At 39.0% G+C, this 67,248-nt stretch overlaps 4 protein-coding genes across 7 annotated transcripts; all 4 read left to right on the forward strand.

The window, feature by feature from the left end:
* Positions 1-36,330: 36,330 nt before the first annotated feature.
* On the forward strand, positions 36,331-36,717 carry LOC141589746 (uncharacterized). Its single transcript, XM_074410371.1, has one exon. It carries the CDS (start codon positions 36,331-36,333, stop codon positions 36,715-36,717), a length of 387 nt encoding a protein of 128 aa, XP_074266472.1.
* Positions 36,718-42,657: 5,940 nt separating this feature from the next.
* Positions 42,658-57,628, forward strand: LOC141591794 (uncharacterized). 4 transcript variants are annotated; one of them, XM_074412258.1, is made up of 28 exons: positions 42,658-42,959; positions 43,049-43,244; positions 43,898-44,022; positions 46,902-47,018; positions 47,120-47,263; positions 47,625-48,283; positions 48,794-48,915; positions 49,009-49,100; positions 49,470-49,689; positions 50,161-50,230; positions 50,933-51,001; positions 51,100-51,254; positions 51,343-51,413; positions 51,494-51,667; positions 51,764-51,832; positions 52,006-52,110; positions 52,194-52,283; positions 53,291-53,366; positions 53,453-53,549; positions 53,644-53,713; positions 53,894-54,073; positions 54,154-54,276; positions 54,365-54,448; positions 54,624-54,808; positions 55,249-55,387; positions 55,466-55,525; positions 56,446-56,547; positions 57,095-57,628. In XM_074412258.1, exons 1-28 carry the CDS (start codon positions 42,882-42,884, stop codon positions 57,206-57,208), a joined length of 3,786 nt encoding a protein of 1,261 aa, XP_074268359.1. In that variant the 5' UTR covers positions 42,658-42,881; the 3' UTR covers positions 57,209-57,628. The 4 variants fall into 4 exon arrangements, with proteins under 4 accessions (XP_074268359.1, XP_074268360.1, XP_074268361.1 ...); XM_074412259.1 differs by having other exon boundaries at positions 51,103-51,254; XM_074412260.1 differs by having other exon boundaries at positions 50,948-51,001.
* Positions 57,629-59,538: 1,910 nt separating this feature from the next.
* On the forward strand, positions 59,539-60,685 carry LOC141589747 (cathecol O-methyltransferase 1-like). Its single transcript, XM_074410373.1, has 3 exons — positions 59,539-59,923; positions 60,034-60,098; positions 60,386-60,685. Exons 1-3 carry the CDS (start codon positions 59,539-59,541, stop codon positions 60,683-60,685), a joined length of 750 nt encoding a protein of 249 aa, XP_074266474.1.
* A 2,031-nt stretch (positions 60,686-62,716) lies between these two features.
* On the forward strand, positions 62,717-67,215 carry LOC141591796 (sm-like protein LSM4). The gene is made up of 7 exons (XM_074412262.1): positions 62,717-62,851; positions 62,976-63,017; positions 63,170-63,268; positions 63,381-63,458; positions 65,835-65,871; positions 66,330-66,485; positions 66,833-67,215. The coding sequence occupies exons 1-7, from the start codon at positions 62,849-62,851 to the stop codon at positions 66,850-66,852; spliced, it is 435 nt and encodes a 144-aa protein (XP_074268363.1). The 5' UTR covers positions 62,717-62,848; the 3' UTR covers positions 66,853-67,215.
* Positions 67,216-67,248: the final 33 nt, after the last annotated feature.

The following is a 67,248-nucleotide window of genomic DNA, read 5'->3' on the forward strand; positions in this document are numbered from 1 at the left end:
ATCTCGAAAAAAATCTGAAAATACGCAGAAAAGAGCTGGGGAAGAGGCGCAGGAGGTGCTGCGTCTTTTCCCCAGAGGTTTCCTCCTGCGGAAGAAAGATTTTCGCGTTTCTTTTATGGAATTGCGGTGGATCTCAACTTCCTTATTCCCTAAAATAAGTTTTTCGGGATATATTTTGCCAAAAGATATAAAATTAATTTATGGAGTAAAAATATCCGGAATATTCCAGGACATTCCGACTCGGCATTTTAAAACGGTTTATTAGAAAATGAAGCGGTTTTTGACCCGGACTCCAAATGAACTCTAATTACTGTCAAAACGACCGTAATGGCACGTAGATGACGACCAAGGGGTAGACACAAGTATTTGAGCTATCACTTGACGATAAACTTACGAACTTTCATAAATTTTTCCGCGTACCAAACATGCGGCCCAATCATCACCGGGTGTTTGGCGGGAGGTGCAGAAATGAGGTATCTACAAGTAGACAATTCACGTGTTTTTAAAATTGATGGGAACTTAATCTCCCGATGACAACCATACGATACTTAAGATTAAGATTCATAAGAGACTGTCTTGTAATAAATTTATCGTGAGATACATTTGATAGATTGAAGTAAAAATGGTATCAAAAATAATAAAACATGCCCAAATGATACATTAACACGTCTCTTCTAGGGTTTCCTATGAGAGTGTCGTCTTCGCTACGTCTTTGCTTCTTCCTTGTTTCTTGAAGGTTTTCTTACGTTTTCTAACGTAAGTTCTGTTTTTCTAGCATATTTTCCGCTCTTATTATTCTTATATTCTTTTCTTATACTGTTTTACGGTGATAATGGGGGAGAGTTCGTACCAACGGAAAGGAAAGACTTTGGTGGATGAGGAGGCTTTTATGTGGGATGATGGAGGGGATAATGGAGAAAAAAACGGGCAGAATCAATGCTTGCAGGGAGGATTTGGTCGTCTAAAGCCATCAATGAGAAAGCGGCCATTGAATTCATGATTAAACTCTGGAATTGTAAGGGGTTAGTGGTCGGTAACCTAATCGATGCGAAGAATAAGGTTTTTGCTTTCTAATTCCGTGAGGAGAAAGATAAACTTAAGGTTATAAAGGCCAACCATCGCATTTCGGTAAATTCATTTGGTGTTTTAATGATCCAATAGAGGATGGCAGGATGTCTGATACACCACTTTTCCTCGTTCCTATTTGGGCAAGGGTTTATGATCTTCCAATCAGAGGACGTGCTAATATGGAAAACCTCGGGCGATTAGGGCAGCAGTTAGGGGTTTTGTGAAAGCGGATGAGGCGCCTATACCGGAGTTGGAGAAAGCAGTCCGTATTTGCATCATACACGACATCCTGCAGCCTCTAAAAAAATAAGTAAATATCACAATGACGCAAGGAAGGGTTGTTGATTTGAGGGTTGCGTATGAACGGTTGCCTACTTTCTGTTATGGATGTGGGATATTGGGACATGGTGAAAAGGATTATGACGATGGCCCATACGAAGAAGACGATCTACAACTTAGTGAGATTTTGCGTACCTCTCCATGGAAGATGTAATACTACGGTTTTACGAGTCTTTGGGTACTCTATCGAGTGGGGCTTACTCTGTCGAGTAAGTATATTTGTGATACGAGACAGTAGTCTACCTGTAGGGTACTCGATCGAGTAGTCTTGGCACTCGATCGAGTAAGTGGCACTCGATCGAGTACGAGACTTACTCGATCAAATAAGTTGGTTATCGAGTAATATTTTGACGGGTTTTGTTAATAATGTGAATTAGTATATATATTACGCCGTTATCTTTCCTAAAAACTTTTATAAACCTAATACACTCAAAAAGAGATTGCAAACTACGTTGTTCTCCCCATTCGCATTATTGGCAAATCCCGGAGCTAGAGAGGTCGGATTTCGTTGTTCTTTGCATCATAGTGATCCTTGCGTCAAGGGTAAGTCCTACATACCGTTTTTGTAGCATTTGGTTGAGGTTGGTTAAACCTTAATTTTGGGATTGGGAGTTTTTGTATGATTATGTTGTTATAGTAGTGATTGTATGATTGTATGTATAGGAGGAGGATTCGTAGAAGAGAGATTTTGAGACAGCTGCTAGATCGTCTGCTTTTGTGTTGCATTTCAGGTAGGGTTTCCCTACTCAGTATTAATTACATGATGTGTGTGGTGATTGTGCTGTAGTTAGTGATTGTTGATTGATTCAGACGGTTGTGATTTCATATTGTTGATTGTTTCAGACGGTTGTTGAGGTTGTATTGTAATTACTGTTTATCTGTCTATGTTCTTCAGGGTGCGTCCCTGGCTGAGTGGAGTCACTTGGGGGAGTGGCTTCACGCCCTTGATTCGCCTTATGTGGAACCCGCCACAAAAGGGATGTGCACATTAATGGACATGGGTTTATCGCTCGATAGAGATGAGCAGGGCTTAGGTGGGAACGGCTGCGGTCCCCCACTGGTGGTGTGGAGTACCTGTTACGATGAGTACTCTGGCAGGACTACACACTTTAGTGTGTAGTCAGTTGTGAGGAGATTGATTATGGTGATTGGAGTTGGATGTGACGATTGAGCTGTTTGGTATTTATCTTATCGTGATTGTTTTGTGTAATTAGTACTGACCCCGTTTAATTGTTTTAAAAACTGTGGTGATCCATTCGGGGATGGTGAGCAGTTATTGAGCAGGTTTGATATGACGCTTTTGAGCTAGCTGGGATGTGTCACCACGAGCTGATTAGAGTCTTCCGCTGTCGTACTTTAGTAGTTTGAGACATTTGGTTTTGAGGATATGTATTGTACTTTTGGTCAGTTTAGATTTGGATATGTAATCACTTTAAACCTTATGGCTATTTAAATAATGTTTCTTTATTGTCATTTGATTATCATTGCCTCGGGAAATCGAGATGGTAGCACTTCTATACCTTAAGTGGTCCTGGTACGGCACTTGGAGTATGGGGGTGTTACAAAGTGGTATCAGAGAGATGATCCTGAAACCTGTAACCAATGAATCTAATGAACATAGGGAGTCAAATTAAAATGAACCCGGGGTAGAAGTTGTAGGAGCTAATGCAAAGACTTGGGAGACGTCCTTAAGTCGCGAACTTGGCCTATAATTTTGAACCGGTCACCATGGGATATGAGTCGGGATCGCTATGTGTTCATCTTGTGAATTGTGTACCTATATAGTGATGTGTGGCATGAATCAGTGGATGTATGTATGTGGAGAACGAGAAATGTGTAGAAAAGATGGTGATGATGTGATTTCGTATGTTGTTGATTGAAAGCATGTTGCATGATAGTTGCTTTACAATGTTGGTTGGAATTGTTATAAAAGTGTATGAGAATGATGAGTAATGTGGTGGAAAAAGGAAGTAGTTCATATGTGATAAGATGTGATGAATAATGATGTTGCAGGATGGATGATTTACAATGCGACTATATTAGTAACATGTGATTGGGAGATGTGATATGATTATACATAATCTTGTTTGCGTAATTTTATATAATGATTTCATGTGCATGCCTACTGTTGTATCATATGCACTTGTAAGATGAAGAATGTGGTTGAAATAGATGAATGGATTGGAAAAGATAAAGTAAGGAATTGCATGAGAATATGAAATTCATGTGGAGAACATGTTTATGTGATGGAAGTGGATTTTCTACTTACTATGTTAGTAACATGTGAATAGGGGATTTTATGTCGTATATTATGTTATTGTTGACTGTAAAGGTATAGAATAAAAGCATGTGGGTAAATAATCTATGAGCATGATGAATGTTGTTGCTTCGCTTTTGAAGATAGTAACATGTGATTAGGAATACTGGTTTTATGAGTATTGAGTTGTTTTTGTTTACCTTGTTGTCGTTTAAGTTGTTTGGAAGTAAACATCAAGTAGTTGTGTTTTTCGATTATAGAGAGGTTGTCTTTAAACTGTTATAACTTGAGATGTATATATGATTTTGATGTGATTCTAATTGGAGGTGATAGCTTTTTCTTTTACGATTCTAACGATAGGTCATATGCTCAAAACGACCAAGAAACGAGTGAGTTATGACCGTTTTACGAAAATTAGACAGTGTTGAAAAATGCGTAGGGTACTCGATCGAGTGGCCCTTACTCGATCGAGTGCACATCTTGTTACTCGATCGAGTGACCCTTACTCGATCGAGTAGTCCTGATAATTTGTTTTACGTGCTTCTGACCTTCACCTACTCGATCGAGTAAGTCACTTACTCGATCGAGTGACCTGTACTCGATCTAGTGACCCATGTTTTGGGTCATATGCTTATCTTTCGACTTCGTTGCATATTATGTTTAATTCAAAGGTGTTATTTTGCTTCTTTATGCATTATTTTACATGTATGTTGGTCTTGACGCGTAAGTCACCCAATCTTATGGTGTAGTGAGTGGCACCTTATGGTGGGTATGAGTTCGGTGGGAGGACACGAGCTATATGTGGTTGTGATGGATAGTGAAAAAAAAACGTGGCTGATTAAGGCAATGTGCAAGTTTTGTGAGACATGGTGAGTGATATATTTGCGAATTTGAGTGATGTAAAGGCAAGTGTATATGAGCAAGGAGTGATGTAAGTGTACGAAATGTGAGAATAAAAGGTTGACAGGAAGGATGTGGATAGTAGCAACTTGAGATGTGTAAGAATCATGGAGGGAGATGGTTAGATTGTGTTGGTTAAGAATATTTGTAATGAAAGGTCGTTGTAGAGTGATGGAGAAGAGTGGTCTATAGTGAACTTAGATGGAGACGTGCCGCGAGGTGGATTTGTAGACAGTGAGTGAGTTTGGGAGATTTGGTTTATTAAGAGGTGAAACTAATGTGTGATTTCCTTGGGCAATTAACGATATGAAATAAATTTTGATTTCTAGAGATGTAAAAGGATAATTAACGGTATGAAATAAAATTGTTTGAACAGTGAACGTTGATTTTATGGATAGATTAGTGGCAAGTGTGAGTGATAGCATAATAAGAGAAGATCCATGGTAAGAAAGAGTGAGATGATCGACATGAAATTATGAGATGTGAGTTTTGGAGCAATGAGAAGGTAACCGGAGCCCTAAAGAGTTAGGTAGAAGTAATAAGGAGTTGAATGGTTAATTGATTTTGTCGAGTGTAAAAACAAAATTATGAGGGGAGTAAAACTAGGAAAATGTTCACCGGAGTTATGTGATATAAAAGTAAGGAATCGTCGAGATGTGTGGTATTGTCACGGGGATGTTGGTTAATGGTATATGGGAGTTTCATGACAACACGATTAGTCGTGAGTTTCGAGGAATTAAGGGAGTAAGAAGTTGGTAGAGTATCTGCACGATATGAGATTTTGGTGGAGAGTTAGATGACGATAAAAGTTAAGGATAATATTGGGAAGAATGTTGAGGTAAATTTTGTTGGTAAATTCGATTTTAGTTATTTGGAATTATAACCGAAGATAGGAAATGAACTGTTATATTTAGAGGTGAGTGTAAGAGGTTTGATGTCTGAACGGTGGTAGTGTTGTGGCGTTGTCACTAGTGGTTAAGGGTGTTGATAAATAGGAAAGATGGTCATTCTAAAGAGGTTGATTTTGTAGAGACCCGATTGATTTGAATGGTTGTGAGGAAGTATAAGATGTGGTTGTAGGAGGCGGTTGCTAGTAGTTGAATTTTAATGGTATGGTTATGTTTGGCAGAAGGTGATGGTTATGCGACTGGGAGAATGTGTTATGAGGGGCATACGAGTTAAGCTCGGGCGAGAGGTAACCTTTATCAGGTGGTAACTTACGTGATCAGGACTGACTATTGGATGTGATTACGGGTCTATGATGTGTATAAATGTTTGTGTGAGGTTCTGATCTCACGAGAAATAGTAGGGTGTGCTGGTTATAAAGTTGTTATATGAATGTTTTGTGATTTATGTTGGGTACGGTAAACTAATGGAATGAGGTTCAAAAGGTAATAATTCGAGTGATCTGGCATGGCTAGTTATAGTTGTATGTGTATTCATGGTATATGTTTATTCCGTAAAAAGGTATGGATGATATTCATGAGATTCTTGTCTGTTTATTCCGTATAATATGTTGTGTTGTGATCTAGTAAAGCAGTTTTGAGTAAGTTTTCTTGTCCGGGAATTTGTCCTGAGTCAGTGTGTATGAGAATTGTGTAAGTTGCGATGTCCATCGGTGTGGTTGTGGTGCCTCGGGTGGTGATCCGGGCACGGTACTTCGTGTTGTGATGCAGATATTTTCGCGCTGCGGTGCGACTGTTGGTGGCGGTGTTGCGATGCCGTCACTGGTTGTGGTGGAGTAGGTGGGATGATTATGATACGAGTTCTCAAAAGTACATACCAGTTATACATAAATTGTTGTTTTGCTTGCTGCTGGTTCCTGTGAGTTTCAGTTTGTACAGATAGACAGTTGTTTTGTTTATTGATGTTTCTTACCAATTTAAGTTTGGGAATGAGGGTAGAGTATGATATGAAAGAGAGTCGTATATGTTTTCGTTGTTGTCATGGTATAGCGATATTCTGTTGATAGGACAAAGTTGTAAGAGGTTGTTACAGTAATTTTGATCTTGTTTTAAGATGAGGCATCGGTAGACATAGTCATGGCAAGTGATTCGTAGAAGTGTAGAACATGTGTGGTAATGATCTGAAAGCTGCAGGTGGTTCATAATCTTTCGTTGAGACAGGGAGTATAGAGTGTTGGGAACTGGTGTCATGTTGAGTTATGAATGAGTTTTGCGGTAATGAAAGAAACGAACTTGAGGATCTAGTGTGAGTGTGTGTAATAATTGTGGATCGTGAGTTATGAGTATGGAGATAGGTGCAGGTATAGAGGATTATGTCGTTTTGCAGTAATAGGGAACAATTGAAGTTTGGCTAAGCTAAAGATTTTGAGGTATGAGAACTGTTTATGTATAGAGCCTTGGATATAGAAATGGTGAGTGTTTAGATTATAGGCGATTATCTTTGACATGTGCTGGTGATGAGGATAATGAGAAGATATAGCTAAGGATTTAGTATTAGTGAGTTACGAGGACGTGACATTTATCTTAAGAGCAGTAGAATGCGGTAAAGAGAGTTTGATGGTTGTAGGTGTTGCAGTAGATTTGGAAGTTTGAGTCTTAATGGAGAATAAAGGATGGATTTGTGTTGTGGTTGATTTTGTTAAAAAGGTCATGGTCGTGCTTGAAGTAGTTCGATGTTTAGGAATGGGAGAATATTTCGATAGTGTTGACAGTTGGATGATGGTGTTTATGAGTTCGATAGTGTTGACAGTTGGATGGTGATGTTATGAGTGTGAGAAACTTCGAGGACGAAGTTCCTTTTAAGGGTGGTAGAATGTAACATTCCGTTTGATGGTTATGAGTGTCTTGATATTGGATTTTCTAGTGGATAATATGTTAGTGAAACGGAGCTAGCGGCGTTTGTGGATGGTAGTTAGTAGTGTATGGAGTTAGTGTCGAGAGAGATATAATGAAGTTGGTACGATATCGTGAGCCATGTTGTGGAGGTAGGAATAGTTGGTGGAATTGGTGTTACGAGTTCATGTTTTGTAGGTTGGAGTTTTGTTTTGAGTTTTAGTTGCGTTGTTGTGTATTGATCGAGTTAGTATGTTTGTTTTTTAGTATGGGTTGAACTTCGGGGACGAAGTTCTTTTTAAGGAGGGAAGACTGTAATACTACGGTTTTACGAGTCTTTGGGTACTCTATCGAGTGGGGCTTACTCTGTCGAGTAAGTATGTTTGTGATCTGAAACTTGATGATGCACTGTAGGGTACTCGATCGAGTAGCCTTGGCACTCGATCGAGTAAGTGGCACTCGATCGAGTACGAGACTTACTCGATCGAGTAAGTTGGTTATCGGGTAATATTTTGACGGGTTTTGTTAATAATGCGAATTAGTATATATATTACGCCGTTATCTTTCCTAAACACTTTTATAAACCTAATACACTCAAAAAGAGATTACAAACTACATTATTCTCCCCATTCGCATTATTGGCAAATCCCGGAGCTAGAGAGGTCGGATTGCGTTGTTCTTTGCATTATAGTGATCCTTGCGTCAAGGGTAAGTCCTACATACCGCTTTTGTAGCATTTGGTTGAGGTTGGTTAAACCCTAATTTTGGGATTGGGAGTTTTTGTATGATTATGTTGTTATAGTAGTGATTGTATGATTGTATGTATAAGAGGAGGGTTCGTAGAAGAGAGATTTTGAGACAGCTGCTAGATCGTCTGCTTTTGTATTGCATTTCAGGTAGGGTTTCCCTACTCAGTATTAATTACATGATGTGTGTGGTGATTGTGCTGTAGTTAGTGATTGTTGATTGATTCAGACGGTTGTGATTTCATATTGTTGATTGTTTCAGACGGTTGTTGAGGTTGTATTGTAATTACTGTTTATCTGTCTATGTTCTTCAGGGTGCGTCCCTGGCTGAGTGGAGTCACTTGCGGGAGTGGCTTCACGCCCTTGATTCGCCTTCTGTGGAACCCGCCACAGAATGGATGTGCACATTAATGGACATGGGTTTATCGCTCGATAGAGATGAGCGGGGCTTAGGTGGGAACGGCTGCGGTCCCCTACTGGCGGTGTGGAGTACCTGTTGCGATGGGTACTCTAGCAGGACTACACACTTTAGTTTGTAGTCAGTTGTGAGGAGATTGATTATGGTGATTGGAGTTGGATGTGACGATTGAGCTGTTTGGTATTTATCTTATCGTGATTGTTTTGTGTAATTAGTACTGACCCCGTTTAATTGTTTTAAAAACTGTGGTGATCCATTCGGGGATGGTGAGCAGTTATTGAGCAGGTTTGATATGACGCTTTTGGGCTAGCTGGGATGTGTCACCACGAGCTGATTAAAGTCTTCCGCTGTCGTACTTTAGTAGTTTGAGACATTTGGTTTTGAGTATATGTATTGTACTTTTGGTCAGTTTGGATTTGGATATGTAATCACTTTAAACCTTATGGCTATTTAAATAATGTTTCTTTATTGTCATTTGATTATCATTGACTCGGGAAACCGAGATGGTAGCACTTCCATACCTTAAGTGGTCCTGGTAAGGCACTTGGAGTGCGGGGGTGTTACAGAAGATGATTAAAACTGTGGATGATACGAAGGGACATAGCTCCAGGAATTTAAACAAAGCCTTTGATGATGAATACAAGAAGAGGGAAGATGACATTATTGCAAAAATGATTGAGAAACTCCAATCTATTGTTATTAAACCAGGAGGCAATAAGAAAGCTGCTTCAGCTGAGCTAAAGAAGAGTGGGTAGAGGAGGGTTGAAGGTGATAAGGAAGAGGATATGGCTATGATGATAACCAAAAGCATGGTGACAGAAGGTGAGGGTCAGTTAAGGGATGCTCATGAGGAGAAGGGAGGAAATTTGAAGGGGAGAGGGGTTGTAGGAATAGAGCGATCAGAAGAGAGTTTAAATGTTTTTATGGGGGCTGCTAATTTAAATAGGAGGAGTATGGAGAGCTCATTGAGGAGGATGTTGGGGGAGGGGTAAGAATACGTAAATGGAGAAGGAGGGAAAGGGTGGAGGGGCGGTCGTATGGTAATTAAGAGGAGATGATTTTCTTGGATAAACGACAACGGTCTGAGGAGGGGATGGTCGAGGAAAGCTGTGCAAAGAGGTCTCGGTTACTTAATTCCATGGGTGTAAGTTCACCCAAGGCGGAGGTTGAGGGTACTTAACCCCGCTCGGCATTATAAAACTTTTGAGCCTTAACTGCAGGGGGCTGGGCAACCCCGATGCAGTAGGCGGTCTTCGAAATCTCTTACGTAGAGAGGCCCCCACCTTTGTATTTTTGTGTGAAACTAAATTAATTAGTGTATAAATGATGAAGGTTAAAGCTTGCTTGGATGAGTATAATGGCATGGAGGTTGATAGTATGGGTAGGGCTGGTGGTTTAGCTTTTCTTTGGAGGAAAGATGTAAGATTGTAGATACCTCATTTCTGCACCTCCCGCAAACCACCCGGTGATGATTGGGCCGCATGTTTGATACGCGGAGCGATTTGTGACAGTTCGTAAGATTATCGTCAAGTGTTTGCTCAAATATTAATGTCGACCTCTTAGTTGTCATCTACGTCCTGATACGGTCGTTTTGGCAGTAATTAGAGTACATTGAGTCGGGTCAAAAACCGTCTCCATTTCGATAATCTGTTAAATCCGAGTCAGAATATTCTGGAATGTTCCGGATGTTTCTATTCCATATTTCACAAATTTCATCTTTTGGCAAATAATATCCCGTAATATTCATAAGATAATCGAATTATTTCCGTCCTACCATAACTCAAACGCGGAAATCTTTCTTCGGCGAGGAAGAAACCTCCACGGGAATAGACGCAGGAGTCTTTGCGCCTCTTCCAAGAGACGCGATGGTCGCTGCGCCTTTTCCCGAGCCCTTCTTTGCATGATTTACGTATCTTTTTCATATCTTCCGAGATTCACTTCCAAAGAGTCTCCGAAACCCTATTCCCTTCACGTGATTAGTATAAATAGGAGCCTTCGCTCCTCATATTTCTCACGCGAGTGTCCGCCCTTCTCTTCTCCCTTTGCATTCTAGACTTCGTTCTTACTAATTGGCGCCTACGTGCTTGGACTTCCGACCACGTAAGCTCGGATCTTTAAGGGTACCGGCCTCTCCGTTGCATGACCGACCAATTTGACCAACTACACTCAATCAACTTTAATTAATCAATCGTTTTCCTCTTACGAGGGCACTCTCTTTGCATTCGCGTCGAGCATCACTAGTCGATATCTTAGTTCATCTCGTTCCGTCAACATGTAAGTCTGAGGGTGTAATAATTCTCTTTATTTATTGTATTTTATTTATCGTATCATCATTGTAAGATTTATGTCGAAAATACCGTTAAAATCGATTTCTAAAACCCTTTGTTAAAACCTGTTTTTGCGGATTTCCAGTAGACAGACGTCGAGAAAAGACGCGAAAGAATCGCCGCACCTCTTCGAAGGAGCGCAGTTCCTGCTGCGCCTCTTCGTGAGGCTGCCGCAGTTCCTGCTTCTTTTCTTCTTCCTCGTCCTCTGCAATTCGTTTTGTTATTTGTTCGTCCGTTAATTCTTTGATATAATCGCCATTGATAATTCTCTTTATTTATTGTATCATATTAATCATCATCATTAACTTGTTTTAATCATCACAAGTCCGACTTAAATCCTAAATAATCCATATTTACGGGTTTTCGTCATTAAATTCAAACCCGGATTTCAGAGATTCAATTTGTTCATATTGGGTTTCTGGGATTCGTCATTGATATAGTTTTCGTTTGTTTATTCACATGTTTGTCGTATATTCGTTGTATATTCATCATGTTTAGACTAGTTAATTGATTTCAACAGAGGATTCATTCATTAACATCGCTTCATCATGTAATTAATTCGTTTACATCCGTCTCATCCGTGTTTTATCGCTTTTATGACCATCATTCACATGTAATTAATCTGTTAATCACTTTCATCCGAGTAAATATTATCAATCGATCATCAAATTTACCAATCGACATTAATGGTTTGCAGTTCCGGCTTCACAGCCAGAACTCACCCTTGGAACAGACGCAGCGTCTGCTGCGCCTCTTCCAGAGGGCGCGATCTGTTGCGCTGTTCGAGGATGAGTTACGCCTCACGAACTCCTTTTCGCTTGAGCGTAATTAATTAGGCTACGTATTAATTAACTAATATCCGTATTATCACCTTCTAATTCATGTTCGTTAAGTTATTTTATTCTTTTATTCTTTTATTTCTTTTTCTCAAATCATCCGTTTTAGCGGTATTTTCGACATAAATCGCCTATTCCATTGTAATTATTGTAATTTATTGTTATTGTAATTTCTTTTATTGTTTGTATGCTTTCACATGTAAATGAGCATTAAATCCTTCGACCCAATTGTATGCTAATTACGTGTCAACCGACTTAGTTAAATCTTCACATGCTAGGATTAAAACTTGGATGTTGCATTGCATGCATATAACCGACGATATATCAAGTACGAATAACTTCCCTAATCATTAGTAGAGGCCGCTATCGAGGCGGGCGGGATTAGGTGTTCGATCAAAAGAGCTTCCTAATACGTACCCTCGCCCCTTACTCCAGATCTCCGTGAGCACCCGTGTTCATTGGCATCCACGAGAGTCATTCTAGACATAGAATGCTAAGGGTAATGATTGCTTAGTGTTCATGTCTTTACTTTGTGTCTTGACATGACACGAGGTATTCGAACGGTTCCAATTTCCCATAAAAATTGGTGGCGACTCCATACAAAATGCAAACGCTTGTCCCGTTTCTCACCAAGCGCCCCCGTGGGCGGCCCGCTGTCCACAGTTTGGCGACTCCGCTGGGGATCATACACTTACGTGTAGCTAAGGGTGAAACTTGAACAAGGTTAGGGAATAAATTTGTACAAGACAATTGTCGGTTTTCATAACTCGGTCTTCCTAGACCGTTTAATTCGGCCTTCCTAGGCCTAACCCAACCCATTCGACCAATCGTCCCGTCTAAACGGTCCTAATTCTTATTTGGGCCTAAGGATGGATAGCGATTGACGTCATCCATACCATGATGCTTACTCTTGTTTGTATCAAGGGCCTTCACTACTTGAGGAAATGGACTAGGAATCGGCCTTACTCTTGTTTGGCACGAGCCTCTCCACAGACTTCGGGTTTGATGGTTCGGTATGGCAACCCACCCTTTAAACCAAAACCCTTTTAAATGCACTCAGCATCCCGTTATAATGCTTGTATAAATGTGTAAACCTTACGTGATCACCACTTCTAAACAAAACCATGACGAATTTTCAAAAACATCAAAATCCTTATTTTCAAACAAGAATTTCGAAATAGGCCTTTAATTAGCGCAAAATCCGGTCAAAACTCTGTCCGTTTGTCGCGTCAAAATTCGGGCCACAAGCCCATTTCAAAACCTCACTTCGAGTCCACTCCTACAACTACACTACAGTTGACTAGGACACACATTTTTAAAGACCTTGTCTTTCTTCAAAACTCACTCAACACAAGTGGCACACACCCACTTCACGAGTCAAAACTTTTCCTCTTTTAGCAAGTGTGATAGAATGGTCGATCGTGTTTTGATTCGTCGCCGATCTCTTATCCAGTTTCCAAGATGCCCGGATCAAGTGATGAAACAAACCTCCAGTAAATTCAAGAGAGTAATGATCGAATCCTAGCCGCGCTAGCCCAAATGCAAATCACTCAAGAACAAACCTATGACCGCCTTGAACTTATCGAAGGCCGTATCTTTGATGTAGAGGGAAGGTTGCCTCCCCCTAAAGGTGAAGTACTACGTTTCTCCGATGACGAGTCTAAAGATGAGAATCCAATCATAGGGACAACCGCGGTGAGAAAAGACTCCAATACCTAGAGGAGCAATTGATGTACCTTAAGGGGGATGACATCTATAGGGAAAACAATCGCAAGTATGAAGCCGTCAATTCCAAATTACCAACTAACTTTAGCATGACGGATATCCCTAAGTTCAAAGGACATGAGAACCCTTTGAACCACATCCGTGCCTTCAAAGATTACATGTCTATCAAAGGCATCAAACCCGAGATGTTCTTAAGGATCTTTCCTTCATCTCTGGACACCATCCCAAAGCAATGGTTCTACACTTTAGATCACAAAAAGGTCGCTACTTGGGAGGACGCCGCAATCGAGTTCTCGAAACAATACGCGGATAATGCCGAGATCCAAGTCAACATGCGTACTCTAGAGGTTCTTACCCAAAATGACAAAGAAGGATTCACCGACTTCCTAAGTAGGTGGAGGAAGACTAGTACTCAACTAGTTGAACGCCCGGATGAGGCTACTCTCGTGGAAAAGTTCGTGGATAATCTCAAACCCATCTATGCCAGTCATTTGAGATATCAAAACATCAAGACTTTCAAGGACTTAACCGTACTAGGGACACGAATTGAAGATGACATCCGTAAAGGACTCTTGTCCAAAACGGTGGGTCGAGGATATCAAGGGTCCACAAGTCGTTCATACGGCTCTACTAGCAAAACCGATGAGGTTAACCTTCTCGAGCCATCCAAGAAAACTACCCCACTAAGGAAATTCACAAACCTTGGGGATACGTACTCCAACGCTCTAAAAAGGCTAATGAAACAAGGTAAACTCCAACCCATTGGACCTACTCCCGAACCCGAAAAGAAATCCAAGTTTTGGGATGAAAATTCCTACTGTGAGTACCATAGGGGCAAAGGGCACGACACAGAAAAATGCTACAAGTTGAAACACGTGCTTCAAGATATGATTGAAGATGGTCGACTTCCAATTCCACCAGGAGGTAAGCCCAACAACACTCAGAATCCTCTTGGAGTTCTAGTGATTACAAGTGATGAATCTACCTTAGATTGCTCACACCTCATTTCTCCCACCGAAAATGAAATTCATGCAATTGAGAAAGAAAGGCTCTACTCCACTATCTCCCCTACCATTTCCGACTTCATCACATGGGCAAGGAGTGTAGATAGACAAGTGTGGGAACTAGAAAACATGGTAACGGCCTTGCGCAATCCCAATGCAATACCTAAAGAACGCGTACCATTGATCTTCTCTCAAAATGCCACTATGCAAGAAGTAGTCACCGTGGTTGATAAACTAGTCGATCAAATCATACGACTAGAAAGTGATATCATGAGAATGAAGGAACTAGCTGCAGTCAATGGGGTTTGGGTCGATGATGATGAAGACGAATATCTCATTGAAAACTCCTTAGTCAAGGAAATAGTCCAAAATGGTGAAGACCAAGATGTGGATCACCTAACTCGTTCGGGTCGTCCATATCAAAGCACTACTCAAAACGGTCCAACCAACGTCATCACACCAAATGACAACGAAGATGACCCCACTGATCATTTGCTCAAGCAATTACAGAAAACCAAGGCTGATCTTTCGGTCCCGGCAACTAGTGGCAAGCTCATTTCCACACCGCCAAGCTTTACTGCAAGCTTTGGCCAAATTGAATGTAGCACATAACTCCACTCCTGAAGATGTAGTCAACTTGGTCTTCCAAGAATCACCTAAGCTAAGTAATCCTATTACTTTCTCGGATGAAGACTTGCCACCTTTTGGCGCTAGTCACAACCTTGCTCTATACATCATTGTCATTTGTCTAAAGAAAAATGTGCCAATGACCTTGGTAGACGATGGCTCCGCGGTCAACGTCATACCCCTCAAAACGGCATACAAACTAGGCATGAAAGAGTCGGATTGGACTCCTACAAACCAAGGTGTACGTGCATATGACGGTACGCGACGAAAGGTGGTAGGACTTGCTAGCCTAACCATAGCCACGGGGCCGATTGAACGGAAGGTTAACTTCCAAATAGTGGACATCGAAGCTTCATTCAATATACTTCTGGGAAGGCCTTGGATTCACGCTTCCAAAGCGGTAACATCCACCCTTCATCAAAAGATCAAGATCCCACTAAATGGCAAAGTAGTGACGATCACTTCGTCACCCATCAAGGCAATAATCGAGAAACAATCAAACAATCAAGTCCTTGCGGATCCCATATACGAACTTGGGGGCTTCCAAAGTGTAAATGTCATAGAAAGTGAGTTGGCACCCTTATACTATAATCCTTACTCCAACTTGGTGGTCAACCACATACTCAAATCCCAGGGATACTTCCCTGGAATGCCTTTAAACCCAATTCGGAAGAACACCTTCGCACCATACAAGGAAGGCAACTCGACAAGGATACCACTTGGACTAGGGTACAAACCCACAAAAGAGGAAGTTCTCGAAATGCTTGCCCAAGTCCAAAATCGCAAGCACGTGGGAGTCCAAATGAGGCCATATCTCCCCACTCTAAACGGGTACTTTGTCCAAGAAGGAAGTTCAGAACCCTTTCATGGATTTCCCGAACCTTGGCATTATCTTGAGAGGAAGTTAGCCGGAATCGAGATCTTTCACGATTGCTACTTCATTCCTCCCGAAACGGTTCCTACCGTCAAAACCCGTCAAGCACCTTGCTTCGACGAACAAGCTGTGAGCCTATTGTTTGGAGAAGATCGATTCATTAGGGCCGCGCAGGATGAGATCATTACTATGATACTTCAGGACGATCGCTTCAACCCCACCGCGTTGATCACGGAAATCGACACAAAGCCGCCAGAAAGGGTGGAGAAAATCTATCAAATGGACCAACAACCAAGGAAGGCTCTTCAAGCTCACCACTGGAGAAGGAGAGATGTTCAAAGGAGAACCGGAAGACGACGAGTTCAAGTCGGAGTCGGAGTCGGAGTCGAGTCGGAGTCAGAGGAGTCATTAGAGAATCTACCCCGTTGTCATCCCCACTCCCTTCGTTTCTCCTAGCTTAGCCTCGAGTAGTCACGGTAGTTCGGGAAATGTCCCAACTATCGTCCTTTGCCGCCACCGACCATGGATCGGTTGGCTTCTTTGTTTCAACTTTACTCAAATCTTAATATGAATAAATCGGGTTACGCTTACTCTCTGTGTTCTTTCGAGTGCAATTCGCTTTTTTATGATGATGCGAGGATGACCAAGACCCGGACTTGACCGAAATACCTCCTTACGTAGCCAAAGAAATATTACAAGAAGGGGAAGGGGGACCAGTAATAGAAGATATTGAACCCATCAATGTTGGAACCGAACTAGAACCCAAAGAACTTAGGATAGGGACTACCTTGAGCTCTACCGAAAGGGCCGATTTCATAGACCTCCTAAATGAACTCAAAGACGTCTTCTCTTGGTCCTACAAAGACATGCCAGGGATCGACAGGGATATCGTCGAACATAGGATTCCGATTAAGCCGGGTTTCAAACCTGTGAAACAGAAGCTTCGACGAATGAGAACAGAATGGGCTCTAAAGATTAAGGAAGAAGTGGACAAACAATTCAAAGCCGGGTTCATCAAAGTTTCGAGTACTGATTTGGGTAGCTAACATAGTACCTGTGCCCAAAAAGGATGGGAGAATCCGTGTTTGTGTTGACTTTGGGGACTTGAACAAAGCAAGTCCAGAAAGATGACTTCCCTCTACCTCACATTGACATATTGGTAGACAATACTGCAGACCACGCATTACTATCCTTCATGGATGGATATGCGGGTTATAACCAAATCAAGATGGCCATGGAAGATATGCACAAGACCGCATTCGTCACCCAATGGGGAACATATTGCTATCTGATAATGCCATTCGGATTGATTAACGCCGGAGCTACATACCAACGCACCGCAACTACACTCCTACATGACATGATGCACAAAGAAGTTGAGGTATATGTAGATGACATGATCGTCAAATCCAAGGAAAGAGAGGGACATATTGCAAACCTTCGCAAGTTCTTCGCGAGGCTACGAAAGTACAACATGAGACTCAATCCTCAGAAATGCACATTCGGGGTAACATCCGGAAAACTCCTGGGATATGTCGTTAGCCAACGCGGTATAGAAATAGATCCCTCAAAAATCAAAACTCTGATCGAAATGCCACAACCCCAAACGAAAAAGAAGTCGAGGATTCTGGGAAAAGTAAAGTACATAAGTCGATTCATATCGAAACTCACGATGATTTGTGAGCCTATCTTCAAGAAACTCAAGAAAACAGACCACACCATGTGGGATGATGATTGTCAAAAGGCGTTTGACCGAATCAAGGAGATATTGGCTAAACCACCGGTGCTCATGCCACCACAACGAGATCAACCTCTTGGTTTATATCTCAAGAATCGAAACCGCCATGGGTGCCATGCTAGCTCAAATGTAGGAAGCGAAGAAAGAGCTATTTACTATCTAAGTAAGAAGTTCTTGGAATATGAGTGCAAATACTCGCAACTCGAAAAGACATGCCTCGCTCTTGTGTGGGCAACGAAGAAACTACGTCACTACATGCTTAGCTACTCCGTCAAGATATATTCCAAAATGGATCCAGTCAAATACCTCTTCGAGAAACCCGTCCTCAACCGACGTCTGGCAAGATGGACTTTGATGCTCTCAGAATTCGACCTCAAATATGTTCCACTGAAAGTCATAAAAGGTCGCGCCGTCGCCGAATTCTTCGCAGAAAATCCTATCAACGACGCACAAACCATAGATACTTGGTCATTTCCCGACGAGGATATACTTCAAACAGATGTAGACTCCCGGGATCTATACTTTGATGGAGCATCAAACTTAAGAGGATTTGGGATAGGAGTGTTGCTCATTTCTCCTGAAGGTGAGCATACACCGATTGCTGTCAAACTCGACTTCGAGGTGACAAACAACGCCTTGAGAATCACGAAGCTTGTCTCATTGGGCTACAAGCGGCAGTAAGCTTAGGTATCAAAAACCTCCGAGTACATGGGGATTCATCACTGATCATCAACCAAGTTACAGGATCCTGGAAAATCCGAAGCGAAAGCCTCGCACCCTATCAAGCTAGGATATACCAAGTCGCTCAATTTTTTGATCACGTAACATACCTACACCTACCTCGGGAGGAAAATCAATTTGCAGACGCTCTTGCGAAACTTGCATCTCTAATAAATATGCCGGATCACATGATAGAAATGCCTTTGTGTATCGAACGACGGTCGAGCGGCTTATGTCCATCAAATCACCGATGAAGAAGAAATCGCACGGGAACCCTCGTTCAAGCAATCCACAATTTCAAGCTTAATGGTACCTATCCAGGATATGGACAAAAGGGGACAACGTGCTATACGCCTATTAGCTTCCCAATACATTCTGATGCAAGGAGAATTATACAAAAGAACACCTCTTGGTGTAGTCCTACGTTGCCTTGATCATTCACAGGCACGAAAGGTGATGGAAGAAGTCCACGACGGAGAATGCGGTCCTCACATGAGTGGGCCCATGATGGCAAAGAAAATCACACGCTTAGGGTATTATTGGACCACAATGGAATCCGATTGCATCAAATACATGAGACATTGCCACAATTGCCAAATCTTCGGGAATGTACAACATGTCCCTCCTTCGTTGCTATACACGATGACATCTCCTTGGCCATTTTCTGCATGGGGAATTGACATAATCGGAAAATAACCCAGTAGGAACAGGGGAGGTCATGTTTGTTTCATTCTAGTAGCAATCGACTATTTCACCAAGTGGGTAGAAGCGGCTTCCTACACTAGTCTTACGGCTAAAAATGTGGCCAAATTCATGCAAAACAACATCATCTGTCGATATGGTTGCCCACATGAGATCATCAGCGATAATGGGTCACACTTCCAAGCCGAAACCGAGCAATTGCTAGCCAAATATAAGATTAAGCATCATCACTCTTCGCCTATAGACCACGAGACTAACGGCGCGGTAGAAGCGGCAAACAAGAACGTTGTCACAATTCTCAAGAAAATGACCGACAACTATAGAGATTGGCCAAGCAAGATACCCTTTGCTTTGTGGGGTACCGTACATCTGTTAGAACGCCCCTTTGGGGCTACTCCTTTCTATTTGACCTACGGCATGGAAGCCGTACAACCAGTCGAGCTAGAAATACCATCCTTACGTATTCTACTCGAAAGTCAAATCCCTGAAGCCGATTGGAAGAGGGATAGATATGAAGAACTCATCCTCCTGGATGAACGTAGGCTACGCGCCTTACATAATGTCCAAACATATCAAGCCCGTATCAAACGAGCTTTCAACAAAAGGGTTAGGCCAAGAAACATCAAAGAAGGAGACTTAGTACTCAAATCGGTTAGAGCTCTTTTACCTGTCGACCCAAGGGGAAAATTCAAACCTAATTGGGCCGGACCATATCTAGTCAAATCCATACTCCCAGGGGGTGCGGTTAGAATCACAGACCTAGATGGGAATGATTTTTCAAATCCCACAAACCTTGACCAATTGAAACGATACTATGCCTAGAATAGGACCACACACGCGCCTCGCGTAAACCCATGTGTCGCTCTTGTGGCACTAAATAAACGACCCCCTGGCCAATTTGAAATAAGCTAAGTGTCACCATGCTCTTGCATTTTGACAAATTTGTCGTCCTCATATCATCAAATAAACTAAATTCTCACCTTGAGAACAAGCAAAAGCTCATGCTTATTTTCTATGTTCATTACAAGCTCTTGCTTTGAACAATTATTCTTTTACATTTACTCGAACTACGCGCAAGGGTTTGATTTCGCTTTTTTTTAAGTGAATACGTAGGCAATCCTTCACGGGATTCAACCCATTATATCTAAAATGTAAATAGAAGGACATTTGCATTGCATTTGAAATTCGACAAGAATAATAAAAGAAAATCACAACGGTTTCATAACCATTTAACCTTTTTTATTCCATTCGCTTTCTAATAATAATAGTACGTTACATAATAAAAATAGAATAGGCTAGGATTCTAAAAATCCCTCCTTTTTATTACAACAATAATAATAATAATCAAATAATAAATAAGGACTCGGGCTATTCCTCCATCTTCCCCTTGCCCTTGTCATTCTTGTCATATTTCTTGTCACGACCTCGAGCCGGACGCTCTTGCACCACTTCAGACCTAATCACCAACGATCTTTCTCGAGGGCGACTCTTCCATTCTTGCCAACCACCATTTCCGCAACGGGAGTAGTCTTTGATTTCTTGAAGGATGAACGACTGAAATCCAACTTCTTCTTCTCCCTCGTCGGATGCTTCTCCTTCTCTTTCTCTCCTTCGCGCACCTTGTAGTCAACAGGCTCGCGTTTCCTCAGTCTTTCGCGTTCTTCCGAAGTTGCAGCCTTTCTCCACCTCAGATAGGAATCCGACACCCACAAAGCATTGGCGGAGAAGCTCAAGAACCACATGTTTCTTTGGGCCCATTTAATGGCCCACTCTCTTAGGCTCTCGGTGGTAAGCGCTACGGCGATCTGGAACGGTATCAAGCCTAGGGATCGAAATGCTTCAGCCCAACTTGCCTCATCAATCTTTCCGGAAAGATGCATACCATGAACTCCGGTCCGGAATGCGCACGGACCTAGTGGGATCCAAAGAAGACACTCCGGTGACAGACTTGAGGTGCCACCACGGTACGACCCACCTAATCAACGGGCCATCATCATTCTTGACTTGTTCTTCCAATAGTCACGGACCGAGTGAAGTCCACCATGTACAACGCGTCCTCATCGCAATCATACGGGAATGATAGGAAAGTGCATGAAGCGGGGGCTCGGCGGTCGGAGCCGTTCCATAAGCCAAACCTACCAAAAGCGGGTATTAGACACCAAACCAAAAAAAAAAACGAAACGAAAAAAAAAACGAAAAAGAAACAAAAAAAAAAAAAAAAAAAAAAAAAAAAAAAACAAAAAGAAAAAAAAAAAAAGGTGTCTTTTACCGTAAGATAACGGGACTCCCAAAAGTGGCGGATCGCGGTTGGATTTCCTATTATCCAAACCCAAGATAATCTCCCTTAAGCATAAACAAGTGGGCTCTGCGCGACTCCATTTGCTCGATAAGACCCAAAAGACGGGGATCACCTCGCAAATCTTCGTCAACGTGTCCGTGGAAGACATACACATGCGCAAACAAAAAAGCCAAATGCCCTCCTCCGGCAACATAGGAAACATGTAGGGTCGGCCCTGTTAATGAATCGGTCTACAAAGTCCAGCATTCTCACGCCTTTCGGGGTAACTAAGCGATCCACCTCAAGTCTAGTCAATCCGAGCGGGTCTGCGAATTTGCTCTTATACCCTTGTGAAGTAGAAGGAATGGCGGGTAAATGCTCGGGGTCCCACCCACCAATAGCGGCAATTTCTTAGGAAAAGGACAAATATCACCACGGGAACGCGAAAACATGATAACTTGGGTCCCAATAGTCAAGGCAAGCATCCAAAAACGGTTTTACAACCTTAATGAGTTTCAAACTCAATAGAGACCCAAGGTTATGAGCACCCATGTCGTGCTTCTCAATATTCGAGAATTCATTAGTCCATTCCTTCAAGCGGATCTCCAAAGTATTCATGATGACAATTTTCTCTTGAAAACTTATTTTGGGAGTTTTTATATGGATTAACGGAGAAGAGACGGAAGAATTATATGATTTAAAGCTTCGTCGACGCTTCTATTTATACTAATTGATGTTTCCAAAAATCCGCCAGAAAAGACCGGCAGGAACAGGCGCGCGCTGCTGCTGCGCCTATTCAAGGGACGCGGCTCATCTGCGCCTCTTCCCAGGCTCACTTTCTGTGATTTCCGTGTTTGGATCTTTCCTAATTCTATAACGAATAATTTCCTATTCCTACGGGATTTTATTTTGGTAAATACGAGCAGTTTACCATGTTTCAAGTTTCCTAAATTCGCGGGCACGCATTTCGAGGCGACGTCGACACCTTCGCCATTTTCATCGCACTTAATTCTTCTTTTTATTATTATTTTAATTCATTTATTTATTCTTAGGAAATAAATTTCATTTTTTTCATTTTTAGGAAGTAAATTTCATTTTTAGGAAATAATTTTCTTTTGTTTTCATTTTTAACGAATTTCAACATTTTCATTTCTACACTTGTAGATTTCTCTTTTTTTCTTTTTTTAGGGGGTAACCCTCCCTACCGTCCGGTCATTTCCGGCAAATTTTTTGCATTTTTGTGTCCTTTTGAGTCTCATTTTTGCGCTAATTAAGACCATATGTGTATAAAATGTATGTTTTGGTGTGATTTCCATGTAAATTTCGGCAACATGACGGCGTAAACCGTTGTCTACCGAACCTGTTCAAGAACTAACCTGCAGGTACAAGCAACACAACCCAGCAGCAAAGGCACTTAGACCATCATATATACAAATGTACAAGCAAACTGGGGGCTTGCGCCCCGAACAAAGTCCAAAAGTCCAAGCAAACTGGGGGCTTGCGCCCCAAACAAGGTCCAAAAATGTTTCAAAATCAAATGTCCAAAATGTACAAGTCTACAAAACTACACAAAACTACTGCTGGGCGCCCTCCAACTCGGCAACTCTTGCCGCAAGAACGGCATTCTCAGCATCCCGAAACTCGAGCTCCCTCAACAAGCGAGCCGTCTCCTCCCGAGACTGGGCCAACTCTCGCTCCAGCTCGCGGTCACCCTGTAAACAAGAAATTGGCTCATGTCAATCAATTCAAACAAGATCAAAAATAAAAAAAAAAAAATCAAAAGAAATCAAATAAGGTTCATACCTGACGACCTCGACCACCGACGAGTGCCTCGATGGCGATGTAGCTCGCGGTAGGTTGGCCACCCTCCATAGTGCCACGAACCGGGACGGCGCAACTGCATTTTCAAGAGGAATTCTCAGCAAATTGAACAAGTTCAATCAAATGTGTTCTTACACCAAAGTTATATAAACAAGAGGCTCACCCTCCGAATCAGATGCTGCCAGTCGTCTAGGCCAGCATCCGTCACAGCTACGTCAAAGTCACGCAACTCGGAGATCGTCGTCCTCCCGGTCGCGTCAGTGTACTCAAGGGTCTCGGGGTACTCTGGGGGCTCGATGCCCGCCGCCTCAACCTCCTGCAAAGACAAATAGCTCTCGTTAACCGACGATCTTTCGTCGCAAATCCGCTAAAATCAAATCAAACGAAAGTAAAAGATACTCACCACTACCGGCCGACGCCAACCTCCCCCGTAGAGGAACGCGAGTAGTCCTCGCCGAGGGGAGAAGAAGGTCGTCGCCCGGCACCCGCCAAGTCCGCCTCCCTCTCGGCCTCGAAGGCTCCCTAAACATCGTCTGGGAGGGTCGGCGGGAACCGTCAACGCGTCCCGAGAGCAGCGACGAGCCAACCGCTCGCCCGGATACCACACGGGACCCATCGACGTCCCAACGGCGGCCTACTCGGGCTCTAGGTCGAAGGACCTCGGCGACAAAAGGAGGCGCTCTAGCGTACTCCGCCCAAGTGCGGGCACCTTTGCGACAATATAAAGGCAAAGGTCATTCCTATAATCAATTTAAAAGCAAAGTACAAGAAGTATGAATAAATACAAATGGGATACTCACGTTGCTCAGCTGAAGAGCATTCACGTCCCGCCGGTAGACATTGTGAGAAGAACGCTTGCTCTTCGTCCGGCATATGACCCAATCCCTCACCACGGGATAGGCCCTCTCCAACGGCTCCGTCCTCTTGGGCGCGAGACTCGGGAAGTAAGAGTACACCCACGCCTATAAAACAGAATAATCATTGACGATCTTTCGTGATTTGATAAAGAAAGGAACTTGCTTTGATCTGAAAAAGGAAGGTTCATACCTCCAACAGTAGTCCAGGTCCGACAGCGCCAGGAGAAGTCCCCTTCTCCATCAACTCCGGACGAACCATGGCCCTCATAAAGCGAATGAGGACCGCAAAACCAGTGAGTGATGACCAGTCCCACGCCCTAGGGAACTCGGGTCGAGAAAAGAAAAGGAAGAAGCTTCGTCGATAGCCTCTCGCCCTTGTCTCCGAGGTAAATCGAAGACAGGAACCACCAAAGCCACAGACGAGCCCTCTGCTCAGCTGTACAGGGAGGAGGAGCAGTCTCCCTCCCATCGATCGTCACCAGCGTCGGGGTCTTCCCCGCAAAGTAGTCTCGGACGTGAGTGCGGGTACCAAACCCAAGATCGCAACTGTGACCTTCGGCGATAAGTTCGGCCGATCAATCTCCTCGCCTCGGCCGAATCCGCCCTCATGGCGGTCTCTGGCCACACCATCTCCTCGGTCCCACACGGCGGACGGAAATCATGCCGTAGTCCTCCGGAAGTAACTCCCACCTCACCGAAAGGTAGGTGAAACGTGGAAGTCGTATCCCAGAATCGATCCAAGAAAGCGCGGACCAGGCTAAGGTTGGCCCGCAACTTCCTCTTCACGATATCCTCCGGACGAACCAGGAGGACCGAACGCTCCACGCTCGATCATGGCCCTCTCCTCCGCCGACGGCCGCTCGTAGTGCTCCATCATTTGTCGTGTAACCCGAGAATGACCGATGTTCCCGGCCTCCTATTATGATTTAAAACAAAGCTATCTTTAGTTTTAAATGAAATTCGAAAGAAGTTTGGACAAAAAGAATGAAAGAGAATAGGTAATGAGTAGTGAATTCTTATTTACCAAGCTCTTCACCGTCTGTAGGACGGGTGACCCTCTGCAGCCCACACGAGGTGCCTACTCTCCCGGTCTCGGCCACGCAGAGCTCCTCTCATTGTCGACCTCCTCGCCCGACGCGTTAGCCCGTCTCGGGGCCTCCTCCTCCTCGGCGACCTCCTCCTCGTGAGTCTCGTCTCCGGCGACCATCACCGGCGGCGGTGAAGGCACGCTCTAAAGCCTCCTCAACCGTAACAACGTCTATCTCCATGGGAGCTCTCCCAGAAGTAGAAGCCTCATCACCTGCAACGTTAAAGCAAATTCGGGCGCGTCATACGACGACAAGCCTTTGTTAAGGGGTTTCGAGCCCTCGAGGCCACGAAATCGCCCCCTTTACGGCCATCTTTGGCCGTATTCCCCAACCCGATCACTCATGTGATAAATTGGGTCAAGTCAAGTCCAGTTCAAGGCCTAGTTCCGGGTTCGAGTCGAAAATTCGGCAGCATTTCGTTATAACGGCGATTATGCCCTAAAAAGATGTCCTGAAAAAGTTGTCACAAACCAAAATTCCGAGATGGTAGAAAGTTTACCCATCATTCAAGGATCCCAAATAACAAGTTTCATCGCAAATGGGCAATCCTAAGGCTATTTTCGAAGCAATTTGATCTAGTCAGAAACGAGTCTCAAAATTCATTCAAAGGCTCAAAACTCGATGAAAATTGGAAGCAAACACATGGTTATGTTCCTAACATCACCTACTATCCATTTCTAGCATCAATTTGGCAAAGCAAATCCATTTGGGGGAAAAGCCCCAAATTTTCGATCAAAAGGGTCGAAAACCCTAAATCTCGCGGCTCAAAATTCGACAAATGCAGGAGATTAATGCAAGATTAAGATACGTACCTCGATTAGTCATGTTTAAAGCAAGCTTTTGAATCAAACCTTGACGGAAATGGTGAAGATTTGAGAGAGAAATGCAAGAATTATGTTTCGAAATAATGAAACACAATCCTTCTGAGTTCGCGTTTTTACGCAGAAATAGCCAATTTGGGGAAAAGACGCAGCAGGCGCTGCGCCTCTTCCAAGAGACGCAGCTCTTGCTGCGCCTCTTCTTTGTGTTCCCTCCATACGGATTTTTAAAAATTCGTTATGAGTTCGTTATTCGTGGGCCCATCTTTGGTGCGCCTCTTCTTCGACGCTATTATATTCTTTTGGTCCGTTTCGATGATTTTCTTTCGTTCTGGCCCGCATTTTATCCCCGCGACGATATTTTGCAGTATTGCTCAAAGATCATTATATCCAGTAGTGAGTAGTATTTTGCGATCATTGCTCACTCAAGATTTCTCCACGACGATCTAGATGTTCCTAGTCGTCAAAATATTCCCCAGAAAGAGTTTGTTTGAGGCCAAGCGCAAGCGCAGATTCAACCTCAAGTTTTGCCGAGAAGTTCGCTTGAGACCGACGCAAGCGGATTCCCGGCGATTTCTACCGCGTCCTGCTGCTTTCAATATTTCTTGTTTCCCATGAGTTCGACCAAAGTTCCTGTGACCCTAATGCCTTGGACACCAAGTTATCTTGGACCAAAGAGTTTTCGAAGCGTCTTGATCCGCTTCACCCGGGGTATCTCGGTATGGTCTCTTCTTATGGTGGCGAGCCTCCTTACGTAGTCTAATGGACTTTAAACGACCCTCCCGATAGTCGACGGACTCTAAAATGTTCCCGACGACAGGTCCTTGGTTGAGACCCCTTGAGCCGCCTCGCGTCGCCATAGTCGTCAAGGTTGTAATCTTCGATTGACCTGATGGCTATACTTTGACTTTCGCCTTGTCCAAGCCTCGGTCAAAGTGGGGGCTCTGTAGATACCTCATTTCTCCACCTCCCGCAAACCACCCGGTGATGATTGGGCCGCATGTTTGATACGCGGAGCGATTTGTGACAATTCGTAAGATTATCGTCAAGTGTTTGCTCAAATATTAATGTCGACCTCTTAGTTGTCATCTACGTCCCGATACGGTCGTTTTGGCAGTAATTAGAGTACATTTGAGTCGGGTCAAAAACCGTCTCCATTTTCGATAATTTGTTAAATCCGAGTCGAATATTTCGGAATGTTAGGATGTTTCTATTCCATATTTCACAAATTTCATCTTTTGGCAAATAATATCCCGTAATATTCATAAGATAATCGAATTATTTCCGTCCTACCATAACTCAAACGCGGAAATCTTTCTTGCGGGAGGAAACTTCACGGGAATAGAGCACGCGGCAGTCTTTGCGCCTCTTCCAAGAGACGCGATGGGCTCGCTTTGCGCCTTTTCCCTGTGCCCTTCTTTGCATGATTTACGTATCTTTTTCATATCTTTCCGAGATTCACTTCCAAAGAGTCTCCGAAACCCTATTCCCTTCACGTGATTAGTATAAATAGGAGCCTTCGCTCCTCATATTTCTCACGCGAGTGTCCGCCCTTCTCTTCTCCCTTTGCATTCTAGACTTCGTTCTTACTAATTGGCGCCTACGTGCTTGGACTTCCGACCACGTAAGCTCGGATCTTTCCGGGTACCAGCCTCTCCGTTGCATGACCGACCAATTTGACCAACTACACTCAATCAACTTTAATTAATCAATCGTTTTCCTCTTACGAGGGCACTCTCTTTGCATTCGCGTCGAGCATCACTAGTCGATATCTTAGTTCATCTCGTTCCGTCAACATGTAAGTCTGAGGGTGTAATAATTCTCTTTATTTATTGTATTTTATTTATCGTATCATCATTGTAAGATTTATGTCGAAAATACCGTTAAAATCGATTTCTAAAACCCTTTGTTAAAACCTGTTTTTGCGGATTTCCAGTAGACAGACGTCGAGAAAAGACGCAGCAACTGCTGCGCCTCTTCGAAGGAGCGCAGTTCCTGCTGCGCCTCTTCGTGAGGCTGCCGCAGTTCCTGCTTCTTTTCTTCTTCCTAAATCCTCTGCAATTCGTTTTGTTATTTGTTCGTCCGTTAATTCTTTGATATAATCGCCATTGATAATTCTCTTTATTTATTGTATCATATTAATCATCATCATTAACTTGTTTTAATCATCACAAGTCCGACTTAAATCCTAAATAATCCATATTTACGGGTTTTCGTCATTAAATTCAAACCCGGATTTCAGAGATTCAATTTGTTCATATTGGGTTTCTGGGATTCGTCATTGATATAGTTTTCGTTTGTTTATTCACATGTTTGTCGTATATTCGTTGTATATTCATCATGTTTAGACTAGTTAATTGATTTCAACAGAGGATTCATTCATTAACATCGCTTCATCATGTAATTAATTCGTTTACATCCGTCTCATCCGTGTTTTATCGCTTTTATGACCATCATTCACATGTAATTAATCTGTTAATCACTTTCATCCGAGTAAATATTATCAATCGATCATCAAATTTACCAATCGACATTAATGGTTTGCAGTTCCGGCTTCACAGCCAGAACTCACCCTTGGAACAGACGCGGCGTCTGCCGCCTCTTCCGAGGGCGCGATCTGCTTTGCTGCTTTGTTCGAGATGAGTTACGCCTCGAACTCCTTTTCTGCCTTGACGTAATTAATTAGGCTACGTATTAATTAACTAATATCCGTATTATCACCTTCTAATTCTTGTTCGTTAAGTTATTTTATTCTTTTATTCTTTTATTTCTTTTTCTCAAATCATCCGTTTTAGCGGTATTTTCGACATAAATCGCCTATTCCATTGTAATTATTGTAATTTATTGTTATTGTAATTTCTTTTATTGTTTGTATGCTTTCACATGTAAATGAGCATTAAATCCTTCGACCCAATTGTATGCTAATTACGTGTCAACCGACTTAGTTAAATCTTCACATGCTAGGATTAAAACTTGGATGTTGCATTGCATGCATATAACCGACGATATATCAAGTACGAATAACTTCCCTAATCATTAGTAGAGGCCGCTATCGAGGCGGGCGGGATTAGGTGTTCGATCAAAAGAGCTTCCTAATACGTACCCTCACCCCTTACTCCAGATCTCCGTGAGCACCCGTGTTCATTGGCATCCACGAGAGTCATTCTAGACATAGAATGCTAAGGGTAACGATTGCTTAGTGTTCATGTCTTTACTTTGTGTCTTGACATGACACGAGGTATTCGAACGGTTCCAATTTCCCATAAAAATTGGTGGCGACTCCATACAAAATGCAAACGCTTGTCCCGTTTCTCACCAAGCGCCCCCGTGGGCGGCCCGCTGTCCACAAAGATGCGTGTTGAGGTCAGCTTCGGTTCATCATATGGACTTTGAAGTTCATGGAGGAGAGGTTGTTTGGCGAGTTACGGGTTTTTATGGATGGCCTTGTGTAAGCGATTGATATAAGGATTTGTCGTCATTTCCTAATCAAATTTTTTTTATAAAGAACCCAAATTAAGTAGTATAATTAGGGTGTCAAACACAAAGATGGCGGGGTTAGATACTTGGTTTAGTAAATGAAGGAGGTTTGATTAAATTGTAAACTAAGATGCAAATAAGATATAAAACTAGTTCTATTACCCGTGAAATTCACGGGGTTAGCTATATTGTCACGTTGGTGGTGTTATACAATCCTGGATTTGCGGTCGCACTGAGCTCTATTGACAAAAAGGACTCGTAAGAATTTTTTTTATCAATATATACTTATACTACCATAATATATTGTCAATATATTATTAATATATATTTTCTACAATTTACTAAACGTTTGCCGTGGATTATTAATATTTTGCCACGAATATTGTTACGTTTATTAGTGTTTTCTCACGATTATTATTATTATTGTCTTCAATTTTGTTTAGCTATGTAATTAATTCAACCTAAAAAAAATTTAAAATAGATTTTTTTATATTTTTATTTGTGAACAATAATTCAAGGTAGATTGAATGGTTAGCATTATTTTGAAAGATTATGGTGAGAATTATATTTGTGTTTAATATGAGATATATTGGCTTTAATTTTAAGTTTAATTTTTCTTAACAAATAAAAAACAAATACTAATATTTATTGTGATTTAATTAGTGTTTAATGTTATGATTTTTTCAATTTTTTTAAATAATAATGATGATGTGTCATGCTCTAATAGCCTTAAAGGTGAATGTTGAAAGCTAATATTTAGGATTGCCTTTTTATATTATACTAGTTTTGTACCCGCGAAAATCGCGTACTTGTTCTATTTGTTCTATTTATTTGCTTTTGTTGACGTCCATCTTTAACTAAAATATAAAATATTTTTTTAATGGCGAATATGCTATAAACCAAACATTTTTAAATATTTACTTCTTTTACATTATTTTTCATGATCATAGTAATATAGATAGAAATTTTAATTTGAATTTTATTTCCATATATTTTAATACATGTTAATATTATTCATGAATATTTTGTAGTCAACAATTTAATGTAGCTAATTTTATAACTATAAATGTTTGTTTAAATTTTTTACAAATTTGTTATTTTTATATATTTATGATGTACGTCATAAATAATTAAGCTAAAAACGGTTGCGTCGTTAGGTCAATAAACAAAGCACTCGAAGATCGTGGTTACATATGTGATAGGTTTTTTTTAAGAAAGTTAAATGGATACTATTAATTTAACTTTTCCTCAAAATCTATACTTTTTATCAAAAATATACATGTAAAATAGAGAATCTCGCCGATGATGAATGATGATACTTTGTAAGCTAACTAAAAGAGTAAAAAATATATTTTCGTTTTTCACATTTAGATCCAAACATGTAATCTCCACTTTTTAATAGCCTCCTCACAATCAATAATCTGCAATTGAGATAGTTAAAATTAAAATTAAAATTAAAATTAAATAAGCATCATCTTAATTACAAAACTAACTATACAACTTATGTAATGTTTAAAATTTTAAAATCTTAAAAGATAGAAATATGGAGTGCTTTTAAGAAGACTATGAACGTTTGAATCACATGCACATATACACCTTATTTTTCACTTTTTCGTAAGTGTGCTAATTACAATATTTAAGATGGTTTTGAAATAAATCAAAAGTAACAATATGAGAAATTGTGAAGCTTTATAATCCAAGATATATTGGATTTTTCATTTACCACATATAAGACCTTTTAGCTACTATCTTTATTATTAATGAGGAATTATATGGATAAATTTTACGATTTAAATTTTAATAATTAGAGTAAATTCTTAATTTATTTTTATAATTTATTACATGATCTTATGGTTTCCACAAAAAAATATTATTAGTAACTTTATAATCCAAATTATTAGACTTTTTATTTACTACATATAAGACCTTTTATCTACTATCTCTATGGTTGATGAAGAGTTAGATGGATAAATTATACAATTTAAATGATGAGAGTAAATTGTTAATTCATTTTTATAATTTAAATCATGATCGGTATTATAATTCCATAAAAAAATATTAGTAAATCTTATGAAGAATTTTAATAAATAAGTCTGGTGTAGCCTTAATATTAACCAATACTATAAAAATGACATGTGAATTAAAATTAGATGTTTTAAGTAGCCTTTTAACTATATTGTATTTTTTTTTTTTTTTTTTTTTTTTTTTTACAAAAACAGAGTTATAAAAAAAACAATTTACTAAGATTCTCTAAATTCGAATTAAAAACTAAAAAATGTTTGGTTTTTCTATCAAGTGAGACAATTACGTACCAAATAAGTTTTAATATCATTAGAACATGGTTCAAGGACGGATATCAAGTTTTTGTTCAACTAAATCCTTCTATTGCATGCCTACACATTTCTCATGCAGTTTTTTTTAACACACTATGTTAATATTATGAGAAGACAAAGGAAGCATCACCTACAAAAATGGAATAAGAAACAAACATACATTTAACGATAATCAATTAATCTTGTAAGAGGGTTTACATAAAGATAGTATAAAATAGATCTACCACAAAGCGATATTAGTGGATAAATTACAAAAAAACTGTGCATTTTACAATAAGCTTATATAAATTACACAAACAAAACTCGTAAAATATACCTTATGTATAACGTAATTAACTGCACAATCCAACTTTGCAATAATAAGAAAATTGTACCATTCCATCTGCAAAAATAAATCAAGGTGAGAAATACAAATTGACATCAATAAAAGTTATTTAAACATACCAAATATAACACAAATCTTATGTATGATATAACTTTATTTTTTTCACAAATGCAAATGATTAATAAAAATTATATGCAATGGAAAGTTTCAATAACATAGGTCAAAAGCTTAGAAAAAAAGGGTAAAAAATAAAAGTGCTTATTTTAAAGACTTTACTTATATTAACTTAGCATCAAATAAGGAGTTAAATTTTAGGGGGGGAAAGGAATCATCAAAAAGGAAAAGGAAGAGCGAAAGAGAAAATTAAGAGTTAGAGATGAATAAGGGGTCATAAACATGATAATAAGTTTGATATATAGATTTTCTTAGTGATTCTACGCTGTCGCATGTCTTATATATATGCTCAAGGTAGCCTATTTATATTATTGTATAGATATGACATGTAGATTATGATAGGTAATTTAGCATGCCTTTAAGTTTGATATATAGATTTTGTATTTAGATTATAAAGTTATTGATTTTACATACATAAATATGGAGCAAGGAGAAATGTAATGTAAAAGGTTTGCATGAGAGTGGTTTAAAAATTATCTTATGAAATTAAAATAAGACATATAGTTGATGGTTGATAGTTTAGCTTACTTTTTAATTATATTTATAGATTATTATTATTATTAAATCCACTTTGCATGAGAGTGATTTAAAAGTTATTGATTTTACATACATAAATATGGAGCAAGGAGAAATGTAATGTAAAAGGTTTGCATGAGAGTGGTTTAAAAATTATCTTATGAAATTAAAATAAGACATATAGTTGATGGTTGATAGTTTAGCTTACTTTTTAATTATATTTATAGATTATTATTATTATTAAATCCACTTTGCATGAGAGTGATTTAAAAATTATTCTATGAAATTAAAATTATCTAAATTTAGTTTTTTACCATTAATTATAAGAGTAACTTTTAAATGTGGAATTGATAATTTTTTTTCATGTGTACTACTATGCTAGTATTTCCACGCGGACTATATTTTGCCACGTCACAATTAATTGTTGCCATGTCACATTTGTCTACGTGGCGTTTAATGTCTAGCCTTTTAATAATATTTATAGATTAAACTAAATGAAATTGCTTCTAATCAAATGAATGAAAGCTAAGGTCTTTGAGTTCACTTGGGTAAGTCGTGGAAGAGAAGATTGTTAACAAGAAATGGGTAATGATAACGGTCTATGATTGATCCTAATTTCTTAGTCAATTAGAGCTAACCAACAAGCATTCACTTAGTAAGAAAAACTCGTCTCGATCATGCCATATAGGCCTTCCATTGTCTTTCGACCTAGGATAGACTAAACATGACAATGAAAGACTCAAACTTTCATTTAAGCAATCCATCAAACATTTCATAGGCATGAGAGTAAGGGTTTACAAACAAGCTTTCACTTAGTTGAGACAAACTCATCACAAACATGCATAAAGACTATTTACTAGCATATGCACCAAGATGGATCAAATGTGTCTAAGAAATGCTCCAACTTTCATTTTAAGCATCTCATTTAAGCACTTCTAAAACCATCTAATAGCACAATGCACGAAGTTAAGTTAAACATGCTAATAAAAAACTCGAACTTTCGTTCAAACATTTCATCAAGCACTTCATATGCACAAGAGTAAGACCGATTAATTACCCAATTCGAAAGGTTAACAACCCAATTTTACCCCTCTTAATCACCCAAGTTCCCATGACCTTAGATGAGACTACTCACACATTTTCATGGATGAGAAATTACCAACAATTTCCAACAAAATACAAACAAACATGGTAAACATGATAAAGATTGTAACTTTGGATGAATGATAATTAAACAACATAAGAAATGTAAACTAATGAAAGTAATGTAAACAATAGATGAGATTTATACCAATAAAGAGGAAAAGAACAAGCTTGGATAATAATGGAAGATGAATTTCTTCTTGTCTTCCAAATACAACCCAAATATTAAATGTAAACTATTGAGAAAAAGAAGAACTTGGATAAACGAAAGAACAATTGTATTAATTTTTGAATAAAGATTACAACTTTGATAAGAGGAAAATTGGGAGAGGAGAAATATTCTAACTAGGGTTCTAAAATATTGAGAGAGAATAATAATCTAGTCTAATTTCTAATCTCTAATAATGGCAGTGTAATGTGTAATGTGGTCTCATGAGGTGTTAAATACTAGACTAGTTAATAATACCAATACTAATAATAATACTAATAATTAATAATAATAATAAGGGTTATTTCATAACAATAATCCATCCTATTGGTGGTCTGCAATAATCACTCCATCCTATCAATAATTTCAATTAAATCCAACCTAAACACCATACCTTCTAATAACGAACCAGCTGATAGTTTGTGATGTTTATGTGTATCAAATAAACCAAGTTCTTGATTCATCACTTGAAAATATTACATATAAACTGCACATATACCAGCTAGGTTGTCCAAAAACTAGCAAATATTCCAACATAAACTTCAAAAAAATATCAGCTGGTTCGTTATTAGAAGGTATGGTGCTTAGGTTGGATTTAATTGGGATTATTGATAGGATAGAGTAATTATTGCAGACCACCAATAGGATGGATTATTGTTATGAAATAACCCTAATAATAATAATAATAATAATAACAATAATTATCTTCCTAATGCTCACCTAACATCATACATACACGCTAAAACAAAATAAGAAGGGGAAACGGGTTTAAACAAAACAAAAAGAAGAAACAAAATCTGAAACATGCCAAAAGGGTGCCCAGCCGGTCGACCATCCGTCGGTGATGGCACCGGCTGGGAGTTCTCTGGAAACTTGAGGGTTTTTTGTATGCATTCCCAGCCGGGATGGGGGGCGGCAGACGGGTACCCGTCTGGGAGAACAAAAGTTGTTGCGAGCCGGTTGGTAGGCAGACGGGTAGCCGGCTGGGGATGCAATTATAATGAATTAAACTAGAAATCGATTCCGGGTTCGAATACGACGATTGTTTGGCTGAAGTGAGGGTTGTTGGTGCGAGTCTTGGTCGGAGCAGATGGCGGCCGTGACTGGTGGTGCACGATTGGTGATTGTGGTTGAATTGTTGACGGAGGCGAGCTCTGTGGCTGGTGTTGCTGCTTGGACGGAGGTGAATTGAACGGAGCCTTGGTTGTTGATGCAGGGGCTGGCGGATGCGTAAGGGCGAGGCAGAGGAGTGATGGTGATGATTGGTGATGAGAACATGAGCAGGGGACGGAGTGATGCTGCAACTATGGTGATTGAACCGACGTCGTTTCTAGGCTGCTTTTGGTCTGTTCGAGCAGCTGGTGACGGAGCTCGAGAATGGTGATTTCAGCTAAAATGGATGGTGATGGTGTAAAAGGAGATATCGGGTTTGATCATGGTTTGCTGCAATGGTGGTGATGAAGGTTTGATGAATTGGTGCGTGAATGATGGTGCAATACTCGGGTTTGATGGTGGGAGATGATGGTGGCTGAATCGAGTGGTAGAAGCAGTGAAGGAGATGTAAATTCAGAGCAACTGTGGTGAGAGTCGTGTTCATGGCTTGGCCATGGTTAAGTGATGAAGTCATTGTCAAATGCTGGCAATGGGTTTTGCGAAAAGAAACAAAAGGTTGAAAATTTAGCACTTTGGTTTGATTGGTCTTAATCAAAGCAAAGGTTGACCTTGGAATTTATGTGCTCAAATTGCTCAACTCAACTATCTTTGTGTATTTCAATCCCTTTGACCCGTCTTGACTCGTTTCAATCCAACTTGCTCCTCAATCTCCGTCTTCATTTTATTCTAACTCGAATCTCCTCTTTAATATTCCGCCTTGCCTACATAGTAAATTAATATATTAATAAAACAATAGTAATAATACTAATACTATAATAACAATACGACTAATTATTAAATATGACTAAGACGACTAATAATTATAAATTAGTTATTAAATGAGCTATTCAAACATTTAAGCACGCAAAATCGAGTCAGAATGAGGTATAAATGCGGGGTAAAAAGCGACTAAAATACTACTCATCAGCGATAGACACTTGTCATGGGAGTTATTGCAGTTATTATGCTCACAAGGTATGGATCCATGGCATTGTGTGGGTAATTTTAACGAAATTCTATATGCAAATGAAATTAAGGGGGGAAACCTTCCCCAATGGTAGATGACTAATTTTATGGAGGCAGTGGATGATTGTGGTTTAAGATATATTGATTTCGAGGGATATGAGTTTACATATGATAATGGGCAGCATGATGAGTTTAATAGACAGTCGAGAATTGACCGCGCAATGGGTTCTCAATCTTGGATGGAACTATTTCCTAGAGCAAAACTTCTTCACCTTGATCGTGAATGGTCAGATCACGCCCCGATAATGGTTGTTCTGCATGGAAGTATGCAAGCGGAGAGAGGTAGGAAGAAGCTTTTTAGGTTTGAGCAGATTTGGGTAGGCGAAGACGGGAGTGAAGAGGCTATTCAGAGGGCGTGGGAACATGATTTAGGGGACATGATGGATAACTTGGTGCAATGCTCAAAGGCACTTCAAGAGTGAAAAGGGATAAGCATAGGCAAAGTGCTTCAAGACCTTCGAAATAAATGCAACAAATTAAGGAATATAAGTGAGGGCTGTCGGTCTAAATGTGGGATGTTCGAGAGAGGAAAAGGGTGGTAAAAGAAATAGCTAATTTATTGAAACAAGAAGAAACTTTTTGGACGCAGTGCTCTAGAGCCCTTTGGTTGCGTGACGGAGATCGGAACACTAAATACTTTCATAGGAAAGCATCTCAGAGGAAGAAAAAGAATTTTATTGCTCGCTTGGTGTATGATGAGGGGCGAAACTATGTTGGTACGGAGGTTGTGGCATCGGTGGCTAAGGGATATTTTGAAGGTTTGTTTACATCGAGTTCTCCTACTGATTTTGAAGCAACCTTATAGATGGTCGAAGAGAGGGTGACAGGCGAAATGAATGACTTTCTTCGCGCAGATTACCGTGAGGGGGAAGTCATCGATGCTTTTAAATCAAATGCATCCACTTAAAGCGCCGGGGCTTGATGGTATGAATGTTATTTTCTATCAAACTTATTGGCATATTGTGGGTCAGTCGATGACTAAAATGGTTTTAAATATCCTCCGTGGTGCCCCTTTCCCGGATGGGCTTAATAAAACACATATTGTCTTAATTCCTTTGAAAAAAGCGCCTGATAAAATTGTGGATTTACGGCCAATTAGCCTTTGCAACGTTATTTATAAGTTAGTATCAAAAGTACTAGCCAACCGATTAAAGAGCTTTTTGGGGGATATTGTATCGGAAAATCAGTCAGCCTTCACGCCAGGGAGATTAATTACAGATAATATTATTGTTGCTTTTGAGTTGTTCAATCATATGAAAAATGAAAGAAGTGATGTGGGTTATACGGCCCTTAAGTTAGACATGGCAAAGGTTTACAATCGTGTTGAATAAATTTTTCTTGCGCGGGTCCTTGTTCGTATGGGATTTGAGAGGACGTGGACTGACCGAGTAATGGCATGTGTGTCTTCTGTTTCTTTTTCTGTGATGGTGAATGGACAGCCGTCGGAGGAGTTTCGGCCAAGTAGGGAGATTCGTCAGGGCGATCCACTTAGAGTAGGCAATGGGCCGTGTTGGGTCGGCCCGTCGTGCCTTCCCCAAAAATTGGCCCGGCCCAGGCACGGATATTGGGCTCCTCGGGCCGTGTCGTGCCAGGCCCACTGATCCAAATCTACGCCGCGGCCCGCTCAAGACACGACCATTTTCGTGCTCGGGCCGTGCCTGACCCATGGGCTTTTCGTGCCTTGTCCGTGGGCCGGCCCATGTGCTTTAATATTTTTTTTATTTAAAAAAATACGTTATAATTGATATATTTTTAGTACTTTTTGTTTAATAAATGATGATTAATGGTTTAAATATATATTTTATTAAATATTAATATATTTTTTGTTTAATAAATGATGATTAATGGTTTAAATATATATTTTATTAAATATTAATGTACTTTTTGTTTAATAAATGATTATCAACATGCCATTCTTCGGGGCGGGCCGTGCCAAGCCCGTCGTGCCTGGTGCGTGCCGGGCTCCACCGTGCCTGGGCCGTGCAGGGCCTAGGCACGGATTTCTGAAGAAAACCGCGTCGAAGCCCGTCTCAAGCCAAGTCGTGCCGTGCCCGTGCTTCTTCAATTTTCTCGCCGGGTCGGGTTGTGCCTGACCGTGCCGCCCACCGACCCGCGGCCCTTTAATATGCCAACTCTAGATCCACTCTCACCTTACTTGTTTATAATCTGCGCGGAGGTTTTATCGGGTCTTATGCTACGGTCTATGGAGTTTGGGGCTATTAGAGGGATACGGGTTTCTAATAATGCACCCATGGTGGCACATCTTCTTTTTGCTGACGATAGTATATTCTTGGTGAGACCTACGGAGGCGGAAGCGAGACGGGTTAAGAATCTTCTGACTTGCTATGAAAAGGCCTCAGGACAACAAGTTAATTATCACAAGACTTCAGTGACCTTTAGCAAAGGAACTAGTAAAGGATGAAAGAGGAGTGTGGTGGGGTGTCTACGGGTGGAAGCGGTTGAGGAGCGCGATAAATATTTGGGACTTCCTACAGTTATTGGGCACTCGAAGGGGATAATAGCTAAGGTGGTGAGGGACAAATTGAGTAAGAAATTGCAGGAATGGAGAGGGAAACTACTTTCGAAGGCCGGTAGGGAAGTATTGATAAAGGCAGTCGCCCAATCAATCCCTACATATGCAATGAGTGTCTTCAAGTTTCCGAAGAATTTTTGCGATGAACTACACTCTATTGTCTCTCGGTTTTGGTGGGGTGCGGATAATGGAAAGCGGAAAATTCCTTGGATAGCTTGGAAGCGTTTATGTAAACATAAGAGTATGGGTGGCCTTGGCTTTCGTGATTTTCATGATTTTTATATGGCGCTCCTATGGAAACAAGCATGACGACTTCTTGTTAATCGAGACAGTCTTATGTCTCGGGTTATAAGAGGGCAATACTTTTCGAATGACTCTTATATAAAAGCGAGGTTAGGCAATAACCCAAGTTATACCTGACGTGGGTTTTGGGAAGCAAAGGAGGTTTTAAATCTAGGGATACGACGGAGAATAAGTAATGGACTGAGCACCGAAGTTTGGAATGATCCGTGGATGGATGGCACACAATCGAGGAGGATTATCTCACCAAGACAAGCAAATTATCAACGAATGGTGGTGGCTGAGCTTTTTAATGCGGATGGGAGGAGTTGGAATACGCAGAAGGTACGAAAATTATTCCTTCATTTCGAGCAAGATAGAATTCTCCAAATGCGTATTTCAATAAATAAAACTGAAGATATATGGTGCTGGGACCTTAAGAAGGATGGTTTGTACTCGATAAGATCAACATATAAGACGCTTGTAGGGGACTATGAAGAGGAGGATGGGCAGTCCAAAAGAGTAAAATAGAAAAGGCTATGGAACCGTATTTGGAACGCAAGGGTGTGGACGAGAATTAAAACCTTCTTTTGGCAATTTAGTAACGATGCTTTGGCTACGCGAAACAATTTATCTGGTCGAGTTCGTTCTATTGATGGGGGCTGCCCTGTCTGTTACGGTGGAATGGAGACTTGCCTTCATTTTGCCATGGGGTGTGGGTGGGTAGAAGGGGTATGGGATGGGTTGGGAGTGGAGGTGAGGTAGGTGAGGTCGGTGAGGGAGTAGGTGGAGGATGTGTAGGAGAATTTCGACAGTGGGGAAATGGATTGTTTCATGGTCGGATGTTGGGCAATCTGGGAGGCGCGTAATACGTTGATCTTCGATGGTGTAAAGGTTTGTTGTGAGAGGGTGGTGCAGCGTGTGAAGGGTATTTTGAGGGAGATGAGAGTTGAGGATGAGGTGGTTAAAGGGAGCAGGGGAGTGAAAGAGGGAGGTGCTCAAAACAGGGGAGAGGGAGACTATGGCGGAAACACAAGGATGCGGAGACATCGAAGATGTGATGCGGTCATTAACATAGATGCAGGGGTAAAAGAGGGGCAAGGTATAGGGTTTGGGGTGGTTTGTCGAGGACGAGATGTGAAGTTGTTGTGGGGAATGGCGGAGAGAAGGAGATGAGTTATGACACCTCGAATGGCAGAAGCAGAGGCGACTTTGATAGGTAACCAAGAGGCGCTTAGGCGGGGACAATTGGAGGTGATGGTAGAGATCGACTACAAGGAGCTAGTAGCTAGTATAAGCTCTTCAAGGAAGGATGACGGGGAGAAGCGATTTCTTTTAATTGTTGATGACATTCGTGCTAGTTCTAGAAATGTAACTTCAGTCTCTTGGTCTCATGTTAGTAGGAAGGTTAATTGAGTTGCGCATGAGCTTACACACATGTGTAATATTGGCTCATCGTGTCGCTTTTCGCATATTTCAATTCCGCAATGTATCGAACATTTGGTTACATGCGATAATTTTAATATAATCAATACTATATATTAATTTCAGAAACCAAGGGACTTCAATGTAATTAAAGAAATCTATACAAATTAATTATACTATATAGTTTTAAATCGATAACACTGTGTGATGGACCTGATAAAGGGATCTCAATGCAAATATTATATAGTTTTGGTTAAAAGTATAATATAAAGATGCCTTGCTGGAGAATATTTATGGAAATTACATTAAATTAAAGTAATTAAATTTAGAAAACACAAGAATATGGTGATTTTCCTTAAAATTAACATGCCCCACTTAAGGAATTAATTAGTATTATCATAGAATTATACATTAAATTAAATGTAGCAAAAGTAATAGTAGCAGCACAACGAGATTAATAAAATTAACGGTATTAATGTGGGAGTAGTGACAGTTATAATAATGATAGTGAGAATAGTGAAAGTAACTACAAATGTAGTGAAAGTAACAGTGGTAACAATGAGAAAAAAGTATGAACAATTAAATAACCAATCGACTCAAGGAAATATTTTATTTATTTAAATATAGGCCGGATAAAATTAACGGGAATAATGAAGTTAACACAAAAAAAAAATAGAGGAATTAGTAAAAGAAACAATAGTAACCGCGGGAGTAGTGAACATAATGATATTAAGAAAGAATGTCGTAAAAGTAATAATATTAATAGCGGGGTAGTGAGCGTGTCTCATAATTTGTTAATAAATTTAACATTTCATCATAATTACAGGATATGCCGTAGAAAAATATATTACAAATAGTAAACATGTGAGTTAGACAACTCCAACATAGTTTATTTCATTGAAAATAAAATTTAACGGTAAATAGAGAGGCAATGGCGGGTTTTAGGACACCAAACCTAGTGTAATCTCTTATTGGGGTTACCTTCAGAAAAAAAGACTACGATAGAAAAGGGTAAACTCATTATGAAAAGACGCTCAAAATGAAAAACTTAATTTGAGATACACAAAGAGAGTAACGAAAAAGTTGTTTATTGGTAACAATTAATAAAAAACCGCATCTCATAAGTATTTGTCAACAATTCAAATGCCCAAATAAACAACAATAAAAAAACGTAAAAAATCCACCTAAATACATTAATTAAATTTTTGCTTTCCATCTTCGTATTTTTTTCCCCGTAATTATAATGTGACAATGCAATCTTCAATTTATGCAAAGGGTCTAATGGAGTCAAGATCCTCGTCATTTCTATTATCCTCGATGCCAAAGTAGTCTCTTCGGACCTTAGCAAGAGATAATTTTTCATGGATATTCATATACAATCCAAACCCTCAAAATATGTAATTTAAACAAAACGTAAAAAATCCACCCAAATACATTAATTATAACCCTCCTTTCCATCTTCTTAGTGCGGCCCTAGTAATGCAATCCTCAAAATTTATGCACGATATTTCATGGAGTCAAGATCCTCTCCATTTCCCCCGATAAATGCCAAATAATAGACTTTTCATACTTAGAAAAAGATCGACTTTCACATGTATTTATAAACAATTCAAATCCTCAAAATACGTTAGTAACAAAAACGTAAAAAATCCACCCATAAACATTAAGTAAAATCCGGCTTTCCAACTTCTTACTTTCTTCTTCTCCTATCTAAATAATATCTTCATTCATCTCATGCTCTAATAATCAATTTCATTTCATACCATATACTCCCCCGTTAATTTGATTTCTTTACGTTTGTTTTTTTGGACACTATTTATAAGTAAGAAGAATTTTCAATACAACTTCTAATACACTGTATTAAATTGTCTTCCCAGGTGTATTATGAATATCAAACTTTTATAATTTTCAGTAGTAGATAACTAAAGATATAAATAAAAGAAGACGAATATTGACATCTATAAACCAAATGTGAACGATTTTACGGCACAATAGCATATAATAATCAATAAATTAATAATAGCATATAATAATCAATAAATTAATAATATTTATAATAATAATAAAAAAAAAATATAATATAATAATTCCCCTATATAAATAAACACACTCTATGTCTCTAGTCATATTATTATTGATTATTTAATTATTATGAGAATAAAAAGTTTCACCTAAAAAAAACGCACATCCATCTCTCTACCTCTTTCAACTGATCTTCCGCAACTATTTCTTCTCTTTTCCCCTTTCTTCTCTCTCTCTCCTCAACCCCAAGATCTCAATCGATTCATATAAATCGAGAGATTTATCAAAAGGGGGGAGAAATTAGGGTTAACTTATTAACAATTAACAATGGTCGAAACTCGGAGAAGTTCTTCGTCATCCAAACGTCCTTTTGATTCACCTCTTCCTCCATCGAAACGCTCCAAGGTTTGATTTTTATTAGTTTAATTGATTTTGGTTTGGATTTTGGGATTAGGGTTTTTGTTGGTTTTTTATTTGGGGGTGGAATTTTGTAGGAATCGGAAGCGGCATCGTCGTCGACAGACGATAAGGAGAAGAAACCTGTGGTGGAATCGGCAGCGGTGGCGGAGGGAGGTGATGGAGGTGGTGGTGGTGAGTCACGTGACCGTGATGACATGGAGGTTGGATCCGGTGATCCGGACCCCACTGGTGATCCTAAATTATTGGATTTAGGGAAATCTGCTGTGAATGGTATGAGTTGATTAACGATTTTTGTGTGTTTTATCTGTGTATGTAGTTAATTAGGGCTTAGTAAGACGGTTTTACGCTAGTATTATGCCGAAAGGTTTCATTTGTATGGCAATCATGTGTCACAGAGTAAAAAGGATAGAAAAAGGAAAGCCATTTAACACAAAAAAATTTGTGTTATTTGCATGTGTTCTTAAGTTGTTGAGTTTCATAGTTGATGAGTAACGGAAAGGTTGAGCTCAATTGTATTGGTTTACTTTAAAATTGTGTGAAAGATTTAATTTTTAGAAGGAAATCATGACTACTGTTTAAAAAGAATTCGTGAACCGGGAGAATAGTTTAAATAAACCTCACTTTACGCAAGAGTTTGTGTCATTTGCATGTGTTCTTAGGTTTTCGAATTCTATAGTTGATGAGTGATGGAAAGTTGGAGCTCAATTGTATCGGTTTACACTAAAATTGTGGGAAAGATTTCATTTTTGTAAGGAAATCATGACTCGACTGTTAAAAAAGAATTCAAGTACTCTGAAAGTGTTAAGTAAACCCGGCGTTAGGTTTTGGTCATTTGCATGCGTTATTTTCTTGTCAAGTTTTATAATTGACTGAGAATGGAAAATTGAGGATCGTTTGTGTTGTTTTTTTAATGGTGGGAGTAGCGGATTCTGCAGCTGTGGCTATGGGGGAGAAAGAAGGAAAAACCGCAGGGAAGCGGCAGCGGGTTAAGAGGAGCATGAGAACACAGCCTGTTCCTTGGGGCCGGCTCATTTCGGAGTGTGCTGAGGTGGGTTTGTTTAAATATGTTGTAAATTAGTTTATTAGTAAGTATGTGCTGAGAAGCATTAAAATAGTTGATCTTTGAGTTATTTTGTCATTTTGGTATGCAACATTGATCTTATTTTTGTAGAGGGTTTAACAAGACAGTTCTTTGTGATTGGCCTAATTGGGGTTTAATCTGTTAGTTAGGAGAACTTGCAGTGCTTTTTATTGGCGTATGGGTAATGCAAAGCGACTCACTAAACTGGCCCACTACTTTTTATTGTGGAGTAACTATCATTTGACATAGTTTGCAAATTTAATCTTGGATCATGCGAAAACAGCTAGCACAAGGGTAAGGTTGCGTACCTCCGACTCCCCCTTACCCTACAAATTTTGGGAACCATTGAGGCACTGGAGTAATGTTATTCTTGTTGTTGTTTGAGGATATCAAGCTTAGCAAGTTACTTAGATATCACTTGTCCGTATTGAATGTAGCTAAATGTTAACATCGATTGAGTTTGTTTTGTTATTAGAGGGGATGTCTGTGATGATCTGATGTGTGTTGTTTGTGGTGTTTCATGACCTTTGCCAAACGAATTGAGTAATTAAATTGATGTGCACTCATCGTGTTCACATATAACTATGGCGTGGAGGAAAGTTTAGGTTCTTTGTAGGTTGATTTTGGTGATGATAATTGCTAAATAGAACGTAGTGAGGTGAGCTTATTGTAAGGTTTGTATTCCCTGGGTTGCAGCAGCGGTCCTTTAACATTGATGCATGTTAGCTAAATCAGATGATGGCCATAGCATAAGTAATTAGGATAAGACGAGTACAAATTATAATGAAGAAAAAGCCAGTATCCCAATGGTTTCTATAGTTATAAACCAGGGGAAGTGCAAGAGCCCAACTTAAAGGGGGAGTGCAAGAGCCAACTTAAAAAACAATGCTATATCATTGCCTTTTAGATTGGGGAAAAATATTCATTGCCTGACCGTTGAGCTATCACAAATAATATGTCATTTGATCACCCACAACTAAAGCTTCACCCCTAGCTAACAACTACTTCAGAGATAAAGAGTTTAGTGTGTCATTTAGCTTTATTCCCATCATATTACAGAGCCAAAATGTAGTGGTTAGAAAATGATCACAAATAGGAGGCAAAAAAAATTTGTGGCTTGACAATTATGTTAAGCAGTCGCACGGTAAATATTTTCGGAGGTACAAAAAGTGATAGGCAAGAATTTTATTTAGTTGTGGTATGGGGTGTGGTTTATTGTGTCGTGTGTGCTGTCTAACTGTCTTTGTTAGCTCTGCACCTCTACCTAAAGTGTTGGACTTGATGCCTTTTTAAGCGTGGAGACTAGAACATACTTCTTTTTGTATTTTTTTTATAATTCATTTCGAGCCTGCTAAAACTCGTTTGATGATTTATCGGAGAAACTGAAAGAGGCTCCAGAACTCCAGATGATTACACTTTGCCAGACTGCTAAAGTCGCCATTGTCAGTTCTGCTAGTGAAAGGCATATTGTATTTGTTGTTTGCCTATAAAGAAAATATTTGAGGGGCTCTTAATTCTTACCCAAAGTAGACGTCCTGATTGATTCATGTAAATTTCAAGTGTATTAGTTCCATTGCACGCCTATCTTCGATAATTGAATAAATATATAATTTATGATGGCTCCCAAACATGTCATGCATATCTGCACATAGGATATACTTGTGCACAACCAGCAATCCGATATGTTGTGATTGCTGTGAATGATATTAGCAAATCTGTTGACGTATATACTATTCTGCGTACTGTGCAATAAAAGTCTCTTCTTGGTCATATATGTATCGTAGGAGGTTCAACATGTATATTTCCATGGGATTTATGCCATTGGAGAATGCTTAACTTGAACATTTGCGGTTCTTAGATCAGCAACTTTCAATGCTGGTCAGTTCCACTTCCTTATTAGTGGTCGGAATTTGTCCAACCAGTAATCTTATTAGGACTCTTGGGCAATATTTTGTTGGCCGATCAACTCACAATAAAGGTTTAACCTTTTATGGCTGAAGGGAACTGATGAATTTTCCTGATGTCATATCTGCACAAATGATATGCTTATGCACAACCAGCAATCCGACATGTTGTGATTGCTGTGAATGATATTAGCAAAGCTGTTGACTTATATATTATTCCGCGTAATGTGCAATATAAGTCTCTTCTTGGTCATATATGTATCGTAGGAGGTTCAACATGTATATTTCCATGGGATTTATGCCATTGGAGAATGCTTAACTTGAACATTTGCAGTTCTTAGATCAGCAAACTTTCAATGCTGGTCAGTTCCACTTCCTTATTAGTGGTCGGAATTTGTCCAACCAGTAATCTTATTAGGACTCTTGGGCAATATTTTGTTGGCCAATCAACTCACAATAAAGGTTTAACCTTTTATGGCTGAAGGGAACTGATGAATTTTCCTGATGTCATAAAAAAAAATCCAAAAATCTTACGCCTTTGATTGTGTGTTGTAACTTGAAAGCACTCCGCTCATTCTCTTTTTGTACGTGCTCTGTTGTGTGTAGCAATTGATGTCCTTTTCTGTCGTGGGTCCAACTTTTTTATGGTAAAATGTGGCTATAATTTTTCTGTGTAGCAGTTGCATGTTGCCAAAAGAAACCAGAAGAATGGACCGTTGATTCATCTGAAGACAAATTTGTTTGCTTTCAACTCCTTGCTGCAGTTTTGTTTTAACCTTTTTAGTGTTTGGGTTTTGCACACTTGGTTTGTGGCTACATGCAGTTGATTGTTTTATATTGGTCGACTTTCTGCTTTATTTCCCATAACGGTGTCTTTATACTTCTAGAGTTCCAGATTCATGTGCCAATTTCTATGAATTCATGGTTTTCCATCTTTTGCAGAATCCTACTCTTCCCATTTATGGTTCCGAATTCACTATAGGTTATGGCCGTCAGTATGACCTCTGTTTAAGAGAAACATCAGTTAGTAAAATGATATGCAAGCTTCAGCGCACGGAGGTGGGAACTCTAATAGCATAGGTGTAATTTATATTTTGGAATACATGAAGTAGATATAGTTGATTAATACTTTACTCACTAGCTCCTTTTTATGTCTTCAGCAAGGAGGTTCATCTGTCATCAGGCTAGATGTAACAGGCGCGAAAGCTACAGTTACTGTAAACAACTATCCCTATCAGAAAAGTTCCTCTCCTTTGACTGTAACTGGTGGTGATGAGTTGGTTTTTGATGGGCGATATGCTTATGTATCCTTTGTCTCTGTTCTACTTATCTTGCATGTCAATGTGATATTTGTCAGATTTTCTTGTCTGCTATTTACTATCCTCCATGGTACTCTTACTCTTGATATATCCTCGTGCACCCATCTCGAACATTCAGTACTCGGACATGGTATGACATGTCTACCCAACTTATGCCAAAACACAAGGATATTTCATTAAGTAGCGGAGTCCAGAAGTGGGGCACACACCCATGTTACACACTTCTAACAGAGTGTTTGTAACATGGACTGTAGCTGTAAGTGAGGTCTTTCACAGGATATAACCTAGGGGTTAGGCTGCACGATTATGATAAGTTCAGCGGTCAATTTCCTTGACAAGTTGGCAGATCTTTCAGCAACTCTCTGAGGATACTTTGGCTGCTTCTGGTGTACCCCCTCAAATTGCCATTCTAGAGGCCCAAAGTGCACCAGCTACAAGCAGAGATTCTGTTGCAAGGGGAAGAGATGCATCTGCTGTAGCTGGAGCAATGACTTCTTTACCCACTCTTGGCAAACATCTTCCACATCACCCTCCGTCAAGAGGGAATGATGAGGGTTCTCCTCCAGGTTCACTTTCCGGGGCTTCAGATAATGGTATCTGTAACATTGACATGAGTGATATGGAGGACTATAGCAGTCCAGCCCTGACTCATAAAGACGTTCCTATATCTGATGAGAACATGAATATTGATGATTTAGAAAGGGATACCGGTTTGGATAACGATGAAGGTGCTGTCGATGGATCCAACAACGAATTGAGGCCATTCTTGCAGCTGCTTGGAGGGTCTCCACCTGCTGATATTGATTTTAGTAGGAATGTGCTCGAGGATAGCCGTGTCCTTAAATTGCTGGAAGAGCAAAGGCGACTAAGGGAAATGCTCAAGGATCTTGAAAATCCAAATGTTGTGTCAACCCGCCGACAAGCATTCAAGGACACCTTATCGAAGACGATGCTATCCTCCCATGAAATTGATGTATCCTTGGAGACTTTTCCCTACTATTTGAGGTTCGTGACGAACTTTCTTTTGTTGAGTTATGGTATACTGTTTGTAGTTGTTGAGAAAGCTGCTCCAAAATTTTTGCGCCTGTGTTCTCATTGTGTGTCCCTTGCATAATTGTGGTTTTTTTTTAACCAATGTTGCTTTCCAAAACATATTTCCATTTCAATGGAGCCAACAACTCATTACACTCAGATTCTGGATTCTAACGACATAGAGCAATCCTACTGCGCTTCTTTTTCTGCTAAGTAGCGGTCATTCAATGCGATTCTCGACGCAACTTTTATTTCGGGTCCCTGCATTTCTACCTATAGGAGTAGGATTGTCTGTACTTTCAGATTGTGGGTATTGCTGATCTTGAGTATTTGCTAATTCTCAGACTAATTGGTGTCATGTTTGGGCTCCTTACTTCTTAGTAGTTGCCATTGTTAATTTATCACTGTAACTCGTCATGTTTTTTCCTCCGTTCTGTTCCACCACTTGTCTTACCATTTTTATTTTTTATTTTCTTACAACAGCGAAACCACCAAGACTATCCTGATTGCTGCTACATACATACCTTTGAAGCATGGCAAAAAATTGAATTACACGTCAGACCTTCCTACCGTCTGCCCAAAAATACTCTTATCAGGACCAGCAGGTATAACATGTTTGTCAAACTAGTCCTTTCAAACATCCTGTATTTGAATCTGATATCTTGCTGTTTCATTCATATCCGAGTTTTATGTTTCAGGCTCGGAGATTTATCAAGAAACTCTTGTCAAGGCACTGGCTAAGCATTATGGTGCTAAACTTCTTATAGTTGAAAGTCTTCTTTTGCCTGGGGTGAGCGATGATTTTTTTTCATTTGCATTTAGCAAAATGGCCCGCTAAACTTGATATGCTCCTTTTCATTGTGACATAGCCATTCAATGCAAATCTTCATGTAATTTCCGTTATGGGTCAATTGGAAATATCCTCTTTCAACACAAATTTAAGTGTGTTACATCTGATCCCCCTTGACCAGTGTAATTTGGGGAGCTCTTGAGGCTCTGAGGAGCACTGCTATTCTTGCTGCTCTGCCCTCTCCTTGATTGAATTAAAAGTGGCTGATAATGCATTCAAAATGAATCTAGTTCAATAATGTATGATATATTTTATTGTTCTGGACAATAATATTTATGGATGAAGTGATGAACACACTAAATATTGCAGGGATCAGTTGTAAAGGAAGCTGATTCTTCCAAAGAAGATTTCAGGCTTCAAAATGCTAGTGCTATTGCAAAACGGGCCGCAGGCGTGGCTGCCTTACGGCAGAAAAAACCAGCCTCAAGTGTCGAGGCAGACATCACTATTGGATCTGCAGGGACAGCTCAGCGTTTACCGAAAAATGAAGCATCTACCGCATCTTCTAAGCAGTACGACTTTAAAGAGGGTGTGTGTGTATCTGTTTGATCCTGTCCCCCACCTTTGAGTTAATTGCATTTTTTTTGCCTGATCTAATTTTTTAGCCTATTGTGTGTGTCTGCAATTGTCCTTACCTATCTACTTTGACTTTATCAGTCACCCTGTCTGTCCTCCCCCTCTCCCTCTCCGTATTGTGGGGTTGTTATTTCCGTTGCCTGCCTTTAATTATAGCTCTGTTTGATGTTGGTTTCCGATCAATCCACTAAAATAGTGTCCTTATGCATATGCGTGTCTCCCCCAGGGTGTCTTTTTGTGATCATTTCTTTACGTGCCAAAATTAAATCATTGTCACATTCCTGTGTGAATTCCAGTCTGAAAAATGGTCTCAAACTTTGTTGTTTATAATTTTCTATGAATGAAGATGTATGGTCTATTGGCTGGGCACTCAATTTTTTTATGGCATTGATTGTTTTTTTTTTTTTTTTTTTTTTTTTCGCAGGTGATAGAGTGAAATTTATTGGTTCAAATTCATTGGCGCCTTCTGCAGTGTCTTTAATACCACAACAAAGGTATGTTTTTGGCAGCCATACTATCTTCATATGCATTATGTCCCCCTTTGTGTATGTTTGGACTCTTAAGTCTGTTTTGTAAGATCATTAATAACTCTTATGTTTTGTAAATGAGAAGTGTCAGTTTGTAGAACATTAATTGGATTTTTATCCGTAGAACTCTTTTTGGCTAGGTGCCTGTCTTAATGTTTTCGTGCTATGTAGAATCTTTGAACATTTTACCACCCTTTATTTTGGTAAGTGGGCTGTGAAAGTTTGCAGGCTAGAGAAATTTCATAGGACCCGAGGCCGAAAAATGACCTTTTAATGTGGTTAAATGAACACAACAGGTTATGTAATTGCCATAAGCCAATTTTTAAAAATATTCTCCGAATCTAGTTGTTTACTCCGGGAGATTTATGTGCCTAGCATTTTCGTCCGAATCTAGTGATTACACCAAGAGATTTATGTGCCTAGCATTTTCGTCAATAAACATCTGGTTTGTCAAGAAAACCTTGTTCAGCATATAAGTTCTGCTAACTTCAATTAGTTGAGCCATAAAGTGTTGGCTTTTATCTCATGACGCCATAAATTTTACTCGTATTTGTTCTTTTTTTTAAGTCTCTGGTATATTTATTATTGTTATTATTATTATTGTAATTATAATTGTACTTTGTTGAAGCGAAGTAATATTTTTATTGGGCGCTAACATGTCTGTTGTAGTGGTATTCATGATAGGAATTGGTCGAGATCTGCCTTCAAAGCATCTTTAAGAAAACATAGTTCAAGAATGTAAGAAAGATTCTTTTAATAGGAAGAGGAACTATTTAGTTTTAAATCTAAAAGTTAAGTTACTAAAATTTCCTTCCATATTTCATTTTTATTTAAAGTAGCAAAGGGCCAACATATGGCACTCGAGGAAAGGTTGTCCTTGTCTTTAAAGGAAATAAGGCATCAAAGATCGGTGTCAGATTTGACGAGCCAGTTCCTGATGGATGCAATCTTGGAGGCAGTTGTGAAAACGGACATGGGTTCTTTTGTATAGGTATTTTCCAATGTCTCCGTGTTAATACTTGTTTCTTATGATACTTTTGTGAGCTCGCTCATTTATTAATTGCGATTGTTCTCTGTAGCGGAGGGGTTATGCTTGGAAAATTCAGGCAGTGAAGATTTTCAAAAGTTCGCCACAAATGAAATTTTTGAGGTTAATGTTTCGTGATGGACATATATCTTTTTTTAGTAGTCTCTATTTCCTCAATTTTTTCTCACTGTTTCTGTTAACAGGTTGCTAAAGGTGAATGTAGAAATGGTCCTGTAATATTGCTTCTAAAAGACATGGAGAAGTGCATGGGGAGCAATCCGGAGGCATATTATGAGCTGAAAAGTAAGTTCGACAATTTGCCCGATAATTTGGTGGTCATTGCCTCTCACACCCAGGCTGACAGCAGGAAAGAAAAGGTATTTGGTTGGGTCTTTGTATCTCTAAATCTTCTTTCTCGGCCAATTCTTGGAAAATTAACCTCACAAGCTGTTGGTTTATTCAAATTTCGGCAGTCTCATCCAGGAGGTCTATTATTTACCAAGTTTGGCAGCAGCACAGCTTTCCTTGACCTTGGTTTTCCGGTACGTAGCGTGTTTTAGACATTTGTGCTATTACTTACCAAATTTCTTTATCGTGTTGGACAAACTCTAAAAAAGTGGTATTCTAATTGGCTTGTGTCTAAGATTTGTAATTGATCTGATGAATAGTGTGTAATGGACTGGAGTATGCTAACTGTTTAGTTGTATTTATACAGGATAGTCTTGGTAAATTGAGTGACAGAACTAACAAAGATGCGTCAAAGACAATGAAACAGCTGAATCGCCTCTTTACTAACAAAATCACCATACAGACGCCTCAGGTAATGAAAGGTCTTTGTTGCTTCCGGCCGAATTCTGGCTTAAGCTATCTTTGTGAAATCACATTTTTTATTATCAATGACAGGACGAAGATCTTCTGTTGGATTGGAAGCAAAAGTTAGAACGTGATATGGAAACTCTGAAGGCTCAGTCAAACATCATTAGTATTCACTCTGTAAGGCTTCTGCATTGCAGTTTCATTTTTTTACAATACTTTAGAAGAGGCTTTTTGTGATACTGGTATGTGATGGGTTAAAAATCATTCTGGTGAATTATATGTTTTTTGGGCAAAAGCATCAGAGGCTTTTAGTGGATACCATGTCATGAGGTAAAATCTGTCTGGGGGAATCAAATGTTTTATGGGTAAAGCATCCTAGACTTTGAATGGAATCCATGTGACGATGATACAAACACTTTGTTCCTTCTGTTACTTGCTCTCTTATTCTCATCCCTTCTATTTCTATTAAATCTCTTATATAGTTTTTATCCAAAGAAGTGCAGTAGTGCCTCCGGGCTACTTTTCCTAAAAAAAAAGTGCAGAAAACTTTTTGGGAGAGTTAATTAGAGATTTAATGAGAAATAAATACTCCTTCCATTCATTTCATTTCCATATCTTTGTTTGATATATGTGGGGGGTATTTTACTCAAACGTATGAAAATGAAATGAATAGAGGGAGCATAAAGAAAAATCTAGACATAAGTAATACATTCGTTTTTGCACAATTTTTAAGAAAATTATTATTATATTCAATTTCACAAATCTAAGTCAAAATACACCCCCACTATCAGCCCTTTCTCCACCACCATTTTTCATTGGCTCCCTCACTCCACCCGGGGTGTCATTGCTGTTGCACATAAGACCCATCACCATTGGTACCGGACCAACTAGACGATTTCACCCTTCCGCACTACAGCACTCCCCTTTGATTTGACACTCGAACCCCATCCTAACTAGATTGACCACCAGAACCAGAGGACTATTACCCCCAGATTGATTCCTGTGGTGTGGGATGTGATATGCGACAGTGGTGGTTAACCCTCTATCCGACGTTACAGATCTGGACTGTAGGTAGATGGGCGAGTCGAGTGGTGGTGATTGTAGTCGGCTTTAAAAAATTTGCATCTGATGAAAGTGGGTAAACTAAAGCACTGACCTTATGATATTTATTTTGCTCTTTGAAGGTTTTGAGCCGCACTGGAATTGAATGTTCGGATGTCGAGGCACTATGTATCAAGGATCAGACACTTACAACTGAAAGTCAGTCCATGGATCTTTCTACTTGGAGTACACCCCATTTAAATACATGCATTTTCTGGGGCTAATTGTATATTTTGATATTGTAGATGTGGAAAAAGTAATTGGCTGGGCATTAACTCATCACTTTATGCACTGTGCTGAAGCACCCATAAATGATTCTAAGATCTTGATATCTAGTGAAAGGTCGATATCCATCTCAACGTCCTTCGTTAGGCTTTATATTATTATTATTATTGTTATTCTAATAAATTGTGCATGCTGTTGTCTTATTTTTCAGTATTAGGCATGGGCTGGATATTTTGCAGGGCATACAAAACGAAAACAAGAGTACGAAGAAGTCGTTGAAGGTGATTCCCTGGCTGTGCTTCCCCATTATTTACGAAAGATGAGCTGAGGGGAAAAATGAAATTATAAGTCGTAAAAGCATTCATTTATTTATTTTTGGGATTTGTAGGGAACGTGGTATATTGTGTTTCTTATACTTGAAGCAGGTACAAAACCACATATCTTATGTGCTTGTTTTTCAGGATGTTGTTACTGAAAATGAATTTGAGAAGAAGCTTCTCCTAGACGTTATTCCCTCTGATGAAATTGGAGTAACTTTTGAGGACATTGGTGCCCTGGAAAATGTTAAAGACACATTGAAGGAATTGGTAATGCTACCGCTTCAGAGGCCTGAGCTGTTTACAAAAGGCCAATTGACGAAGGTTTTTGCTTTATATTCCTCTTGATGTTCCCTTTGAAATTTTCCTTATTTAGAAGCCTAATAAAAATAAATTCCCCTTAGCCTTGCAAAGGAATTCTTCTTTTTGGTCCCCCTGGTACGGGGAAAACCATGCTTGCGAAAGCTGTTGCAACTGAGGCTGGCGCAAATTTCATCAACATATCAATGTCCAGCATCACATCAAAGGTGCTCTTCTGTTTTCTATTCTCCTCTACGATTGAGTTCTCTTTTCCTGTTCCTGATTGCTGACCTTATTGATCCTTTTTTCTAATAGTGGTTTGGTGAAGGCGAAAAGTACGTGAAAGCAGTGTTCTCTTTGGCCAGTAAGATTGCTCCTAGTGTCATTTTTGTCGACGAGGTTAGTTTGGTTATGCTATTTCGGCTCTCTCTCTCTCTCTCTCTCTCTCTCTCTCTCTCTCTCTCTCTCTCTCTCACACACACACACACACACACACACACACACACACACACACACACACGCGCGCGCACACGGACACTGTTTCTAATTGTTGTATTTGCTCCATCAATAATAGGTTGACAGCATGTTAGGAAGACGGGAAAATCCGGGGGAACATGAAGCTATGAGAAAAATGAAGAATGAGTTTATGGTTAACTGGGATGGTTTACGTACAAAGGATCGAGAACGTGTCCTCGTGCTTGCTGCAACAAACAGGCCTTTTGACCTTGATGAAGCGGTTATTAGGAGGCTGCCTCGGAGGTCAATCTCTTATACAAATCTCTAGTGTCCCCTTCCCTTTAATGGCTTCGTACCATGGTCTTTTTTATTTATATCCGAAGTATTTATCTTGTTATACTTTGAATGCAACTTCCAGTGACATTTGTGCTATATATCTTCTCACAAGTCACTTGCCAATATCGCCATGAAGATAAATTCAGTTGCAACTTTTCAGTGTACATGCAACAAAATTACCCCAATGTATTGAGAGCTCCATTTGTTACGAATTCGTGTTACTTCACTAAATGTATAACCAGTTTAGTGATCCATCTCGCTTTATTCCATCATAATCCAAAACCGGGGAACTAAAAATAAACTACTTTAAATGTGGAAATGTGAATTTGTAAAAAGTAATTTGGAGTGAAAAGGGTGTTTCTATAGTTAGGCTGGTGTTCCAACTTTGAATTGATTAATTGTTGCAGGTTGATGGTTGGCTTGCCAGATGCACCGAACAGGGAGAAAATTCTGCGAGTAATTTTGGCAAAAGAGGAGATGGCACCAGATGTTGATCTTGCTGTAGTGGCCAATATGACTGATGGATACTCTGGAAGTGATTTGAAGGTTGTGAGTCCTTTCCTTTGATCTCTTCAAACTTCTAGCGGAATGATCTTATAACTGTGTTTAATCTGTTTGGTGCAGAATCTTTGTGTAACTGCAGCCTATTGTCCCATTCGGGAAATATTAGAAAGGGAGAAGAAGGTAATACCTTTTGTATATGGTTTTTATTGTAGTAAGAATTGTTGAATTTTCTATATCTAGTGCCCTTCATATTTTTGTTTTTATTCCTTCCATATTTTTCTAGAATGCAACAACATTGTGAAATTAGTTGCAATGATAAATCAAACCTCACAAATTCTGGCACGTATATATTTTCATAATAATTGAAGAAATTAACAGTCAAAAGATTGCCATCAGTTAACCACCAAAATCAAGTTAATAGTTTGTTTTGTTGATATGGATGGACCTTATGGCTTATGCAAGCTAGGTGTCGCGAGGTGAGATAGGGCGTGGTTTTATTTGGTTTAGTCGTTAGTAATCTACTACTCTTTGTTTTAATTAATCACCAAGATGTGAATGAGAAAGACCAATGGCTTTGTTATTGTCATTTTGTTCGTAAGATGATTACAGCGGTTGGAAATTGGAATAGAGTTATAGTTTTGACAATAGAGTTTGTTGATAGTTAAATGTCTTTTATATATACACTTTTTTGGACACTTATTTTGTGAAGAAAAATGAACTCTTGCCTTTTCTGAACATTTCACCTAAAACTCCTAGCAAAAGTTAGGAAAAAATATATTTTCTATCATAGATATTTGCCCATGATGGATGAAAATTGTTTCGGGAGTTGTCTTTCATGTTGGCCAAAACTAGTATTTTGGCTTGGAGAAGATATTCACAGAAGGTAGGAGTTTTGAATTTCTTTTGTTAGACGTAGAGTTCTTGGAAATGGGTGAAGTACGGATTAATACCTTAACAATATCATGATTATTCATGATATGCCAAGCTGCTGTAAAACATGTTATTTGTATCTGGTACTATGTAAAAGCTGTGCTTCTAGTAATGTCTGAGTGTAAGACAGAAGTACAGAACATATAAACTTTTTTTTTGGTGCTGTGCAGGAGAAAGCTTCAGCAGTAGCCGAAAGTAGATCAGCCGTACTATACAATGGTGATGATGTGCGTTCTTTGAACATGAGCGACTTCAAATATGCCCAAGAACAGGTCTGAACTACTAATATACACTGAACTTCAATTTTCTCGTATTTTCCCGTAGCCAGTTTTCTCACTTGCTTTGTGAAGAACTGTGGTTGATTTCATCAGTTAAAAGTGTCATTGTAGCACCTGATTGAATGCGCAGCTGACTGTGCTGCGCTGTACTATGCCATGCCATGCTATCAGTCAAAATATAGTGTACTTATCCAAATAAAAGGGAGTTACAATGACAGTTTTGATTCTGACATGTTACGAACCCATCAGGATTCAGGAGTACCAGTTAGCAACCTTGTTAGTTGTTAAGTCTCTCTCAACCATTTACTTACGTTTTTTCCGTGTTAGAAAAAACTGTTAAAAACTCTACTGTTAGAAAAAACTGTTAAAAACTCTACTGTTTTGAAAAAACTGGTACACTTCACCATTAGAAATATCCGTACTCACATGCTTCTGATTTAATTAAAAACTGAACCGAATGGGTCAAAAAGAGTTAACGCCTTCTTCTGTGATCTTGGTGAGTTCCGATTTTCAAATGTCACACTAACAGTGTTATTTGCAGGTGTGCGCAAGCTTCTCATCGGAGTCAACAAATATGAATGAGCTGGTGCAGTGGAATGATCTATATGGCGAAGGCGGGTCAAGGAAGAAGAGCTCCCTCAGCTATTTCATGTAGAACAACTCGCGTAATACCCCCCGTCTGCTTTGTATAGTAAGATCCTTTCCCAAAACGAGTTACCTTTCAATTTTTCCCACCATATAGCTCCTGCCTAAATTATATGGATATGGTGCCTGGGCCGCGGCAACTCCCATCCCGAAGGCCCATTCGCTAGAGCCCCTGTCGTGTCATGGGCAACTAGCTCCGAAACTCTCCCTATTCCCTTCAATCTACCCGATCTGTAGCACCAATTGTATAGTAGTTCCAAATTTATAGATCCCATGTTTTTTTCTTTCTTTTTGGTCGCAAAACCGCAGTTAATTTACTGTCTATTTATTTTATTCTGAACAATTATGAAATAAACAAATTGCATTCTGTTTGTATAGTCAAATGATAAAATTCAATTCTTATCATAAAAATAAATATTCTGTGGTTCAATATTGAATTTTGTTTGTATTGTGACGAGGAAGAGCAATCGTGTAGTCTTTGAGTTAATATTATACATTTATACTGATCCAAAACAAAATAAGCTAAGAGCTTGGTTTTTTCCTTATATTCTGGTTTGGGCAAGTGTTATTGTAAAAACTAAGTAATACTTCTATGTTTTAGGCAAGACTTTCAGCTAGACTTGGCAAAAGTAACCCGACCGACTGATCTGACCCGAGACCCAAAGTGACCTGAAAACCCGAATTGACCCGACTTGACCCGAAAATGGCCCGGGTCTTCTGGACCCTAACTGACCCGACCCGAAAATGACCTGATAAAATATAACTCTAATTGAACCAAAAAGACTTGCAATGGCTATTTCTCTATTATTCATTGACCCAAAAATGTCCCAACCTGACCCGCTTGACCTAAAATGGAGCCGACAACAAACCCGAAACCCGAAAAGACCCGTCCCGTCCCGAATTAACCCGAACTGAACCCGACCTGTTGACCCGTTTGCAGGTCTACTTTCAACCCCATATTTTGCTCTTTCTAAAATAACAAAGTCGTTTACAATGCTTTACTATGAAACTGTAGAAAACTTGCTCGCTCTTAATTTAAAGCCAAAGAACGAGGAGCAATTAACAGTGTCTTAATTTCTAACTTCTAACGTTACAAATTCACAATTACAACCCAAATGAATAATTAATCAAACTTTTATGTCAGGGTGTCTTGACGGGTGATCCATTTCATCAAAGTCGTAATAGTACAATTCACTTCGATAATATTGACGATGTGTCGATATCCTCATTGGAGAATGGAGATGATTATACTGATCGACGGGAGTTGTAATGTTTTGGATAAACTAACCTTCTTTACAAGGTAACTTGATAATCTGCAAATAAATAAAAAATTCTCTTGGTTTTGTATTTTTGTCCCTTGTGAACAAAGTTGGAATCTTTGGAGATTTTTTTTCAATAAAAATGTTTTTGTTTAGGACAATTTTTTGTGTCAGAAAACGGTTTTTCTAAAATCTGTTTTATTAATTTTAAATGTTGTTATAAGAGACGAATTACTAGTTGACACATAGTTTATTCTATATTCGAGTCGAGAGGGGCCTCCAACAAAATAAGCCCAAATGCTTAGTTTTAACTTTTAAACAAGGCTGCATTCTTTAGCATGTCCCTGCACAGCAAAGCACACAGGTTGTTCTTATTATCTGGGAATGAAGAGTATGTAAGTTTTACGAAAGTTAGAATTCTAGTTTGTAAGACATTGAATGTTAATTATTCAGTCTAACAAAATCACAACACCAATTCAATATACTTCTACGTACTAAACAAGCGATCATGTTAGAATCTTAGGTTCTAAGATCCATGCCGCCGTTACATCTAGACATATATAATTATTAACAATAATAAAATTACCAATGTCTCAATGGCTCCCTCAAATTACGGGGTAATAGGGATCAGATGTACACAACCTTACTGTTTTCGAATGACCCAAGACAATGAAAATTGCGTTGAGAAACTGTATCAAATGATCACCACTTTTTAGGAAAAAGAAGAACAATTACTTTATCGAGTCATTTTCATTTATTTCATCATAATTCAAAATCAAAGAATAACGAGTCTCAAGCTCCATTGAAAATTTATAAAAATATCGATATACGGAGTAGTAATATAAATCATTAATCCCTATCTTACCCTACGAATGATTGCTTGATTATAATCTACGTTGTTGAATATTGATCTTCAAATACGTACGTATTACCTAGGCACATGGTATACAACTAATATCATGCATGCATGCATGACATGCAAGCTTCTACGTCTATCTATAAATACGTACGTATTACCCTAGCAATTGAAACCAACCCTAATTTTATTAAATTCTTCATCAAATATACCAATCAATAATTAATGGATACCGGCGCGGTAATTAACAATGTTAATACCAATAATTACCGTGTGAAAGAAAGTGATAACGAAGATAATAATAATATTAATCACTATCTTTCAGCACTTCATGCAATACAAGCAAGTTTCTTGCCCATGGTCCTCCATGCAGCCGTGGAGCTTAACGTATTCGACATCTTAGCGAAAACGGATCATGGAAACGGGCTAACCGTTAAGGAGATATCGAATGAGCTTTCAGGTTGTCGGAACCCTGATGCACCAATGTTTTTGGACCGTATGCTTAGGCTACTTGCTTCTCATTCTATGGTTAGTTGCACAATTTGGCCTACCAATGATGGTGGTTCCGAAAGACGATACGGGTTGAGTCCGATTTCCAAGTTCTTTGTTGGTGATGAAAATGGGAAGAGTCTTGGGCCTGTTCTTGCCTGTTCTTGCCTTGTATATTGAGTCTTAGGCTACTTGCTTCTCATTCTACTTATTAAACCATAATGCATACAGGAGTGCATCACATCGGTGGAGATATGTTTGCAAGTGTTCCTCAAGGAGACGCCATTTTATTGAAGGTTAATCAATTCCCAACTTCTATTTTTCATTTACTACAGTAATTTTCATATATAAACCCTAAAAAAATAGTTAATTTTCATTTACTCTTGCACTTGTTAACCCAAACCCTAAAAAAATACTCCGTAGTTAAGATTATTGATTTTTGCTACTAAAATGTTATGAACATGAAATCTTGGCATTAATATATAAAACAATAAAGGTAAAGTTTGTTATCTCGAAGTTTTATTTCTAAATGAGCCCCTGATTATATTATTTACGGATTAACATGTGATTTAAATAATTTCAGTGGGTTCTCCAAGTATGGAATGATGAAAATTGCATAAAAGTGTTGGAAAATTGCTACAAATCGATACCAAATAATGGGAAGGTAATCATAATGGAAGAAATAGTCCCAGATCAACCTGAAGCTACAAATGTTGCACAAATTGTTAGTGAAATTGATGCTTATTTGATGATCAAGAATCCTGGAGGAAGGTTGAGAACTTTTAAAGAGTTTGTTGATTTAGGTACAATTGTTGGATTTAAAGGCATTACACTTATTGGTAATGTTGCTGAATTAACTGTGTTGGAATTCTATAAATCTTAAAAGTCAGAGTAGGTCTTCCTTAAAACGGTCCTATTTTAAGACCAGAAAATATAACACTTGGATAATAAATTGCTCAAGATCGATGTATCTCTATTTTATGGTGTTCTTGTATAATGGTTGTTAATTGTTATCTTGTATCTAAATATTATTGCAAATTTAATTTGATAAGGATTATTGTTTTGATTTGCAAGTTATTAAAGTTGTTGAATGACTCGCCAAACCGGCTATAGTTGTACTTGCTACTCAAATAAAGAATGGGTATTTGTCAATAATGGCTAAGCTAATATATTATTCTAAGGCTCTGTTTGGTAAAACGAACTGAAAAGGTAGCTGAAACCTGAAAAGGTATCTGGAAACTGAAAAGCTAACTGAAACCTGAAAAGGTAGCTGATAAGGTAACTGAAAATTAGGAGCTGATAAGGTGACTGATTATATAAAACATTGTTTGGCAAACTAACTGAAAAGGTAGCTTATTTTGGTAAAATGACGTAAAAGGATATAATAATTATTTAATATATTATAAATTGAAAGGGCAACAACGTAATATTACCAAGAATCAGGTACCTGAAATGTGAAATGCTACTCTAGGTAGCATTTTATTTCAGGTAGCTTATTTAGGCAAAAAAGCTACTTGCCAAACACATCCATAAAAATAAGTTACCTGAAACTTTTATCAAAAAAGCTAGTTAAGTCAAAACAGGTACCTGAAATGTCTTGCCAAACGGAGCCTAAGTCCAATTACCAGCGGTTTTATTTTGATTAAAATAGACATAACTTTTACCGACACTTGAGATTAAATAGGAAAAGGATTGTAAAATTGCAATAAACCGAAAAATCTGGTCTTCTATCTTCAATACAAACCAGTAGACATTGGAAACAAATTAACTTCAACTAAATTTACGCCCAACAAAGGGAAAATTAATGAAAATATAAGGAGGCTTAAGTAAAATTATAAGCTCATAACTGAGATTTTGTGCCCAAACGCCTTACAAAGAGGTATTTATACCCTTGCATTAGAATCCAAAAAGAAACGCAAATTGGTTGTGGGCTAAGGGAACCTACTCAGGTTAGTTCGGCCAATGCAGAATCAATAGGTCTTGGTATAGACGGGTGGGCGAACATACGGGTAAAGACCTCTAATAAAATGGGTAGGGAGATAAGGTGGAGCACCCCCCATGTGCTTCCCACTTTATGGCAAATGGGTATTTTGTGAGGGGAAAATGGTATCCGTCTATACGTATAGACGGATAGTGTCCGTCTATAATGAGAATTTGTGATGCAGAATATATATATTGAGTGGCATGAAAAGATTATCCCGATGGGAAACTCTTTATCCTAACCAAGTCTTATAGATTTCAACTTCTTCATTATTTTTCGTCGCCAACAAGTGATAGGCAGCTTGATGATTTCATTATATATCCCTGTTAGAATGATGTCATTCCCTATATAACTCACCGTAAGATCTTCATCTAACCCCCTTCACAATCTTAAGTCGGGATAACTTGGATTAGATCAAGATGATGTGCTCCAAAACATCATTTCTTATTAAAATTCATATTGTTAAACAAGGAAACTCAAGATTCAAGAACACTAGTCAAAATTTCCAAAATTCACTTACCATTTCTTAAACGCGAAAAAAAATGAAAAAACACATGCAAACTAGGAGGTAAAACACGTAAATTAACATCACATTTTTACTATTGTTTAGACTTAATTTCAGCTCATTTTAATTCAGTTTAACTCTATTCAGTTCAGTTTTGTTCAGTTTCATTCAATTTAGTTCAATTCAGTTTAGCTCTATTAATAACAGTTCAATTCTTTTCAGCCGAAAATATAGAGTTAAGTGAAATAATTTTAAACTATGTTAGAAAGAAAATATCAAGTCTACATTTTAATACTCGTAATTTATTAAGGGTAATGTTATTTTTTTTTTAAGAAAAAAATGTTAGGACACCGACATGGTATATGAAGAAATTAAAATTATTTCAAAATTTCCTTATATAAATATAACCTCCGCAATTATATGGCTTTGCTCGATACTAACCCCATTCTCTCTCCTGTTCTTCCCCAATTTACCGTCGCCGGTTTTCAATCAATTCAACTCGATCGCCGAAATTAGGGTTTCGTCGCCTTTCCAGATCTTTATTTCTACTCTATTCCACTATGGTAATTTACTTTCCTCTACACTATATCTGTCACATTTTGTACTAATTATTTACTTTGCTTATATATTTTCCTAAATCATTCTTTAATTTTAATTTTATATTATTATTTTTTTGTTCTTTGTTAGCTTCCTCTATCGCTGTTGAAGACCGCTCAAGGTCACCCTATGGTAAGAAATCAATTACCCTTTTCGTAATAATTACTGTTTCACTGTTAAATTTATCCAATTTTGTCTTAAGTTTTGATCTTTTTGTTGCTCAAATTTGTGTATTTTTCGATTAATAATTTGGGATTTTTATGTGAATATTTTGAAATTGATAGTTGGTAGAATTGAAGAATGGAGAGACATATAATGGGCATTTGGTAAATTGTGATACTTGGATGAATATTCATCTTCGTGAAGTTATCTGTACTTCTAAGGTAATTTCAAGTTTTCCTCGTTAGGGTTCTTTTTCTTGTTTGATATTTTATCTTATAAATGTTTTGCTGGGCATTGAAATTAATATAGTCGATGTTTAATATTTGAATGAAGGACGGAGACCGGTTTTGGAGAATGCCTGAATGTTATATCAGGGGGAACACTATCAAGTATCTTCGAGTTCCCGATGAGGTATAGTTTCCTAAGTATTCTTATAATCTTGGTTAGTCTTTCAGTCTTTCTTGCTTGTGTGGTGAACTGATTATGAATATGCTTTATAACAGGATTTTTAGTGGTGTTTTTTCGTGTCAATTTTAGTGTGTGTTGGGGGTAGGAAAGGGAATTGGTTCTGCTGTGTTTAATCACAATGCCTTATATGAGTCGGTCTTGTATGTAAGGCCAGCCTATTAATCTTACAATTAAATGAGGAACACACAAGGTCCCGGCTTAGAGACACGCCAATGAAACCGTTGTACAAGACTCTCTAGATTAAAATGGAGTGACAAGAGTTTCCTTTCTTTTATTTATTTAGCTGGTTGATGTGGTAGTTCATGAGCTTTTTAGTCTTGTTGATGTTTTTGTGATCTTTGTTCTGGGAGGTGTTCCGTCAGTACGTAATTCCAATGTCCAAGTTTGATCCTTTCCGAAGAAAAAATTAATGGGTCACCGGGATCAGTTTTTTTGCTGTCAATACTACGCAGTGCAGCATTTCCCACCTGGTACTCAGTATTACCATTTGGACCAACTTCTAAATCTGTTATCTGTAAGGTAATTTCACTTTCTCTTTCGAGCAAACTGATATCCTGCGCGGGGAGATGCACCTCAAGTAACTCTTCAGAAAAATGTGACTGGAATTCTGATTATATTCTCTTGACAATCAAGGTAATTTCATCTTTTTCTACGGTTCTAGCAGCCCCGCCTTCTTTCTTCCATATAAGTTTGACACAGCTTGATGAAACTAAAAAAGGAGGAGCTGCTACAACCGTAGAAGAAGATGATTTTGCCTTGATTATTGTGTGAAAAAAATCAGAATCTCAGTCACATTTTTTGAAGAGTTTCTTGAGGCGCATCTCCCCGCACAGAATGCCAGTTTGCTCGAAGTTGAAGGCTATCGGAAATAGTGACAGGCTTCAATCTGTTTCTGTAATAGATGATAGATGTTAGTGCTGCTTATGAAAGGTGATACAGATAGAAACCGTGACTTTTCATGTTTTCTCATTACTTGGATCTTTTGATGAATCCTGTATGGGGTCATGGGGTGCTTCTAAAGTCACTTTCAGACTGTATCAAGGGTGGTGCAGAAAGATGAAGGGCTATCTATTTGGGAATATCGGGTTCATTCTACCCTGTTGTTCCTGTAAAATGTTTAGTTGCTTCAATTGCGGATGAATTTTGTAAAGCATTGAAAATATAAAGGATTTACACGTTTTTACCAACAACTTTCTTATATATTAATACTTGGTTCACTTTTAAGGTATTCCGGACCCTTGAGCTGTACTTCGGTTTTCAAAATCGTTTTAATCTTTACTCTCGATTTAAATTCTAAGTTTTTATAAAAGAAATCCGGACCTCGATTTTAAAACCTATAAGTTTACCTTGACTTTTGTATTATGTTTCACTCCCCTTTTGTTTTTCCCTTTTCCTTTTCTATATTTTCCCATTTTGAGGTGTGCGATCAGCACATATGGACGGACGGTTCTAAAGGATGATTCATGTTAGCCGACCCCAAATCATTTTGGGATTAAGGTTCTGATGTTGTTGTTGTTGAAAATATAAAGGATAAAAGAACATAAGATGGTGATAGTCTAAAACAATGTGCATTTTATTCCTTATGAGTAAAAACCCATGGAAGTTGGGCAGAGGTTAAGGGTTAAAAATTCCTCGGTGGATATGAGGATTCCAAATTTCCAACCCAGCGCTCCTAAATTGGAGATGGGATGGGGCAGTGGTCCAATCTGTTGTCCTCACGATGTGTATTCATGTCTTTTTACTTGTACTATCTCTAATATTTTCTTGTAAGTGCTGATGATCAGGTTCTTTATATAGTAGCATTTGCATGGTCTTTTATGCGTAGTGTCTCTTGATGGGCTGTGATTGTGAGAAAAGCTGCTTACTTTAAGTATTCTGTTTTTGATGTTTGGGTTCATTCTCTGATACCTTGGCCTTTTAACATCTGTTATAGATTAGCGTTTTGGTAATATTTCTAAAGAATCTAAACTACCATGTTATTACATTTACGAGCCGGTTCACTTGAATGTCTCTTCAGTTTGAATTGATTATATGATAGATGAGTAATTTCTCTACCATTCTAGAGACCCCTGACCCAGATATGCGACCAGTATTTGTGGATTCTGGCTCCTATTACACGTGTTTGCATGATTAGGTAGGCCCCAGATTACTAACATTGCTTTAATTTATTAGTCTTCTACTAGATGAAGGCTAAGGGACATTGGGCTACTAGTCTACTACCATCGAAAACATTGGTATTTTCTTTATTATTGTCGTCAGGATACTTCAATTAGTATATGTTTGCCTAACGTCATGTGTTGTGTTGGTTTTGCTTTTTAGGTCATTGATAAAGTACAAGAGGAGAAGATCCGTTCAGGTACATGTTTACGAGCATTGGGTGTTACTGTTCTGTGATTTCTTCGTAATAACTTGGAGCAAACATTTTCTTAGTTTGATTTTGAATCTTTGATGGGTGTTGCTGGGCATACAGTTTTGTTTCCATGTTCTCCTTTTTACTGTAAAGACCCTTTTATTAACAGGAAAAACAAAAAATTATAATCTAACCATTGATTTGTAGTATTCAATACTGATTGAAAGCAATATAGCTTCTTCCACGTTATGGTCAGGCCTTGTATCATACGCCTTCTTGCTGAAAACCCTTCTGTTGTCTGCGATAATCTGTGTTCAGTCTTTCACGGAAGCAATTCTTATAATTTTCAATTTTGACATACTCCGATGACTTGGTCGCTTGAATAATCAACATAAGTTTAAGTGCCATATTTTTGAACTTTGTGGTTCAGTTACATATTTAATCAATGTTTTTGTTTATTTCAGACAGGAGGCCACCTGGGGTAGGACGTGGAAGAGGAAGAGGTAGGGAAGAAGGTCCTGGAAGGCAGCAGAAAGGCATTGGACGTGGTATGGATGATGGTGGTAAAGGTGCTGGAGGCCGAGGCCGTGGTGCTTCTATTGGGAAGCCTAGTGGAAAAGGTATGATTTTACTTTCCATAATGTGATTTTTGGCAAGGAAAACACTCTAAATGTAAAAAGTATGATCTAGTTCACCCGCACCGATAACTAATTTGAAAAAATATCCGATACATCATCGCTGGAATGAGATAACTTTAACTTGAAACAACCCACACTATAAATGTCCTGGCCCAAACCCGTTCTGAGCACTTGATTGCCAAGTCTAAACCTTAGCCCCTTTAACATGTGTTGAAGTTTAAAACTCGTAAGTGACTAGATATGGCATGACATTAGCTACTGAAATTTGCACCATACCTAGTTTAATAGTTCATATTCGTTTGTAATGCTTATTCGTATGTTTTTGACAGCTGGTGGACGAGGGCGTTGAGAGCATGTTGGAAGTGGCTAAGTGCTGTTGGTGGTTATTTTGCTGCTTTTGATGCCATGTCGCCAATCTGTGTGGATTCGACTTGTTTTGTGAAAACTGGAGATGTTAGTCAGCGTGAATGGGAGGAAATGATATCTATGGTGTGACGAGGGTTATGGGATATTAGCTGTTTTCTAAGATGTATTTGGTGCGGGTTTATAACAATGAGACTCCTTTATATTTAGTAGCTGCTGGATTTTATTGTGTTAGCTGCTAATGTTGATTAAGCCAATCCAAATCGTGAGGTTGGCACTACTAGTAGTCGAAACTGTGTCATTGATCTCGTTTTCTATCTATATTCAAGAGCGAGTGATGGTAGATGAATTGTGCTTCGCTTTGTTCCTCTGTTTGGCGTTC

This window comes from Silene latifolia, chromosome 7 (genome assembly GCF_048544455.1).
Source record: "Silene latifolia isolate original U9 population chromosome 7, ASM4854445v1, whole genome shotgun sequence".
NCBI classification, from domain to species: domain Eukaryota; kingdom Viridiplantae; phylum Streptophyta; class Magnoliopsida; order Caryophyllales; family Caryophyllaceae; genus Silene; species Silene latifolia.

What these genes read in the sequence shown, in the direction of transcription:
- LOC141589746 (XM_074410371.1), top strand. Translation starts at nt 36,331, where the DNA reads ATGACTAATTTTATGGAGGCAGTGGATGATTGTGGTTTAAGATATATT.
- LOC141591794 (XM_074412258.1), top strand. Translation starts at nt 42,882, where the DNA reads ATGGTCGAAACTCGGAGAAGTTCTTCGTCATCCAAACGTCCTTTTGAT. An exon ending in TCCTTGACCTTGGTTTTCCG is followed by an intron (nt 51,833 to 52,005) that starts GTACGTAGCGTG and finishes GTATTTATACAG; the next exon opens with GATAGTCTTGGTAAATTGAG. An exon ending in ATCTTGATATCTAGTGAAAG is followed by an intron (nt 53,550 to 53,643) that starts GTCGATATCCAT and finishes CTTATTTTTCAG; the next exon opens with TATTAGGCATGGGCTGGATA.
- LOC141589747 (XM_074410373.1), top strand. Translation starts at nt 59,539, where the DNA reads ATGGATACCGGCGCGGTAATTAACAATGTTAATACCAATAATTACCGT. An exon ending in GATTTCCAAGTTCTTTGTTG is followed by an intron (nt 59,924 to 60,033) that starts GTGATGAAAATG and finishes TAATGCATACAG; the next exon opens with GAGTGCATCACATCGGTGGA. An exon ending in GAGACGCCATTTTATTGAAG is followed by an intron (nt 60,099 to 60,385) that starts GTTAATCAATTC and finishes AAATAATTTCAG; the next exon opens with TGGGTTCTCCAAGTATGGAA.
- LOC141591796 (XM_074412262.1), top strand. An exon ending in AAGTTATCTGTACTTCTAAG is followed by an intron (nt 63,269 to 63,380) that starts GTAATTTCAAGT and finishes ATTTGAATGAAG; the next exon opens with GACGGAGACCGGTTTTGGAG. An exon ending in ATCTTCGAGTTCCCGATGAG is followed by an intron (nt 63,459 to 65,834) that starts GTATAGTTTCCT and finishes TTTGCTTTTTAG; the next exon opens with GTCATTGATAAAGTACAAGA.